This window comes from Capricornis sumatraensis, chromosome 1 (assembly GCF_032405125.1).
Source record: "Capricornis sumatraensis isolate serow.1 chromosome 1, serow.2, whole genome shotgun sequence".
Classification (NCBI taxonomy): domain Eukaryota; kingdom Metazoa; phylum Chordata; class Mammalia; order Artiodactyla; family Bovidae; genus Capricornis; species Capricornis sumatraensis.
Genome location: NC_091069.1, coordinates 198,626,766 through 198,698,854, shown reverse-complemented (window position 1 = coordinate 198,698,854; position 72,089 = coordinate 198,626,766).

Sequence of the window (72,089 nt, the reverse complement as noted above, 5' to 3'; positions counted from 1 at the left end):
ATGAAGATTTATTTATATATATATTTTTAAGCATTTATAAGTTTTCATTTTTGTAGTTAAGTCTATAATGCCCATTGACCTAATTTATGTGGGTTGTGTAAGGTAGAGGTCCACTTTCATTCCTTGGCTTGTGGCTATCCAGTTATCCCAGAATAAGCAATAGAAAAGACTGTTTGTCCCCTATTGAATAGTCTTGGCACCCTCATCAAAAATGCACAGACCATATATGTATGGGGTTATTTCTAGACTCGTAATTCCATTCCATTTATACATATATCTATCCATATGCCTGTAATACAGACTTGATTATTATACTTTGTAGTAAGTTTTAAATTTGGGAAGTGTGGACTCTACAAACTTATTCTTTCTTTTTTTGATTGTTTTGGCTATTCTAGGTCTGTTGAATTTCAATATGAATTTTAGGATCAGCTTGTTTACTTCTGCAAAAAAAGGCAGCAGAGATTTTGATGAGAGTTGTTTTGAATCTTTTAATCAAGGGCAGCATTGCCATCTTAATAATATTAAAATATAATCAATGAGTATGAGACATATTTCCATTTATTTATAACAAGTTTTTTAAACAATGTTTTGTAGTTTTTAGCATATAGGATTTTCATTTCTTTTGCTAAGTTTATTTCTAAGTATTTTATCCTTTTGATGCTATTTCAAATGCAATGGTTTCCTTAATTTCATTTTCACAAAGTTGATTGTTAGTATATAGAAATATAATTGATTTTTGTACATTTAATCTTGTATCCTGTCATCTTGCTGAGTCTATTAGTTCCAATAGTTTACTAGTTGATTCCTTAGGATTTTCTATATGCAATGTAATGTCCTCTGTGAATGAAAGTAGTTTTACTTCTTTCATTTCTAGATAGACTTTTTTATTGTCTAATTGATATATGTAGAACCTCTAGTACAATGTTGAATAAAAGCAAAATGCGGACATTTTTATCTTGTTCCTGATATTAGCAGGAAATCGTTTTTGTTTTTTTTTTAACCTTACCACTAAGTATGATATTAGCTGTGGTTTATTTGTAAATGCCCTTTACCAGATGAGAAATTTCTTTGTATTCATTCATAATGTTTTGTGAATTATCATGAAAGGGTATTGAATTTTATCAAATACTTTGACATGATTATATAATTTTTGTTTTTTTCTATTAATGTGATCTATTATATTAATTAATTTTTGATTTAATATAATTTTAAAGTATGTTTTTAGTGAGTTCCTTATCAAGATGGTTTAAGGGGTCACACATACCTACAATGTGGCATCTCTAACTTTGTTAATGGATTGTTACTTGTATTTCAGAGATTAGTGCTAAAATTAGTTTTATAAACTCCTACCTTAGCCACTAGTTAATAATTTAATCCGAAAATATTTTTACCTACATTTTAAAGTATTTCAATTGCCATTTTCAAAATTAGAATCATTTATTTTAAGAACATTTTCTTTTATAACTTTTTAATATTAAAGTCTATTTCTACATTTTTAAGTATAATATGTTCTTTTAAAATACATCATAATATAGATATTGATCTATATCATGTGCAAAGTGAATTCTCAGTTATTCAGGAACTGAGTTTAACTAAGTTATAATGTGAACACCTCCTTCCTTTCTGACTTTTATTCCTGCATTCAACAATAATTATTGTTCCTCTACTTGATACAAGCCCATGCCAAATGCTGAGGATACACTGTAAACAAAACCAGCAGGGTTTGTTCTTTTATGAAGTTTAAAGTATTGTGTAGAGACAAACATTAAACAAATGACCCAAAACTAAATGTATAATTACTTATTGTGATAAGTGCTGTGAATAAAACACAAGATCGGGAACAGCATAATTAAATCTTATCGAATACAGGAGAGGGAAGGAAAATTACTTATCCATGATTAGCCTTGAAAAGCTCTTAATGGCCTGTAAATTTTGATATACATGATTTCTGCATATAATGCTGTACAGAAATTTTATGCATGGACTCTGAATTAGACTAAAGAAAGGAATAAAATGGAAAATGGATACGTGAATGTTAGGACTATTTAAAAAATAACTATAATTCACAAGATAAAGAGATTATGAATAAATAATTCTAAACTCTTCCTGCTTTCCAGAAAGATTCACTCTTTTTCCATTTGGTATTGAGGCTAATTCATATTAATGTATTTAACAGATTATCATATTAGGAAGATTAAAGAGGATGCTCTTTTCATCTAATTTGGTTTAGGTTTTAAATTCTCTTAATTATATATAAAAGAGGTTCAAATTCTGTCTATGCCATGTGGGCAATAAGTTAATATTTCTTTTTTTTTCAACTTGTAAAGAAAGCAATAATCAAAATTCCTGCCTAACAGTGTATTTCTTAGGATTGAAATGAGAGAATCCAAAAAACTATTTTAGTGCATGTAGCATAGTGGTAAAGAACTTGCCTACCAATGTAGGAAACACAAGAGATGTGGGTTCAACCCCTGGGTCAGAAATATCCTCTGGAGAAGGAAATGGCAAACCACTCCATTATTCTTGCCTGTAGAATGCTATGGACAGAGGAGCCTGGTAGACTGTAATTCATAGGGTCACAGAGAATTGGACATAACTGAAGCAAAGCAAGCAAGCAAGCTGTCATGTATTAGGAGTCAGTAAATGTCAGCTGTATCTCTTAGTAATTAATTTGTGAGATCTTTTTGGCTGTCAAAATGGGAAAATTTAGAAAAAGTAAAACCAAAAATATTTGCTTCCTAGCCCATTAATCATTCTGCTGCTGCTGCTAAGTTGCTTCAGTCATGTCTGACTCTGTGCAACCCCATAGATGGAAGCCCACCAGGCTCCCCCATCCCTAGGATTCTGCAGACAAGAACAGTGGGGTGGGTTGCCATTTCCTTCTCCAATGCATGAAAGTGAAGAGTGAAAATGAAGTCGCTCAGTCATGTCCCACTCTTCGCGACCCCATGGACTGTAGCCTACCAGGCTCCTCCGTCCATTGGATTTTCCAGGCAAGAGTACCAGAGCGGGGTGCCATTGTTTTCTCCTATTAATCATTCTAGGATTACAAATACGCAGTTCTCCTGTCTTTGCTATCTTAAGGTAATGGTAAGAAAAAGGATATATCTTAAAGGATTACTTAGTAACACATCTAAACATGACTTGTTGATTACTGTCCAACATTGCCTGGAACAGGCTGGCATAAAAATATAAAATTGTAGTGTTATTTATGCTATCCTAATTGCACCCATCTCACATGCTAGTAAGTAATGCTCAAAATTCTCCAAGCCAGGCTTCAGCAATACATGAACTGTGAACTTCAAGATGTTCAAGACGGTTTTAGAAAAGGCAGAGGAAACAGAGATCAAATTACCAACATCCACTGCATCATCGGAAAAGCAAGAGTGTTTCAGAAAAACATCTATTCCTGCTTTATTGACTATGCCACAGCCTTTGACTGTGTGGATCACAATAAACTGTGGAAAATTCTGAAAGAGATGGAAATACCAGACCACCTGACCTGCCTCTTGAGAAACCTATATGTAGGTCAGGAAGCAACAGTTAGAACAGGACATGGAACAACAGACTGGTTCCAAATAGGAAAAAGAGTACATCAAGGCTGTATATTGTCACCCTGCTTATTTAACTTATATGCAGAGTACCTCATGAGAAATGCTGGGCTAGAGGAAGCCCAAGATGGAATCAAGATTGCTGGGAGAAATATCAATAACCTCAGATCTGCAGATGACACCACCCTTATGGCAGAAAGTAAAGAGGAACTAAAGAGCCTCTTGCTGAAAATAAAAGAGGAGAGTGAAACAGTTGGCTTAAAACTCAACATTCAGAAAACGAAGATCATGGCATCTGGTCCCATCACTTCATGGCAAATAGATGGGGAAGCAGTGAAAACAGTGGCTGACTTTATTTTGGGGACTCCAAAATCACTGCAGATGGTGATTGCAGCCATGAAATTAAAAGACATTCCTTGAAAGGAAAGTTTTGACCAATCTAGATAGCATATTCAAAAGCAGAGACATTACTTTGTCCATAAAGTTCTATCTAGTCAAGGCTATGTTTTTTCCAGTAGTCATGTATGGAAGTGAGTGTGGAACTATAAAGAAAGCTAAATGCTGAAGAATTGATGCTTTTGACCTGTGGTGTTGGAGAAGACTCTTGAGAGTCCCTTGGACTGCAAGGAGATCCAACCAGTCCATCCTAAAGGAAATCAATCCTGAATGTTCATTGGACGGACTGATGTTGAAGCCAAAACACCAATACTTTGGCCACCTGATGCAAAGAGCTGACTCATTTGAAAAGACCCTGATGTTGGGAAAGATTGAGGGCAGGAGGAGAAGGGGATGACAGAGGATGAGATGGTTAGATGGCATCTCTGACTCAATGGACATGAGTTTAGATAGACTCCGGCAGTTGGTGATGGACAGGGAGGCCTGGCGAGCTGTGGTTCGTGCGGTCACAAAGAGTTGGACATGACTGAGCGACTGAACTGACTGACTGATGCTATCCTATTAACTAATTATGGCTTTCAAGTATTTTCTTCTTTTTGTAATAATATTACATATTAACATATCAGGAGTTATTACTTATCAGTTTGACTCTATTCTGTCAAGCTTCCATTGTGCCATTTTTCACAGCTTTATTTACTAATTTTCTTTAAGCATTTTGTTATAAAAGCATAATCAACTGTGAAATACAGACCAGTTTTTAGAGACCATTGGAGAACCCAATGAATTATTTCATCAAAGTTTGCCATCTGAGACTGTATTTTCACTCTGAGAACAAATAAAACTATTAAAATTCATAATCTCCCAGAAAAAAAAAAACAAACAAATCTTCATGCTTCTATTCTGTAGGCATTTTATATAAAAGTATATTTTGACCTAAGTTATCCTTTGATTACCCAGTTCTCTATAATCTATATTGGCCCTGAATTATCCTATTAATTATCAAAGTTCTTCAACTAACTTTGTTTTTGATTCAGGTAAATTTCCTGCCTTCATAGCAGCAGTAATTATTGACCATTGTGGAAGTTTATAGCTTAATTGTTTGAGGATAGCCATAGCAGTGTTGGCGTACTTATTTGATGATGAATGATTTATTAGAGACTTTCTATATATCATCACTAATCCTGTGTCACAAGTTGGCCTCCCCACAAAGCTGACTCTGATGAGTTTCGGGTACAGGATGTTTGGAATGGAGTACCCTAGAATTAATACCTGTGAAAGGGAGGAGAGGAAGCAGGATTGAGCCAAAGTTAACTACTCCCATAGTCCCAGTGACAGTCTTCCTAACACCACACAGAGATCTGGAGCTAGAATGACTCTTGAGAGTTTTCCTGAGTCAGGCCTAGATGGGCAGAGTTTTTCCCCCCTATTTTCCATGTAAGTTAGTCGTTCATTATGGACACCCAAAATATCAGTGAGGGCTAGGTGAGTCTGTGCCTCTAAAGTCTAACCTTTGAAGGGACTAATGGCTGAAGATTCTTTGCTAATGGCATTCTCAGGAGTGGGAACCACAAGTCCTTTCTTTTTCTTTTTAGTCTAAATATTTTAATTTTTTTCTTCCAGCTGTATATAAGTTTAAGATGTTCAGGATAATGATTTGACCTATATACACCAAAAAATGGTCACAATCAGTTTAGTGACTATCCATTATCTCCTATGGGTATAAAATTAAAATATATATATATATTTTTCTTTGTGATGAGAATTTATAGAAGTAACTCCCTTATCAACTTTCATATATAACACACAGCAGTGCAAATTATATTAATTATGTTGTACATTATATCCCTTGTAGTTGTAACTAGAAGTTTATGCCTTTTAACCACTTTCTTCCAGTTCCACTTCTTCTATACCTGTAACCACAAATCTGACTTCTTTTTTCTATGTTTGTTGAAGTATAATTGAGCTAGCTATAGCACTATGTTAGTTCCTGGTACACAACATATTGTTGTCGTTCAGTCACTAAATTGTGTCCGACACCAGGCTTCTCTGTCTTTTGCTGTCTCCCGGAGTTTGCTCATGTCCATGTCCATAGAGTCAGTGAAGCTATCTATCCATCTCATCCTCTGCCACCCCCTTCTGTTGCTTTCAATCTTTCCCAGCATCAGGGTGTATTCCAATGAGCCAGCATAGTGATTCAGTATTTCTATACATTACATTACAAATTATTACCACAATGTCTTGTTACCCCATACTATTGGAGAAGGAAACGGCAATGCACTCCAGTATTCTTGCCTGGACAATCCCATGGACAGAGGAGCCTGGCAGGCTGCAGTTCATGGGATCACAAGATTGGACACAACTTAGCAACTAAACCTCCACCACCACCCTATGCTATACATTTCATACATGACATTTATTTTGTAACTGGAGATTTGTATCTCTTAATCCTCTTTACCTACCTCTCTTGTTTCCCTACACCACTCATTTCTGACAACCACATGTTTTTTCTCTGTATCTATGAATCTGTTTCTGTTTCGTCTGCTCATTTGTTTTTTTTTTTTTTTAGATTTTATATATAAGTGAAATCATAGGTCATTTGTCTTTGAATTATTTTCTCTTAACATAATATCCTATAGGTTCATCTATGTTATTGAAAATGGAAGTATTTAATTCTTTATTATGATTGAGTAATATTCCATTGTGTGTGTGTGTGTGGTCGGTCTGAGTATAGACCACATCTTTATCCATTCATCTATCAGAGCTCACTTAGGTTGTATTCATATCTTGGCTACTGTAAATAATGCTTCAGTGAGATTGGGGTGCATATATGTTTTTGAATTGGTGTTTTTATCTTCTTCAGATAAATACCCAGGAGTAAACTTGCTAGATCATATGATAGTTCTATCTTTATTTTTTGAGGAACCATCATATTGTTTTCCATATTGGCTATACCAATTTACATTCCCATCAACACTGAACAAGGTTTCCCATTTCTCTACATCTTCACAAACATTTGTTATTTGTTGTCTTTTTGATAATTTTGTTTTTGTTTAGTCACTAAGTCATTCCGAATCTTTGCTACCTCATAAACTGCAGCACACCAGGCTTCCCTGCCCTTCACTATGTCTGGAAGTTTGCTCAAACTCATGTCCATTGAGTTGGGGATGCCATCTAACCATATTCTCCTTTGTTGCCCCCTTCACCTCCTGCCCTCAATCTTTCCCAGCATCAGGGTCTTTTCCAATGAGTCACCTTTGCATCAGGAGGCCAAAGTACTGGAGGTTTATTTCCTTTAGGATTGACTGATTTGATCTCCTTTCTGTCCAAGGGACTCTCATAAGTCTTCTCCAACACCACAATTCAAAAACATCAGTTCTTCAGTGCTCAACCATCTTTTATGGTCCAACTCTCACATCCATACATGACTACTGGAAAAACCATAGCTTTGACAATATGGACTTTTGTCAGCAAACTGATGCCTCTGCTTTTTAATATGCTGTCTAGGTTTGCCATAGTTCCCCTTCTAAGGAACAAGTGTCTTTTATCTTCATGGTTGCAGTCACGGTCCATTTTCTTGGAGACTAAGAAAATGCAATTTGTCACTGCTTCCACCTTTTCTCCTTCTATTTGCCATGAAGTGATGGAACCAGATGTTGTGATCTTAGTTTTTTAAATATTGAGTTTTAAGCCAGCTTTTTCACTCTTCCCTTTCACTCTTATCAAGAGACTCTTTAGTTCCTCTTCTTTTTCTGCCATTGGAGTTGTGTCATGTGCATATCCGAGGTTGCTGATATTTCTCTTAGCAATCTTGATTCCAGCTTGTGATTCATCCAGCCTGACATTTTGCATTATGTACTCTTCATATAAACAGGGTGACAATATACAGCCTTGAGATACGCCTTGCCCAATTTTGGACCAGCCTGTTGTTCCATGTCTGGTTCTAACTGGTGCTTCTGGACCCACATACAGGTTTCTCAGACGATAGGTAAGGTGATCTGGTATTCCCATCTCTTTAAGAATTTTCCACAGTTTGCTGTGATCTACACAGACAAAGGCTTTAGCATTGTCAATGAAGCAGAAGTAGATGTTTTTCTGGAATTCCCTTGATTTCTCTATGATCCAAAGAATGTTGGCTATTGGACCTTTGGTTCCTTTGCCTTTTCTAAACCCAGCTTATATATTTGGAAATTCTTGGATCACAAACTGCTGAAGCCTAGTTTGAGCATTACCTTGCTAGCATGTGAAGTGAGTGCCACTGAACAGCAGTTTGAAAATTCTTTGGTGTTGCCCTTCTTTGGGATTGGAGTGAAAACTGATAATAGCAATTCTCACAGTTGGGAAGTGATATCTCATTGTGATTTTGGTTTACATTTCCCTGATGATCTGTGACATTGCACATATTTTCATGTCCCTATTGGCCATCTGCCTGTCTTTGAAAAAATCTCTATTCAGGGTATCTATCCATTTTTCAATTGGGTTGTTTGACTTACTGATGTTGAGTTTCTATGTATTTTTGTCTATTTTGGATATTAATCCCTTATTAGATATATTGTTTGTAAATATCTTCTCCCATTCAGTAGGTGGATGTTTTGTTTTATTGATAGCTTTCTTCACTGTGCAAAAATTTCTTAGTTGATTTAGTCCCATTTGTTTATTTTTGCTTTTGTTTCTGTTGCTTGAGGAACTGTATCCCCAAAATATTACTAAGACCAATGTCAAATGCATACTGCTTATATTTTCTTCTAAAAATTTTACAGTTTCATGTTTGATATATAAATATTTAATCCATTTTATTTTTGCTACAGTGTGAGAAATTAGTCCAGTTTAATTTTTGGCAACAAGAATTAGAATCTTTTCTGATTCCAAAAGAATCAAACTAGTCTTTTCTTCATGACGGATCACATTTAACAACCTTGGGAAATCCAGGATTTCAAACAATCCCTTTGAAAATGGGATTCAAAACTAGGATTATCTGACTCCAGAGCCCAGTACTTTCCACTGTACTTCATTGCTTTCTCAGGGTTTTGTATGGTAATAGAATTTTCAGAATGATACCATTTGTTTTTTTCAAGCTAAATGTATATCCAGATAGCTAATTTATATATTCCTTTTATTCTGCAGTTCAGTTTATAGTATATCTTCTCAGGCATAATATGATCAGATAAAGTTATGGGTTCTTGCTTATTTGGTAAACAAGACAGGACAAGCATCATTATTTCCAATTATTTATTAGGGAACAGACACAAAAGTAAACAGGTGATTTTATTTACTCACAAGATAAATGAGAAAATTTGAACCTGAACTTGAGTGTTCTAAGTCCTGAGTATGAATATATACTCTTCATTAAGAATTCATTCATTAGAAATGTGCTTGTGTGTTTTTGTGTTTTAGCCTTTAGAGGATTTGAAATATATTGAAGTATAGCTCACATATTAGATCTTTATGAAGTGCTACTTTAATTGAATAAGAACTATCTCTAACATCAGTATTTTTACTACTCTATTTTTTTCTGCATGAATACCATAATAATCTTGCTTTGAAATATTCAGCATGTGCTTCTAGTTAACAAAAATGTATACAGACATTGCACAGTGAAGTGAAAGAACACTGATAAGTCTATTGGATAGGACTTACATTTGTTAGTAGTAAGTTCTGGTTCTTGCCTATACAATGCACTCAGCTGTGTCTGAGTTGAGCAGAAGGATAATAGTCAGCTCATTTTATCAGATACAACATTCACTGGATGTAAAATTTAATTTGTGCTAAAATATTCTTCTGTTTAGCTCTTTCCCTGTATGTGTTTTTCTTTTAATTTGCTTGCTTGATATGTGGCCATGCTGAAAGCTTCAAGAAGTCTTTTGCCATGAATTTGTAGTTTGCAAGTATGTATAAATAATCCAAATATCAGAAGTAGAAATGAACAGATTTAACAGTAAAAACTTTATTTGTTTTCCTCATTCTCTTTTGCATAGCCTTAATTTTTGTTCCCTTTTTAGCTAAACTGTAGGTAACTACTGAGATTTGAAACATTCTCATAAAGATACCCTCAATTAAAATAAATCTGAAAAGAAAGGCAAGTTAAATTTCTATATATCTTTAAGGTTAAAAATAATACTTTGCTTATCTCTTTTATTTCCATTGTCTTGAATACACACACACACACACACACACACACACAGTGGCAGTAGTGGGACTTATGACTAATATGAAGCCTAGACTAAGTTACTATGTGGTTTCATTTAAGGCATAGAATTTTAAATTTTGTCCTCTAAAAATATCTGGCTTTTGAATTTTTATATTGGTGCATAATCCCTAAAAAGAAAATAAGATTTGCTTGAAATCTGCAATGTTTTTAGAATTGTGGAAATATTGTTAATGGCAAATGAATAATTTCATATTTTGAATCTGAGGGTGGGCGAGAGTGGTATGAATGAAGAAAGTAGCACCAACATTATATGCACTATCAGGGGTAAGATGGATAGCTGTGTAGCGCAGGGAGCCCAGTTGCTGGGCTGTGTAGCACAGGGAGCCAGTCTGGTACGCTGTGAGGACACAGAGGGATGGAATGTAGGGTGGAGAGAGAGGTTAGGGAAGAAGCAGATATAATTATGGATGATTTGCACTGTTGTATGGCAAAAACCAACCAAAACATTGTAAAAAAAATTAACTAATAAAAGATTAAATACAATTTTAAAATAAAAAATGTAAAATAAATTAAATAAAAAATACAAATTAAAATTTTGACTTACAGATGCCATTTAACATAGCAAATTCATCAGAGAAGTTAACACTTATGGAGTTAACAAAATGGATTATCAATTTATTCCCCACAATATGAAAATGAAAGGCCAAAAAATCATTAAACAAGGCCTCTCTGTATCTCACTTAACCACTTCCTCAAGCAGTGTTCTGTGGCTGTTCAGTTCTGCTAATATATCATGCAGAGATGCAAATATTCAAATGAAGCAAAAGAGAAAAACGTAAAACTCGGAGTCTCCTTTCTACTAGATTTTAAAGAATTTTAAAACATTCCCACTTATGAAACTATATGAGCTAGACAGTGTATTCAATATATATTAAATCATAGAATTGAGAAAATCTGCAAAAGAAAGTCACTAGAACAACTATCCTTATTTAATCTCCATAATAAATCAGTTGGGCTTTTCCAAAACTTCTAGCCTTTCAAGATCCTGGCTATCACTCTTGATACCTTTATTGTTACACATTTCTACTTGGTGGATTATTTTCTCCTATGAAGAAGCATCTCTGCTTATTTAATGGAAGGTGATGGAAAAACAGGATTTGCTTTAGAAAAAGCTTTAATAATCTACTTTATAAAACTATATTCATTTAAAAAAGTAAAAAATTTGTGTGTGTGGTGATGGTGATGTGGGGTGACTGTGTATGTGTCTGGCTATGTGTATTGGTATGTATCTATGTTTATGCAGTCCACCCAAACTTTGATATCTTCGGCTTGTGTGTTATAAAGTAGGTTTTAAAATCACATTTAAAGTATAATTTATACAACCACAGATTTCTGAAAAACTTTTCTCATGTGTGTTGTCCAGTTTTCTATCCTATTTTGTTTTGTTCTCACTACACACTTACCTAGTGGGTCCCCAGTCATTTTGAAAAGTTAAATGAGTATTATGTGAATAAATATTTTCAATGGAAATAGTTGTTAAAAGCCTACTAAAATCTATATTGTAAAACTGAAACAAGTAGGAAATCCAAATAAGCAATGTGATAAATGGTCAGATATGGAAATGGTAATAGGGATATATTTGTAGTCTCCATTTGCATTGAAATTGTCCTAGACTATAGTTTCCTTTTTGGTTGCTAGAATATAGCAGCAGCAGCTTTCTGTTAAAAAGAACCATGTTGTGTGAAAGCAATGAAACTTTTATGTATAGTCAATGAAATTTCTGTCCAGCATACTAGGATGTAGCCTAAAATAGTATGGCAAGAACCTAGGACTCTATCTTCCATGAATTGTTAACATGTTCAGATTCTACCAATTTCACTTATAATAGCACAATAAAAGTTTTGATGAATATTGACCTTTCTATAGTGACCAAATGCTTAAAAAGTTGCCAAGAATTTTCAGTGACGTCTTCACAATGAGTCAAATTATCCAAAATATTTTCATAGCATTATGTTCAAGAAAGTGACATGATGCTTAACTTACAAAGGAATCATTGGAAAATAGATTGATATTTTGTATAACAATAAAGATTACGCTAGGATAGACAGATAATACTTAAACTGTATGTAAGTTAGTTGACATTTCTTGAACCTCTACTACTTTTATAAAATTGTTTATTTTCCTGAATCATACTTTCTGGAGTGTATCTCTCCAGATATTCAGTTCAGTACAGTTCAGTCGCTCAGTCATGTCAGACTCTTTGTGACCCCATGAATCACAGCATGCCAGGCCTCCCTGTCCATTAACAGCTCCCAGGGTTCACTCAGATTCACGTTCATTGAGTCAGTGATGCATCCAGCCATCTCATCCTCTGTCATCCCCTTCTCCTCCTGCCCCCAATCCCTCCCAGCATCAAAGTCTTTTCCAATGAGTCAACTCTTCATATGAGGTGGCCAAAGTATTGGAATTTCAGCTTTTGCATCATTCCTTCCAAAGAAATCCCAGGGCGATCTCCTTCAGAATGGACTGGTTGGATCTGCTTGCAGTCCAAGGGACTCTCAAGAGTCTTCTCCAACACCACAGTTCAAAAGCATCAATTCTTTGATGCTCAGCCTTCTTCACAGTCCAACTCTCACATCCATACATGACCACTGGAAAAACCATAGCCTTGACTAGACAGACCTTAGTCAGCAAAGTAATGTCTCTGCTTTTGAATATACTATCTAGGTTGGTCATAACTTTTCTTCCAAGGAGTAAGCATCTTTAAATTTCATGGCTGCAGTCACAATCTGCAGTGATTTTGGAGCCTCCAAAAATAAAGTCTGACACTGTTTCCACTGTTTCCCCATCTATTTCCCATGAAGTGATGGGACCAGATGCCATGATCTTTGTTTTCTGAATGTTGAGCTATAAGCCAACTGTTTCACTCTCCTCTTTTTTCATCAAGAGGCTTTTGAGTTCCTCTTCCCTTTCTGCCATAAGGGTGGTGTCATCTGCATATCTGAGGTTATTGATATTTCTCCCAGTAATCTTGATTCCCGCTTGTGTTTCTTCCAGTCCAGCGTTTCTCATGATGTACTCTGCATATAAGTTAAATAAGCAGGGTAACAATATACAGCCTTGACATACTCCTTTTCCTACTGGGAACCAGTCTGTTGTTCCATGTCCAGTTCTAACTGTTGCTTCCTGACCTGCATACAGATTTCTCAAGAGGCAGGTCAGGTGGTCTGGTATTCCCTTCTCTTTCAGAATTTTCCACAGTTTATTGTGATCCACACAGTCAAAGGCTTTAGCATAGTCAATAAAGCAGAAACAGATGTTTTTCTGGAATTCTCTTGCTTTTTCCATGATCCAGAGGATGTTGGAAATTTGATCTCTGGTTCCTCTGCCTTTTCTAAAACCAGCTTGAACATCAGGAATTTCACGGTTCATGTATTGCTGAAGCCTGGCTTGGAGAATTTTGAGCATTACTTTACTAGCATGTGAGATGAGTGCAACTGTGTGGTAGTTTGAGCATTCTTTGGCATCGCCTTTCTTTGGGATTGGACTGAAAACTGACCTTTTCCAGTCCTGTGGCCACTGCTGAGTTTTCCAAATTTGCTGGCATATTGAGTGCAGCACTTTCACAGCGTCGTCTTTCAGGATTTGAAATAGCTCCACTGGAATTCCATTACCTCCACTAGCTTTGTTTGTAGTGATGCTTTCTAAGGCCCACTTGACTTCACATTCCAGGATGTCTGGCTCTAGATGAGTGATCACACCATCGTGATTATCTGGGTCATGAAGATCTTTTTTGTACAGTTCTTCTGTGTATTCTTGCCACCTCTTCTTAATATCTTCTGCTTCTGTTAGGTCCAGACCATTTCTGTCCTTTATTGAGCCCATCTTTGCATGAAATGTTCCCTTGGTATCTCTAATTTTCTTGAAGAGATCTCTAGTCTTTCCCATTCTGTTCTTTTCCTCTATTTCTTTGCATTGATCACTGAAGAATGCTTTCTTATCTCTTGCTATTCTTTGGAACTCTGCATTCAGATGCTTATATCTTTCCTTTTCTCTTTTGCTTTTCGCCTGTCTTCTTTTCACAGCTATTTGTAAGGCCTCCCCAGACAGCCATTTTGCTTTTTTGCATTTCTTTTCCATGGGGATGGTCTTGATCCCAGTCTCCTGTACAGTGTCACAAACCTCATTCCACAGTTCATCAGGCACTCTATCTATCAGACCTAGGCCCTTAAATCTATTTCTCACTTCCACTGTATAATCATAAGGGATTTGATTTAGGTCATACCTGACTGGTCTAGTAGTTTTGCCTACTTTCTTCAATTTAAGTCTGAATTTTGCAATAAGGAGTTCATGATCTGGGCCACAGTCGGCTCCTAGTCTTGTTTTTGTTGACTGTGTAGAGCTTCTCCATCTTTGGCTGCAAAGAATAGAATCAATCTGATTTTGGTGTTGACCATCAGGTGATGTCCATGTGTAGAGTCTTCTCTTGTGTTGTTGGAAGAAGGCGTTTGCTATGACCAGTGCATTTTCTTGGCAAAACTCTATTAGTCTTTGCCCTGCTTCATTTCGCTTTCCAAGGCCAAATTTGCCTGTTACCCCAGGTGTTTCTTGACTTCCTACTTTTGCATTCCAGTCCTCTATAATGAAAAGGACATCTTTTTTGGGTGTTAGTTCTAAAAGGTCTTGTAGGTCTTCATAGAACCATTCAACTTCAGCTTCTTCAGCATTACTGGTTGGGACATAGTCTTGGATTACCGTGATATTGAATGGTTTGCCTTGGAGATGAACAGAGATCATTCTGTTGTTTTTGAGATTGCATCCAAGTACTGCATTTCAGACTCTTGTTGACCATGATGGCTACTCCATTTCTTCTGAGGGATTCCTGCCCGCAGTAGTAGATATAATTTCATCTGAGTTAAATTCACCCATTCCAGTCCATTTTAGTTCGCTGATTCCTAGAATGTCAACATTCACTCTTGCCATCTCTTGTTTGACCACTTCCAATTTGCCTTGATTCATGGACCTGACATTCCAGGTTCCTATGCAATATTGCTCTTTACAGCATCGGACCTTGCTTCTATCACTAGTACATCCACAGGTGGGTATTGTTTTTGCTTTGGCTCCATCCCTTCATTCTTTCTAGAGTTATTTCTCCACTGCAATTCATGGGGTTGCAGAGAGTCAGACATTACTGAGCAACTGAACTGAACTGAACTCCAGTAGCATATTGGGCACCTACTGACCTGGGGAGTTCCTCTTTCAGTATCCTATCATTTTGCCTTTTCATACTGTTCATGAGGTTCTCAAGGCAAAAATATTGAAGTGGTTTGCCATTCCCTTCTCCAGTGGACCACATTCTGTCAGACCTCTCCACCATGACCTGCCCGCCCTGGGTTGCCCCACGAGGATAGCTTAGTTTCATCGAGTTAGACAAGGCTGTGGTCCTAGTGTGATTGGATTGACTAGTTTTCTGTGAGTATGGTTTCAGTGTGTCTGCCCTCTGATGCGCTTTTGCAACACCTAGCATCTTACTTGGGTTTCTCTTACCTTGGGCTTGGGGTATCTCTTCATGGCTGCTCCAGCAAAGTGCAGCTGCTGCTCCTTACCTTGGACGAGGGGTATCTCCTCACCACCACCCTTCCTGACCTTCAACGTGGGATGACTCCTCTAGGCCCTCCTGTTTCCTGTGCCCACACAGCCACCAATCCTTGGACATGGGGTTGCTCCTCCCGGCTGCCGCCCCTGGCCTCGGGTGATGCCCCTGGCTTCAGACGCGGGGTAGCTCCTCCCAACCGCCACCCCAACCTTGGATGCGGGGTAACTCCTTTTGGCCGTTCCTGCGCCGTCGCAGCCTGGCACTCTAGGCTGCTGCCCTTGACCTCGGACATGGCATAACTCCTCTTGGCCGCTGCCCTTTGGGCATGGGGTCCTCCCAGATTCTGCCCCTGACCTCGGACGCGGGGTAGCTCCTCTCGTCCATGCTTAGCGCGCCGGCCATGGCCGCCTGCGCTTAGTGCGCCTGGCCACAGCCACCCCTACCCTCATATTTACGACCTCTTTGTTTTCAAAATATAAAGTAGAAAATAATATATATTTAAGCTCTCAAATTTTATGTTTCCCAGGACACTAGTGGTAAAGAACCCACTTGCCAATTTAGGAGACACAGTAGACCCAGGTTCAATCCCAGGGTTGGGAAGATCATGTGGAGGAGGACATGGCCAACCACCCCAATATTCTAACCTAGAGAATCCCATGGAAAGAGGAGCCTGGCGGACTACAGTCCATAGAGTTGCAAAGAGTCGGACATGACTAAACCGACTTAGCATGCACCCTCATAGTATCAAATATTTCTTCAACAGATATTTAGTGTATAATATATGGAAGCATAGTATATGCCCCTCCCTGCCATCTCCACCTCATTGTACTGCATTATAATAAGAACTATTTCCTATGGAAGTTTAATCAAAATGTGAATGCTGTGGGTACAGAAGAATGGCTGAAAACTATCAATCTAGGTAAATATTTGAAGACTGAGAAAAGTATAAGCATGTATTTTGTGCATGAGTTTTATATATGGAATTCTATAATTTTGTTTTCTTTAGGCCATTTTATTGGAACAATTAAAAGCCATTTTGTGAGGTGAGATCAAAAGATGCTAGGCTTTTATATTGATTTCAGAATTCCCCAGATAGCACAGGTTCATTTAAAGTTCCCTGAGGGGAGAGTTAGGAACACATCAGTTAGAGCTTAAATCTTGTGTTCTTTTGGGGGATTTTATTTAATTTGGATGACAACTCCAGCAAGTTCATTTAGGAGCTCAAAATGAAATCTTATTAAGAATACTGTATGCATCTCAGTGATATAGATAGATAGATAAATAGATAATATCTCCCTCTCCATATATGTATATATGTATGTACAAATATACATGTTGATCATGTTGAAAGATGACCAACTTTATTTATAATTGAGAAGTACAAATTGAACTCAGAAAGACACCTTTTTTACCTACAAGACTGACAAACATTTTAAAGTTTATGATATCAATGTTGGCAAGAGTATAGGAAAATACACACTCTCATGCATTGATGATAGGGATATAAATTTTTATAAATTGAATGGAGGACAAATTGACCAAGCTTATAAAAAATGCATATTCATAAAAAATACAAATGTGTATATTTTTAGCCATACATTTTGCTTCTAAAATATTTTCCTGTAGATACATACTCACATGTGATATATATAATATTATTCTGGAGATTACTATTCCATTCATACACATGTATGTATACACATATATACTCAGTCATTCTTTTATTAATCTGAGCTATGATATTACTGGGCTTCCCTGGTAGCTCAGCTGGTAAAGAATCTGTCTGCAACTAAGGAGACCCCAGTTCAATTCCTGGTTAGAAAGATCCCCTGGAGAAGGGATAGGCTATCCACTCCAGTATTCTTAGGCTTCCCTGGTGGCTCAGACAGTAAGAATCCACCTGTAATACAGGAGACCCAGGTTCAATCCATGGGTTGGGAAGATCCCCTGGAGGAGGGCATGGCAACCCACTCCAGTATTGTTGCCTGGATAATCACCATGGACAGAGGAACCTTGCGGCCTACAGACCATGGGGTTGCAAAAAGTGGGACATGACTGAGTGACTAAGCACACACACATAGTATTGCCAAGGAGGACACTGAGACTTTTAAGTATTGAGTTGGCCAAAAAGTTCATTTGAGTTTTTCTATACCATTGAATGGAAAATTCCAAGCAAATTTTTGGCTCACCCAATAACTTGCCCTAGGTCACCCTACGGTAACTCAAGCAGCAGACTTTGACTTGTAATCCAGTTATGTTAGATTCCAAACTCTTGCTTTTAACCACTATTTATTAGGACCTTTCTTATTTTGTCTTATTTGAGCTGCTTTTCTCCTAGCCCTAACAGTTCTTTGCTTACATTTTATAGTATTTGTTGTTGCAAGCCAGCACTGGAATTTCTGACACCAGTTCGGTGATTAGCAGTGCATCCATGTGCCTAAGCCACAGGCCTTAGAGTATTAAGTGACCTGGTAGCAGACCACACGTTGAAACATTCCAGGTTTCTTCATATACTGGAGAAGAAACCATCATGGATAATGCAAAACATAGTAATATTATTTTAGTACATGCTTTTAGTCACTCGGTATTTTACAAAAGCACCGACTTAAAGCTGATAAATTTGACTGTAACCTTTCTTTAAATCTCCTTTAGTAGAAGTGTTAGAGATAGAAAACAGATATCAGGGAAAAAAGGGACACAAATTGAGTGACTGGATAATCCACAGGAATCAAATAAAATGACAAAATCACTTACAATCTTAATAAGTCTTAGAATTACTTAGCTGGTTATTTTGTTATAGTGTACTCAGCAAAATATTCCTGCAAACACCTTATATGAAAATATGATAATGTGATTCTTATCAAAAGCTCTTGAAAGTAAAAGTTGATATGAGTACATAGTAATAAAATTAAAAACAAATACTTTCCAAAAGAGGATTAGAAATGTTTTTATCACCTTCCTTAGACTGATACATTCAGGATTTTAATTTTATGAGCATAGTTTTTAGCTTCTTATAACTCCCCAGTTTATCTCCATTGTCAATTAGCATTTTAGAATTATTTTCTAGCTCTCATATATGTTATCTTTTTAAAATAGTCTTATCAGAAAGCTTGCTTTCTTCAGATTGCGAATAGCTACATGCTCACTATCAGTAATAAAAACAGTTCCATATATTTCTACAGTAACTTTATTACCCAGAAAGTTTGTGATTGCATTTGGCTCTTCAAAATGAAGCTCCCTGGGCTTCCTTCATCTGATAACTATTTCGGATTAGTCATCGATTGGTCTCTGTTGTCAGTACCAGGTTGCAGGCTCTTAAAGGACACAGACTGTGCACTCTGTTATACATCTTTACCCCATAGTGTCCTTTGAAATGCCAAGGAACTCTGAAGTTGTTTCATAAAAATCACTTGGATTGATTTTTATCTTTGCAGCAGAGTACAGGAGACAGGTGCCATTTCCTCTGACTTTAAAATGGTCAGACACTCCTGGAGCAGAGATTAGGAACCGTATCTCCAGCTAGCAAGCTCAGAGCTGAACCTAGTAGCTTAATGCAGGGTTTCTCCCTGAAATATTCCTTACTGCAGACATGAATGAAACACATACAGGCTCTGGTGTCCTAACAGCAATTGCCTATGGCCAGCTGGAATTTTCTTTGAAGTTATAATTATTTTATCCTCAGAAATTCTGTAAATATTACATTGTGTTTGCTGTATTTATTCAAATATAGAAATATCATTGCATATACTTAACATCAGCCTCCCTGGTGGCTCAGTGATAAACAATCTGCCTGCCAATGCAGGGGACTCAAGAGACACAGATTCGACCCCTGGATCAAGATCCCCTGAAGAAGGAAATGGCAACCCATTCCAGTATTCTTGTCTGGGAAATCCCATGGACAGAGGAGCCTGGCAGGCTACAGTCAATGGGATCACAAAGTGGGACACAACTTAGCAACAAAACAACAACAGCAAAAATACGTAACATTGACTAAGACAGATATACTAGGAAGTCATGCTACCTGTATCATGCAGGTCCTATTACTTCCTTCCTTTACCTAGCACACCTGGAACATGTGTATTCCAGTTTAAGAAACTTTGGCGAGATCTTTCAAAAAGTTCCTTTGCTTTAAGTTTTAGTATGAACAGGTTTCAGACACAGAAATTCACATGGATAGTACAGATTATTGAGAAGGCCCTTGGTTTATGGGATAGAACACTGGCATTCATGAAACCCTTAATTCTGTTGGAGTCCTAGAAGGTCACTGCAGGATGATGAGGAAGGTAAAGGGGGCAAATATGACCTCTTCACGTTCTACTCCTTCCTTCAAAGTATGCAGCCTCATTCTCATATGCTTTTCTTTTTTATTTTATTATTGGAACATAATTGCTTTACAACGTTGTGTTAGTTTCTGCTATACAACAAAGTGAGTCAGCTATATGTATACATACATCCCCTCCCTCATAAGCCCAAGATTTCATTTTGTAAAAAGTCTTTTTTTTCTTTTTCTTTGTTTCTTAAAAGAGCTACTGAATTAAGAAGAATGCAATACAAATTAAGATTCTCACTTTCTTTAAATAACTTATTTCTTTGATTCGACTAAATATTTGTTCTAGGTACTGGCTTTCTTTTCTTCAACCAAATTCTTATAAACAATAAACAAAAAGGAGCTAATGTGTCAAAACTAAATATCACAGTGACTTAGCACTGTAAGAACCATGCATGGATTCAAGATCTGACCTCTAACATCCCTTCCATATATTATAAAGCTTTTCTGTTCAGCTACTTTCATTAATAGGAGTTCACAACTTGTCTATGCAGCCCACTTTATAGTTAGATACCTCTCTTTGTTAGTAATTTATTTATAAAATGGAAGAGAAACGTGTTGCCTATAATTTTTGTCCCAAGCTATATACTCCCATGTGCTACATAAAAGCAAAAAACAGAGGTGTACCTCATCCACACATTAACCTTCCAGTAGAAACAGGTTTACTCTGAAATCAATAAAGCTTGGTGGCACAGTAGTAAAGAATCTGTCTGCCAACTTAGGACATGCAGATTCAATCCCTGGGTTAGAAAGATCCCTGGGAGAGGGAAATGGCAACCCACTCCAGTATTCTTGCCTGGAAAATTCTATGGACAGAGCAGCCTGGTGGGCTTCAGTCCATGGGGTCACATAGAGTTGGACAGGACTGAGCAACTGAGCACATATACAGTAAAGCCTAAGCTTTGAGCCCCTCACATGCATGCTGCTGCTGCTGCTAAGTTGCTTCAGTCGTGTCCGACTTTCTGCGACCCCATAGATGGCAGCCCACCAGGCTCCTCTGTCCCTGGGATTCTCTAGGCAAGAATACTGGAGTAGGTTGCCATTTCCTTCTCCAATGCATGAAAATGAAAAGTCAAAGTGAAGCTGCTCAGCCATGTCCGACTCTCTGCGACCTCATGGACAGCAGCCTACCAGGCTCCTCCATCCATGGGATGTTCCAGGCAAGAATACTGGAGTGGGTTGCCATTGCCTTCTCTGCCTCACATGCATGAACAACTTCCAAAACCCTGGCAGGGGCACCAGAAATAATTCTGAAGGTCATATGTAATTTAGATTAGCAAACACACACACACACACACACACACACACACACACACACACACACACACACATATATATTTGAAGCAGAGTCAATTAGGACAACGCTTTCTTCCCATTCCAACTTCTCAATAAGAGTTCCTCTCATGTTAATGGTGTCAGTGGGGCTGCAACAGTTTGGGAACTGATTACAAGGACCTTCAGTTGGGAATACACTTATTTTGGGTTAGGGGGTCTGTTTGGGGGGCTTGCAGTAATTCTCATGTATACCTGAGTTATTGCTATCCATTCCAATATATAGGAATGGTTTTCAGAAAATTGCTGCTGTTCACTCTTTTAGGACACTGAGATGTGTGACTAGAGTTCATGCCTCTGGTGTGACCTGAAGTTCATGTCATTCATAATATGAATACATCCTAAGAAGTCTCACACCAGAAGTATGTGGGTAGTGAATGTTTGAATGTGTGGAGTCAGAAGCTAGTTGATCAAGATTTATCTAATTGTTAGGTATGTAAAATTGTTAAATGGAAACTTCTGTAGCTACATTTTCTATTCTCGGAAATATACTCTATAATGGAGCATATATGCTTATAAACACCAAATATATTCTTTTGTTTTCTCTGGGAATTGCACAAAATTTAATTCTTCAGAATTCTTATGACATTAGTGTATAAAATTGTAGCAGTACTATAAATACTGAGTTCATCTGTGACAGTTCATAAATGAAAGAAACTTGAAGCGGTTTTCCCTAATTCATCAACAAACCTAAACATTTATATGGTATTTTGATAATGACTTGTGAAACTGACAAATCTTTCTAAAACATCATTAATAAGAAACAAATTTGAAGCAACCATGCCGAAGAACCTAATTATCTCTCTATTATCTTTGTAGAAAATATAATAAAATCTTGGCCATAAAGTGAAATTGAAGGGGCAATCAAGAATGCAGAGCAAAAAATGTAGGGAAAAGAGTGCTATAAAGTTGCACCATTCATTTAATTTATTCAAAATAGTATATGTTATTTTTCTGGATTTTAAAATAAGTATGGTATATGTTCATATTTTTAAATTTTGAAAATTTTTGTCATTCTAAATATTCTCTTTAACAACTAATTTTGCCTTTGTAATTTTGTATTAATTTTCATAGAAAGCCAATTTTTCACAAATTATATCAACTTTAAACCCTCAAACACTTAGTTCATCCCTCAAATATTCAGAAACAGGCATTAGGTCTTTTTTCTTCTCTTTATCAGGTAAAGAATCATCCTCAGGTACTTTTCAGTATGAGGTCTTCAATATGAGATCTCATCAGCTATGAGATTTATGGTCCCATTTGCTCATTAACTAAGGCCCTGCTCCCTTGAGGAGCCAGGAGATGAGAAACTTTAATGTTTGGGAGAAGTTCTGCATGGCATAGCTTAGTAAAATCAAACTGTCAGGTCGATTTATTTCTGTCCCTTGGTTCTGTCTCATCCTAACAAAGATTTGAAACGATGGACTGATTACACCTAAGTAGGCAGGTTTTTGGGGTCCTGTCTCGTCATAACAAGGATTTGAAACAACAGACTGGTTACAGCTCAGTTACAGCTCAAACAAACAGATCTTTTATTAAATAGCAGAGAGTACACTCCTGAGACATGGGAGCAGACCAACCCTGAAGGAGTGGCCTTATCCTGCTTGGCTTCCCTTTATATACTCTCTTCTCTGGTTCTGACCTGTGCAAAATGCAAATGGGCATATGCTCAAGGCCAATCAGGAAAGGGGGTATGTCTGGGCTGATGCAAAACAGGGCTTTTACATATTCATCTAGGTGAGAGTATTGATTTACAGTTGCAAGTTATATAACAACAGGCTCTATTGCACATGTTTTTGCCATAATTCAGTCTGTTATAATCAGATGTATGTATGTACAGAATATTTATGAACCTTAATGGGCTCCTAGCTGCTGAAGGTTACTTGAGGACACAGCTGTGCATCAAGGGCACATGTGCCAGAGTTGGAGAAGTCTTTGTGGTTATTTTTATAGCATATCTGTGAGCTCTCCTGGGCATGTCTAGGGTGGGGTTTACAGATCAGCTTGCATCATTGCTCATGCCTAACTTCCTGCGTAACAAAACTATATGGATTTGCATCCCAGGCTTTAAGTTACTCATCCTATTATACTGGGCAGTATGTTTCCCCTTTGCTTGAAGGTTCAGCTCCCTCATCTGTGGAAATATGAATAATAATACCTATCTCAAGGTGGAGCAGTATAATGAAAAAATACATATGTCATCTATTTAGCACTTGGCATATAGTGGCTGATCAGATAACGGTTTGCTCTTCTTTTCATTAAAGTTTAAATAGAAATACATGCTCTCTTCTATACCTTACACAGGGACTGGAGAAGGTTTGATTACATTTTTTAAAAATGTAACATTTCTTATTTAACAAGTGATGAAAACCCTGTTTTCCCCTGGCAAGCTAACAGACAGATTGAGCAAATGAGCCACTAGTCACTGATATCAATCCTAGTTAGGCCTGGAAGAGTTTCAGGCAATTATACCGAGTTCTGACTTCCCAGAGGACCCTGTGGTTGTCAGCTGACTCCAGAAGCTTATGCTAGAACTTCTGGTGCTTCTTTGTGCCTTCTGTGCTCAATTCTGGGCATAGAGCCAATTATCTGGAAGGAAGGTAAGAACATGGGACATTGTTTACACTAATTTCTTTATATATGGATTAATTAACCAGATTGAGAATTATCAATAGCTTTACCTTCTGACAGCCTCTATTTTGGTCATCACATGTTTAACACATGACACAGAAGAACAGCAGTGGAGGGGATAAATAGGTATTTTTAGTTGCATTGAAAATGAGCTTGAAGTGAGGTAATGAAGAAGTTATGGTTTAAACTGGTTGCAATAGAAGATAATGGTAGTAATACATGATGTATGTATTGAATATTTAAAGTTTCTGTGATGTTCATGTTCCCACATCCTGGGGGATTTGTATCAGATAATATACAAGCTAGATTGGCAAAAATAAGTATGAAGCGTGGGCTAGGTACAAAGAAAAAGTTATCCATAATAAAAATGGGTGGGCATGCATAAACACACGCGCACTGTAAATATAACAGTATGTGAAAGCTGATAGACCCAGGTGAGACAGGAAAGGGTGGTGAACCTCACAGCTTCTCCCTGTTGCATGGGAACTGCTCTGCCCCCAACAGATTTTTGCTGTAATGAGTATAAAAATGTGGTAGATCATTTTTTTCTCTCCAGCAAAGTTAGAAATATGGAATTTTATAATAGATCACATAATATAAAAATATTGGACCAGTTTCAAATGAAAACAACACCTTCTGGGCCAAAGTTTGCTAGGGCTACTCTGGCTCCTGCATAGACTTTTATAACCTCTGCCTACAAATGAACTGCATCACAGTGAGAGGAACACACAGAGCCAGACAGGCGCTGGGGTCAGGAGGATGCTGGAGAAAAGCAGCTCAGGAGAGTGACCCTCTGGGCTCAGCTGCATCCTGAATGATATGGGGTATATCATGTATCTGTGGATGTATTTATCTGTGGCAGGTGTAGGTGCATATTCTGTACAGGAAAATATAGGTGCAAAGGCAAGGAGGTGTGGATGGTGTATCTTGTTCTTTGGTACTCAACCAAGAGTATCACTGTGGGCACATTAAGGGTCTGGGGAGAGAATTGCTGACTTGCATGGTTAAGGAACATATAGAGTGGACTCTTTTTTGTTTTGCTGGCAACTCATTTTTAGTCCTTATTTTTCTATCACAAGTATTTAATTTTTTTCTTGACCTATTTGGAAAGACGGAATGTTTTTTCCAAATAACAGGACCAAAAAAAAGTGAAAAACACACAGAAATTCTGTGTCCCTTGTCTTTTCGCTGGATTATAACAAATTTGTGTACTTAATGAAAGTAATTTATGCTAAAGCTGTTAAGATGATGTAAAAGATTAAAGTAGTTTATATCTTTATAAATGCATGCTTTTGGAAGAATTTACTGCCATCAAAGTGGATGTAATTTAAAACCAAGTTTGCTCTTCCTCTCAAGTGTTTGCATTTTATCTCTTTTCTGTGTGTGTGTGTATAAAAATTGAAAAAGTACAACTCCTTCTTTTCCTTAAAAAAATCCTTGAAATTTTTATTATTGGGTGACTCTAATTAAAATGTTCCGTTTGAGGAATTTTTTTTTTTTTTGCCAACCCAAGTTCTTGTTAAGCAGACATTTAATGTTCCCTGCTGGAGTATAAGGCTATAGTATTAATAGAGGGTAAATTTACAAAAGGCCATTGAATCCAAATATACAGCAATACAGTATTCCAATATTTTAAGACATAAATTGTTTTAGAAATGTTTACTACCTAGGAAAATATTAGTGAACAAATTTTATATGTATTACATATAAAATACATACAAAATACATTTATATATATGTACTGGAAAAATGGAATGATACTTTAATATCATCTTTCCCCAAGAGTATATCTGTCTAGTAAATATAAGAACAATCCCATTCTCACGTGCCTATATTATTCTTTATTATCAGGAAAAAAATTTATAAGATATCCTATGTAACCCAAATTATTCTTAATGAACATCAGTTTATAATCTACATTTTTCATTCTTTTTAATCTTTGAAGAGGCTAGTACATATTTGAGAGATTTCTATAAAATAAACTTGAAGTCTAGTTGATTTTAAAAATTGATCAATTCTAAGCATCTTCTATAAGCCAGATGGATTTATTTTTCCATGGTTTTCAACTCATTATTGGGGATCAGAGATAGAGGGGAGTAATCACATATAAATTTTGGTGAATTACTAATATTAGACTGAGTTTCATAAACTATTTCTTACCCTTTTTATGATTTTAATTACATATGATACATCACTTATTTTTAATATCTGTTGCACTAAAATTATAACTAGAAAAATTTAGTTTCTATGTATAGAGTTCAATATGTTTATTGATTAATTATTAGTAATTATAATTACTTTACCATTCAGATTCTTTGCCATCTGAGCCACTAAGGAAGCCCAGTAATTATAAGGGATTATTATTTGATTTTATCTTTAATGAATTCATGTGAAGAAGGCACTCTCAGTGTGTACACTTGAAAACAAAAGAATGTTACTGATAATTGATTCTTTTCCACAAAATTTCTAAGCAACATTCTGATTTTGGCTATGAATTTTAAGTATTATATATAAATATGATTAAATAAAGCAAACTTTTGAAATATGCAATATATCACATTCCAAATACATGAGAAGTTATAACTGGCTGTTTTTTTAATTATATTGTTAAGGGTTATACATGTTAACCTGTAAATATTTGCAATAGCCTATATATCATGCATCAACATAGTTAACTTATAGTCAACAGTGAAAATGATAAAGTTAATTTAATTAATTTACCATAACCTAAAACTGACCAGATAATCAGTAAATTAAGAGTAAATTGACTTTGTGAACCCCTTGGTTATTACTTATGCAATAGAGGCCTTTGGATCTACAACAGGAATAGGAACAATTCAGAAATGGCTGTGCTTTAGTTGCTTATGGAGTCAAATGACAATGCTGTTCCTCCAACACGGATAAATGGAAGACAGTTGAAATTATTTATTTTATTAGACATGCATAATTTATTTTGAAAATAAGATTTTTTGATAAAGAATTCTTAATTTTGCGGGAAATTTTTAAGTAATAAAGAACTATAAAACCAATATAAATTTATCCATTTAGAGCTGTAGTTCTTATTCTTTCTTTAATCCTGTTTAACTAAACCTTTGCTTCAGGCAGAATGGCCTTCTGTCATTTGGAAGTGAGGACTGAGTTCTTTCCTATCTCCGCTATCTCTCATGTTGCCCATTATGCTCCCCATTCCCCCACTACTCTTCAAATATTCTTATGGCTGGCTCTTCATATTTTATCTCTGTTCTAAGTATTATTTTCCTAACAATCTTTTGATTTCTTATTATTCTTTCACGTCACATCCTGCCCTTGTCTTACATTACCCTATTATATTGAGTATTTGCTTGTTTGCTTTGTTCTCATCTGTCTCTCCAACTAGAATATGACTTTGGTGAGATGGACTTCATCTGGATATTCAAAACCTTGGACAGGCAGCAGTAAGAGATGAATGGCTGAGTCACTAAAAACCACATTGGTTGGTTTGAATCCTGACTCTGTCATTTGCAAAATCTTAGGCAAGCTTCTTATCCTTTCTGAGTGTCATTTGTAAAATGCACATTGTAGTTAGAACAATTAGAATAATAGAACAAGGACTGCATGAATTAAAATATATAAATTACTTAGTACACAATAAGGCCTTATTAAACATCAGAAAGCTAAATATCACAGTGTCTGATGCCTCAGTTCAGTTCAGTCGCTCAGTCGTGTCCGACTCTTTGAGACCCCATGAATTGCAGCACACCAGGCCTCCCTGTACATCACCAACTCCCGGAGTTCACTCAAACTTGTGTCCATTGAGTCAGTGATGCCACCCAGCCATCTCATCCTCTGTCGTCCCCTTCTCCTCCTGCCCCCAATCCCTCCCAGCATCAGAGTCTTTTCCAATGAGTCAACTCTTCATATGAGGTGGCCAAAGTATTGGAATTTCAGCTTTAGCATCATTCCTTCCAAAGAAATCCCAGGGCTGATCTCCTTCAGAATGGACTGGTTGGATCTCCTTGCAGTCCAAGGGACTCTCAAGAGTCTTCTCCAACACCACAGTTCAAATAAGCATTTGCTGAATGAATGAGTGATATAGAGCTCTGATATCAGAAAGACTGAATTCGACTGTGTAACACTATTGATCCTGTGTGCTAGAGCCCAGGAGCCATAACTACTGAGCCTACATGCCACAACTACCAAAGCCCAAGAAGCCTGAGTGTCCTAGAGCCCAATTCTGCCACAAGAGAAGCCACTATAATGAGATGCTCTCGCATAGTGACTAGAGTAGCCTCAGCTCACTGCAACTAGAGAAAAGTCTGCACAACATTGAAGACCCAGCACAGGCAAAAATAAATAAACAAAATAAATAAAATTTTGAAAAAAAAAGAAGCAGCCTTAGTTATTGTACCTATTCTAGGACTGCAGTTCCTATTCAGGGCCCTGCCTGTGGCCATCTGTACCTGTTGTTGAGATAAATATCCTTAATAATTTTAGTCATTAAAACTATTTGGCTATAAATAACTAGATCAAATTCAAACTAACTTCAGCCTAAATGAATTAATAAATCAATGAAAGCAAACTTATTATATCTAGAAGATTGAACAAGAACTATTCATGGTATGTTGACAATCTAAATTTACTCTTGTTCTTCATTGCCCCTTTAAACTTTATGGATTCAATCTTTTCCTTTCTTGGATGAAAATACTGGCAGATATGATGGCTTTTCTTTTCACTGCCACAGGATGAAAGAGTCCTATTCAACCCCATGAATTGTAGCCCACCAGGCTCCTCTGTCCATGGAATTTCCCAGGCATGAATACTGGAGTGGGTTGCCATTTTCTTCTCCAGGGATCTTCCCCACCCAGGCATAGTCACTTTAAATCACAAACATAATTTCAGTTTAGTAACTAGAATATGCTGGTGCATTCATTTTGTATTATTGTTATAACAACAAAAGGCTTCCCTGGGAGTTCAACTGGCAAAGAATCCACCTGCAATGCAGGAGACCCTGGTTCAATTCCTGTATCAAGAAAGTCCCCTGGAGAAAGGATAAGTTACCCACTCCAGTATTCTTGGGCTTACCTGGTAGCTCAGATGGTAAAGAATCTCCTGCAATGCAGGTGACCTGGATTTGATCCCTTGGTTGGAAAGACCCACCCCCTGGAGGAGAGCATGGCAACATGCTCCACTATTCTTGCCTGGAGAATCCCCATAGACAGAGGAGCCTGGTATGCTACAGTCCACAGGGTCACAGAGTCAGACATTACAAAAATATCTTGAAAAAAACAGATTCATTGTCTTACAGTTCTATAGATCAGAAGTCCAACATGGATTTCCCTGGGCTAAGACTGAGGTATCTGGAAGCCTGAGGAAGAATCTGCCTTTTTCAGCTTGTAGAGGCTACTTGTATTCATTGTCTTATATCCCTTTCCTCCATCTTAAACAATAGCAGATTAAGTCTTTTCCAGATTGCATATCTCTGACCCTCCTTTCTGTCTGTTTCTCTTCTACTTTTAAGGACTCAAGGACTCATGTCATTAGATTGGGCCCATCAATGTAATTCAGTGTAAATTCTCCATCACTTGGTTAGTAACTGTAATTGCGTATACAACCTTAATTCCCCCCCCCTTTTTTTTTTCCTGTAACATGATAAATACAGAAGTCCAAAGGCTTAGGGCTTGGCTGTCTTTTGGGATCATTGAACTGCGTACTGTATCTGGTCTGTCTACTGTTAAAAAATCCAGCCATCTAGATTGGGTTTTCTTTAGATTAAGTCATATAAGGCATGAACCAGGATTCTTCCATTTTTACCTTCCAGTGGTAGCACATGCATTTTACATTCTAAAACATTCCATATGCTCCCCCTGAAATCCCTCTACTCAGGCTCATGACTCAAAGTTAACATTCTGCCAATTTTCCCCCCAAAAGATGGATTAGTCTCACAGCAGAGCAGTTGCTCTCTACAAAGAAAGCTGTTCATCAGTTCCTTCACCCAACATTCTCTTACAGTCTAATTATTGATTGGACTAAGAGATCTGAAAGTTAACAGAATAGGCTCTTGAAACCATTTCTTTATGAATTTAATTTGTGTAAGGTCAAACAGGTATTATTATATTCATTGAGACAAGGAGTCCAAATAGCCTGGTACATATGTTTAAGTCACTATATCATAGAATCCAAAGGCTAGATCTTCTGAAAGATGACAGTCTTCTGGAACTACAGAAATTAATAATAATTCAAAACATTCTCTCTTTATCTTTTATCTCTATTTTCCTACAAATCAGCTTCATTATTCTGCTTTCTGTGAATTGCTGTTCTATGGTCCTTGGTCTCATGGCTGAACATGGCTGTGCCATCTGCCTTTACATATTATAAGCCAAACCTTGGTTCTCTCCCAGATTTCCAGGAGACAAAATCTCTTATCTCCCTAGCTGGAGCTTCATGTACACACTGGTCCAATCAACAGTAACTTGTGGAAAGAGCTATGTCTTATAGAAGAAAACACTCCCCTACTATAGATTTGGGGGATAGATAAGAGAGGATCATTTGACTTGGGAAAGCCTTCCAAAAATTGTATCACAGTAATCTGTAAGCCTTATAATAACAATAAAACAAAAATAATAATCATTACAGTTGATTATAGGTATAATAGTTATAGTTTGTTGAGAGCTTTTTTAGACCAACCCCTGCATTATTATATGAAACTGTCACCTTGGTGGTGCTAGTGGTAAAAAACCCTCCTGCCAATTCAGGAGACATAAGTGGTGCAGGTTTGATCCCTGGGTCAGGAAGATCCCCTGGAGGAGGGCATGGCAGCCCACTCCAGTATTCTTGCCTGGAGAATCCCATGGACAGAGGATCCTGGCAGGCTACAGTCCATATGGTCGCAAAAAGTCAGACAAGACTGAAGTGACTTAAGACACACACACACATACACATCACCTCAACCCATGTGGAGGTTCAGGTGTTTTCTCTATTTTAATGAAGAAAATATCGAAGCACTGAGAAGTACAATAATTTGCTAAAAGTCACATGAGGAGTTAGTAGTGATTGGGACCTAAATCCACAATTCCCTGACTCCAAAATCCGTACAAAAGATGTCAATGGAATGATATCCACTGTGTAATTTTAACAGAAAGAAAACATATTTTAAAATGTTTTAGGAATTATTAGAATTTATATCTCTATTCATGTCTACACCTGTGACCATATGTATATCTGTACCTCTCTATTTCTGCAACAATCTACCCATACAACATGCCTTTCCCTCTTTCTCTCTAGCATATATATTTAAAAGTTAATACTGAATAATTCTGAGAACAAAATCATTTGTTACTTAAATTACATTTTTTCTGTCTGTATTTTTGTTCATGATGATATATTATTAATGACTATAAGAAGATAATCTTTATTTGGTTTCTAAAGAGCAGGAAATGTTAAGCTCATTGTCTAATTTTGCTAGGTCTCTAAAGAGTGACAGTTTTTCCTTAAGTGGCTTCTTTTTTGCTTTCTTCTGCGGCTCAACCAAAACTGTCCTGCTGTTTCTCTTTTCTAACTAAAATCCCCCAAATCAACATGGTGGCTAAGACACTTGCATTATTCTTTGTAAAAGTGTGCATTTCTAAGAAGCAAGCTGTGAAATATCAGCTGAGTGACATTTATAGCCACCCTCCTGTTCAATAGAACATCCAAGTTTTATAGCTTTTAAATTATATGACAGGTTTTCCTACTAGATCCCTTTTAAGAGTGCTTAATAAAGTTTACAACAATTTCTTTCCTTATTTATCAAACAGTTATTAGACACCTATTTGAGTGAACGTGCTCAGTCACTCAGTCATATCCAACTCTGTGGCTGCATGTACGGTAGCTGGCCAGGGTCCTCTGTCCATGGGATTCTCCAGGCAAGAATACTGGAGAGGGTTGCCATTTTCTACTCCAGGGGATCTTTCCCGCCCAGGGATCAAACCCACATCTCTGGCATCTCCTGCATTGGCAGGCAGATACTTTACCACTAGTGCCACCCTATTTATACACAAAAAAATATGTTTTTATATGTTAGCTATTTGCCAACACTAAGAAGCTCAGATTACACTTAGAAATATCAGAGACATAAATTAGAGGTAAATTATATAGATATCTTTTGCAGTTTCTAAAGCACGTTTTAGAGTCTTTTGGCTTTTATCTTTCTAATTTAATATGAAGAATAGTCAAGAAAAATAAATAAGACTTTTTTCTTAAAATACTAAGTGAATACTTTCTTTGATTACTTAAGTAGTACATAATTTGTTTTAAAATATGAAAAGTCAAGAAGGATGTAAAGATGAAATTAGATGATAGCCATTAATTCTATAATATAGCAACTGTCTTTTAATACTTTAGCATGTATCATATATTTTGATAAAAATTATACCACAATAATGTGTTAAATATTTTGTAAGTCAGTGAATAGTCCTGCATTAACACTTGTAGATTACTCCACTATACTATTTTATAAATTATTTTAAAATCTCCTGTTGCTAGTATTTTATTGCTTATATTTTTATATTATAAAAAACACTGATAAATATTTTGGTATAAACTTATTTGCATACTTTTCTGATTATTGTCTTGGACAATTTCCTGGGAAATTTCACATGGTATGATCACTATTTAATACTTCAATATTTAATATGAAGTATTTAATGTACTTCATATATATTTTGCTAAGTTGCTTTTCAGAAAGCCTGTAACACTTCTGCTCTGCTTATGAAGGAAATTATATTTCACTTACTTTCTGACATAAAACTAGTCAACTGGATGAAATATCTGAAACAATTATTTTCAGATATTGGAGAATAGGGTGTTTGGATGGTGATCCCTGAAAAAAAGGAATCAAATAAGGTGAACCATATAATTATCCTGGATTTCTAGCCAGGAGCAATTTTCAGAATATAATGGAAGGAGGAAGGGATTACATATATCCAGAGTTGAAAAGATAGAGATTAAACTTTGGTAAAAATAAGACAGCACTATGTGGAGACAATATATGAGATAAGAGAGCTAAACAAAGAAAGAATTCCAGATATCTGCACAGTGGATCACAATAACTATGGAAAATTCTTCAAGAGATGGGAATACAAGACCACCCTGACCAGCCTCTTGAGAAATCTATATGCAGGTCAGGAAGCAACAGTTAGAACTGGGCATGGAACAACAGACTGGTTCCAAATAGGAAAAGGAGTATGTCAAGGCTGTATTTTGTCACCCTGCTTATTTAACTTCTATGCAGAGTACATCATGAGAAACGCTGGACTGGAAGAAACACAAACTGGAATCAAGATTGCCAGGAGAAATATCAATAACCTCAGATATGCAGATGACACCACCCTTATGGCAGAAAGTGAAGAGGAACTCAAAAGCCTCTTGATGAAAGTGAAAGAGGAGAGTGAAAAAGTTGGCTTAAAGATCCACATTCAGAAAACGCAGATCATGGCATCTGGTCCCATCACTTCATGGCAAATAGATGGGGAAACAGTGGAAACAGTGTCAGGCTTTATTTTGGGGGGCTCCAAAATCACTGCAGATGGTGACTGTAGCCATGAAATTAAAAGACGCTTACTCCTTGGAAGAAAAGTTATGACCAAACTAGATAGCATATTGAAAAGCAGAGACATTACTTTGCCAACAAAGGTCCGTCTCGTCAAGGCTATGGTTTTTCCAGTGGCCATGTATGGATGTGAGAGTTGGATCATAAAGAAGACTGAGCATGGAAGAACTAGTACTTTCAAGTTTTGGTGCTGGAGAATACTCCTTAGAGTCTCTTGGACAGCAAGGAAATCAAACCAATCAATCTTAAAGGAAATTAACCCTGAATATTCATTGGTAGGACTGATGCTGAAGCTGAAACTCCAATGCTATGGCTAATTGACATGAAGAGCTGACTCACTGGAAAAGACCCTGATGCTAGGAAAGATTGAGGGCAGGAGGAGAAGGGAGCAACAGAGGATAAGATGGTTTGATGGCATCACTGACTCAATTGACATGAGTTTGAGCAAGCTCAGGGACATAGTGAAGGACAAAGAAGCCTAGCGTGCTGCAGTTCATGGGGTTGCAAAGAATCACACAGGACTGAGCTACTTAAAAACAATAAGAACAAAAAAACACAATCAGAATAAAAGGTGAAATTCCATCATGTAGCACAGAGAGTAGTATCCTGTTGGGCAATTCCAATTCCAAAAGAGCTCTAGATTGGACAATTTCTAGAGTTACACAGGGCTAGGAATCATTCTTCTTCCCACCAACAAGATTAGGGAGACCTATTGACTGTACAAGGTATCTAAAGTGCCATATACCTTAGTGGTGTGGCTAAAGTAGTTCTAGATAAAGGCTTCTCTAGGGCTGCCTTCAAAAATGAAAAAAAAATTCTCAAAATGATGAGGCTGATCTACAAATAACAGCCCCTTTAGACAAAGTCCAACATTTTTAAGGAAGTTCAACAAAATTCATCACTCAACAATGTACATACAAGTGACAGAGTCAAAATGTTCTGTATCCATTCAAAAATTACTAGACATGCAAAGAAACAGAAAATTGAAACTCATAATCAAGAGAAAATTAACTATTAGAAATAGACCCAAAATGATAAAATTAGCAGATAATTTTAAAGCTACTGTTATATATTTGAATGTGCACAATGATATAAGACAAACATGAAACTAATGAGAAAAAAATGAAAGATATAAAAATGTTAGAATTTTAAAAATGTTAGAAGTTCCAAATAAGAAAAGTTCAGTTCAGTTCAGTCACTCAGTCGTGTCTGACTCTTTGTGACCCCATGAACCGCAGCATGCCAGGCCTCCCTGTCCATCACCAGCTCCTGGAGTTCACCCAAGCCCATGTCCATCGAGTAGGTGATGCCATCCAACCATCTCATCCTCGGTCGTCCTCTTCTCATGCCTTCAATCTTCCTAGCATCAGGGTATTTTCAAATGAGTCAGCTCTTCACATCAGGTGGACAAAGTACTGGAGTTTCAGCTTCAGCATCAGTCCTTCCAATGAACACCCAGGACTGACCTCCTTTAGGATGGACTGTTTGGATCTCCTTGCAGTCCAAGGGACTCTCAAGAGTCTTCTCCAACACCACAGTTCAAAAGCATCAGTTCTTCAGTGCTCAGCTCTCTTTATAGTTCAACTCTCACATCCATACATGACCACTGGAAAAACCATAGCCTTGACTAGATGGACCTTTGTTGGCAAAGTAACGTCTCTGCTTTTGAATATGCTGTCTAGGTTGGTCATAACTTTCCTTCCAGGGAGTAAGCGTCTTAATTTCATGACTGCCAATTACCATCTGCAGTGATTTTGGAGCCCAAAAAATAAAGTCAGCCACTGTTTCCACTGTTTCCCCATCTATTTGCCACGAAGTGATTGGACTGGATGCCATGATCTTAGTTTTCTGAATGTTGAGCTTTATGCCAACATTTTCACTCTCCTCCTTCACTTTCAGCAAGAGGCTCTTTAGTTTTTCTTCACTTTCTGCCATAAGGGTGATGTCATCTGCATATCTGAGGTTATAGATATTTCTCCCGGCAATATATATATATATAATATATGTATATTAGAAATGAAAATTTAACTGTATAGTAGTTTTAGTAGAATAGACACTGCAGAAGAAACCATTAGTCAACATAGTTTTATAACAAAAGTAACTATTTAAGCATAAGTACAAAAGAAAAAGGACTGAAAAATATTAACAGAGCTTCAGTGACTTGCTGACTATCTATACCCGTATATTTCTATCTTTATGTTATCTATATGTTTATTTATACCATATCTACAATAAGAGTCCCAGAAGAAAGAAGCCTGAAGAGAGGAGAGACAGATATTTATTTATTTATTTATTTATTTTCATTTTATTTTTATTTTTTATTTTTTTAAATTTTTATTTTTACTTTATTTTACTTTACAATACTGTATTGGTTTTGCCATACATTGACATGAATCCACCACGGGTATACATGCGATCCCAAACATGAATCCCCCTCCCACCTCCCTCTCCACAACATCCCTCTGGGTCATCCCTGTGCACCAGCCCCAAGCATGCTGTATCCTGCACATTGGACATAGACTGGTGATTTGATTCTTACATGATAGTATACATGTTTCAATGCCATTCTCCCAAATCATCCCACCCTCTCCCTCTCCCTCTGAGTCCAAAAGTCCGCTATACACATCTGTGTCTTTCTTGCTATCTTGCATACAGAGTCATCATCGCCATCTTTCTAAATTCCATATATATATGTTAGTATACTGTATTGGTGTTTTTCTTTCTGGCTTACTTCACTCTGTATAATCGGCTCCAGTTTCATCCATCTCATCAGAACTGATTCAAATGTATTCTTTTTAATGGCTGAGTAATACTCCATTGTGTATATGTACCACAGCTTTCTTATCCATTCATCTGCTGATGGACATCTAGGTTGTTTCCATGTCCTGGCTATTATAAACAGTGCTGCGATGAACATTGGGGTACATGTGTCTCTTTCGATTCTGGTTTCCTCAGTGTGTATGCCCAGAAGTGGGATTGCTGGGTCATATGGCAGTTCTATTTGCAATTTTTTAAGGAATCTCCACACTGTTTTCCATAGTGGCTGTACTAGTTTGTATTCCCACCAACAGTGTAGGAGGGTTCCCTTTAGAGACAGATATTTAAAGACAGCAATTAATGGCAGAATTTTTTAGATTTTGGTGAATATTCTAAATATAAAAACTCAAGAAACTCAGCAAACTCGAAGCATGATAAAGAAAATCACACAATGACATAAAAATCAAATCAAACAAAAATAATGAATGACAAAGAAAATAAGAGCAAGTCACGAAAGACACATGGCATACAATAGAGTAAGGTTAAGAAAAACCATACACTTCTTGTCAGAAACTATCTAAACCTGATGGGAACAGAAAACACCTTTAGCATGCTGAAAGGAAAAGAGACATATCAATCTAGAAATTCAATGTACAGAAAAAATACTTTTGAAGAAAAAGTGCTAAGTAAACACTTTTTCAGGCAAACAAAAACTGAGAGAACTCATCATCAGCATACAAGAAATAAAAGAAAGGTTTAAGGGAATTTTTCAGGAAGAAAATGAAACTAGAATTTCCCTAAAGAGCATAAAATTGGTAAATATGTAGGTAAATATAAGGAAACATTTTCCCTTACTTTTAATATATTTAAAGAATAATGGACTAGCTAAAACAAAGACAGTTACAGTGTTTCTTGAGAGGGTTTATAACATACGTAGTGAAAAATGTATGATATCATAATCACAAAGGACAGGAGGGGGAAATGGTAGTATATTGGTATCAATCTCTTATTTGTGAAATTATATACTATTTCTAGGTATCTGGCAATAATTTTAAGTTGAATATTGTAAAACCTCAAGCAATGAGAGAGTCAGAGAGGAGAGAGCAAAATCAAGAAATTAAGATACAGAAGAAAAGAAAATTGCTAATAGGCAAATAGTACAGCTGAATTTGGGTCCTAAGACATATATACTCAATGAGAAAGAATAAAGGACAAATGCAACTAATTGAAAACAAATAGCAAAATGGTAGAATTAAATACAACTATATTGATAATTACATTCGTGTAACATAATACTACAATTAGAAGGAAACGACTATTAATCTGGATTGTCAAAAAAAAAGGCATTCCCACTTTATACTATTTGAGAAAGATTTCACTTTAAAGATAAAAAACATTAAAAAATAGAAGAGGGCACACTATGAAAATAATAAATATCAGATAAAGTAGAATTTAGAACCAGAAATTTTATTATAAAAGGCCATTTTATAATGACAAAGTCAATTTACCAGAGGGTATAAAAATCCTAAATGTGTTTTCAGCTAATAATAAAGCTTCAAGATACATAAATTAACACTTGCAGAACTAAAAAGAAAAAAATAATCCGTAACTCTACTTGAAGATACAATACTAACACCTCTCTCTCAGTGATTGATACTAAAAATAGATGAAATATTTAGAACATTGCAATCAAGAATAAAATTACATATTCTTTTTCAATGCACACAGAACATTCACCAAGATAGACCTAGTGCAGGACCACAAAACACATCTCAATCAATTTTAAAAATTGAAATTACAGAGTATATTCTTTACCAGTGGTGTTAAGTAGAAATTAATAACAGAAAGATATCAGGAAAATCTTCAAATTAATATACTTCTGAATAAGCCTGAGTCAAATAATAAATTACTAGGGAAATTAGAACATATGTTAAACTAAATTCTAATGAAGACATAAACTTGTCATGACCTGTAGGATACAGGTAAATCAGCAGTTAGAAGGAAATTTATGGCTTTAGTGCTCTATTAAAAAAAAAAAGGCAACTAAAATGAGCGTTGTAGGGTTCTCCTTTGTGGTCGGCCCGCCCTCACGCCTTGGGGGTGTACTATCCTCTGTTCACCAAATAAAACTCTGAGGTGTAATCAAGTTGTGAAAAAAAAAAATCACTGTTGTAGATTTTTAAAATCCAAATTAACTAAAGGACTAAATAATCTAGATATGAATAGAATTCCAAAGAATAGAAAACTGTCAAAAATAGAGAAAAACAATGTAAAGTCTGCTCTGGAGCCCAGAGTTGTCTCCAGAGTAGTTATCTTTTCTCTTCCTGGTAAGGGAGAGGGAGACACCATGACAGACACTTAAGTCCTGATTTTCAAAAGAAAAAGAGAAAGCAGAGAGTTGATTGCCTTCAACTGAAAGCAATCCTTATACTAAAGTGGCATATTGGAACCTGGCATATTCTGGCCTCTTCAGAGGGAAGCAATAACACTAGAAACACTGTGAATTATCTACTTTATGCTCTTTATTAATTCTATTTTATTTTATTTTTTATTACTTCTAAAGTTTTTGGAGAAAGATGAAATATAATTGTGTTATGTTTTCAATTAAACAATCATCAAGCATTAAATCCTTATAAATCTGGCAGGTCTGAGTGTGTGCTAAGTTGCTTCAGTCATGTCCGACTCTTTGTGACCCCATGGACTGTTGCCCGCCAGGCTCCTCTGTCCATGGGATCTCCCAGGCAAGAATACTGGAGTGGGTGCCCTTTTCCTCCTCCAGGGGATCTTCCCAACCTCAGGATAGAACCTGTGTCTTATGTCTCCAGTGTTGGAAGGCGGGTTCTTTACCACTAGGGACACCTGGGAAGCCTGAGGCAGGTTTAAAAACATCAACTAAGAAGTGCACTGGGATGTGTGCCTAGAGAGTTGGAAGACAAGGCCATATTTACCCTGCGTATTTTTTTTAAAACTGAGGAAAAAAAATTAGTTGATAGAATAAAGGAGGCTTAAAGTTTTTAATAGATTCAAGGGACTAGATCTGATAGAGAGTGCCCGATGAACTATGGACTGAGGTTCGCGACATTGTACAGGAGACAGGGATCAAGACCATCCCCATGGAAAAGAAATGCAAAAAAGCAAAATGGCGGTCTGGGGAGGCCTTACAAATAGCTGTGAAAAGAAGAGAAGCGAAAAGCAAAGGAGAAAAGGAAAGATATAGCATCTGAATGCAGAATTCCAAAGAATAGCAAAAAGAGATAAGAAAGCCTTCCTCAGTGATCAATGCAAAGAAATTGAGGAAAAGAACAGAATGGGAAAGACTAGAGATCTCTTCAAGAAAATTAGAGATAAAAAGGGAATATTTCATGCAAAGATGGGCTCAGTAAAGGACAGAGATGGTATGGACCTAACAGAAGCAGAAGATATTAAGAAGAGGTGGCAAGAATACACAGAAGAACTGTACAAAAAAGATCTTCATGACCTGGATAATCACGATGGTGTGACCACTCATCTAGAGCCAGAATGTGAAGTCAAGTGGGCCTTAGAAAGCATCACTATGAACAAAGCTAGTGGAGGTGATGGAATTCCAGTTGAGCTGTTTCAAATCCTGAAAGATGATGCTGTGAAAGTGCCGCACTCAATATGCCAGCAAATTTGGAAAACTCAGCAGTGGCCACAGGACTGGAAAAGGTCAGTTTTCAGTCCAATCCCAAAGAAAAGTAATGCCAAAGAACGCTCAAACTGCTGCACAACTGCACTCATCTCACATGCTGGTAAAGTAATGCTCAAAATTCTCCAAGCCAGGCTTCAGGTTACATGAACTGTGAACTTCCAGAGGTTCAAGCTGGTTTTAGAAAAGGCAGAGGAACCAGAGATCAAATTGCCAACATCCGCTGGATCATGGAAAAAGCAAGAGAGTTCCAGAAAAAACATCTATTTCTGCTTTATTGACTATGCCAATGCCTTTGACTGTGTGGATCGCAATAAACTGTGGAAAATTCTGAGAGAGATTGGAATACCAGACCACCTCACCTGCCTCTTGAGAAACCTGTATGCAGGTCAGGAAGCAACAGTTCAGACTGGACATGGAACAACAGACTGGTTCCAAGTAGGAAAAGAAGTACGTGAAAGCTGTATATTGTCACCCTGCTTATTTAACTTATATGCAGAGTACATCATGAGAAATGCTGGGCTGGCAGAAACACAAGCTGGAATCAAGATTGCCAGGAGAAATATCAATAACCTCAGATATGCAGATGACACCACCTTTATGGCAGAAAGTGAAGAGAAACTCAAAAGCCTCTTGATGAAAGTGAAAGTGGAGAGTGAAAAAGTTGGTTTAAAGCTCCACATTCAGAAAACGAAGATCACGGCATCTGGTCCCATCACTTCATGGCAAATAGATGGGGAAACAGTGGAAACAGTGTCAGACTTTATTTTTTGGGGCTCCAAAATCAATGCAGATAGTGACTGCAGCCATGAAATTAAAAGACGCTTACTCCTTGGAAGAAAAGTTATGACCAACCTAGATAGCATATTGAAAAGCAGAGACATTACTTTGCCAACATAGGTCCATCTCGTCAAGGCTATGGTTTTTCCAGTGGTCATATATGGATGTGAGAGTTGGACTGTGAAGAAAGCTGAGTGTCAAAGAATTGATGCTTTTGAACTGTGGTGTTTGAGAAGACTCTTGAGAGTCCCCTGGACTGCAAGGAGATCCAACCAGTCCATTCTGAAGGAGATCAGCCCTGGGATTTCTTTGGAAGGAGTGAAGTTAATGCTGAAACTCCAGCACTTTGGCCACCTCATGCGAAGACTTTTCTCATTGGAAAAGACTCTGATGCTGGGAGGGATTGGGGGCAGGAAGAAAAGGGGACGACCGAGGATGAGATGGCTGGATGGCATCACTGACTTGATGGATGTGAGTCTGAGTGAACTCCGAGAGTTGGTGATGGGCAGGGAGGCCTGGAGTGCTGCGATTCATGGGGTCTCAAAGAGTCGGACACGACTGAGCGACTGAAAGTTTTTAGAAGAGGTGGGAGGAACAGGTTGAGATAATTATTTAAAGCTACCTTTTGCAATTGTATGTCTATCTCTCTCTTTATGTTTATTCATTCTTAAAATTGCTCACATGTTGTTAATTCCTTATTGCTCAAGGAGATCAAACACCACATTTTCATCGTCCTCCTAGGATTTATTTTTTATGGACTTTTTCCTGTTTAATCTTTTATTCTGGAAAAAAAAAAAAAAAATCTGTCCAGAGGATATATGTTTATCTCTCCTCACATTTTTTCTCTCTGTTTTTTTTGTGTCTTTTTTTTTTTTTTTTTTTCTCATTTTGTGAATCTGGTCACCCTAGGAAAGACAGCAGTCATTCACTTCAGGGAAAGTCTATTTTAAGTACTAACTACTTGGGGGTAGATGGAGGTTAGAGACTTTAATCCTTCATTTCCTCCTTTTCTCTAACAATGCTAGCTGGCAGGCAGTCAGCAGGAAAGTAGAAGAGGAGCTTTCAGAAAGAAAACATTCCCTGTAGAAGTAGTGAGTGGCCCATTGTGTGATGTTGAACAAAAGTAGTTCTTCTGGAATTGTTTTTCTAGGAAACTTGTTATTCCACTTTGACTTTATTCAGTAAATATATAAATAGAAAAAGAAAAGAAAGAAGAGATAAAAAAGAAGAGATTAACTATTCTTTGATCCCTCATGTTTAATTTGTTCTTGTTGACTACTGCTTTTGTTGATATTTCATAGTTTGAAACCAAGGCACTTAGTGTTAATTTTGATAAGTGATTTTTATAGTTACTGTGTTTATTTTGGACATGCTCATCTACTATTAATACTTTAAAATATTAAGTGAGAGCAATGGAATGTTTCTGAAGACTAAGAAACCTCACATTTTACCTCAGCGTCACCCTAGAAGAGAAAGTTGTTTTCCCCTGAACAACTGTTATTTTATTTTATTTTTTTTCATTTAGCTAGTATTTGCCAAGTTCCTGTAGCACAGCTGAGAATCTGCCTGCAACACGGTGAATCCCGGGTTCAGTCCCTGTGTCTGGAAGACCTCTGGAGAAGGGAATGGCAATCCACTCCAGTATTCTTGCCTGGGAAACCCCTGGACAGAGGAGCCTGGTGGGCTACAGTCCATGGAGCCACAGTCAGACACGACTGAGCAACTAACACACACACACACACACACACACACACACACACACACACAGCACAATTGGCATCAATTGCTCTTTTTTTCCCCCTTCTTTTTTTGAGGTTAGAGCGAAGAGGCTGAAGTTGGAAGTTATTTTTACCTCAGCATAAATGGGCTGTACTTTTTACTATTTTTGGAGCTGTTTTAGGTTTCTCTTTGTCATGGAGATGAAGCTTCTGTTTTCAGGACTGGTCATTGCAGTGCATTTTGAGGAAATAATATTATGTCCAAACTGAAGCTACTATTTAAGCATTTTCATTACATTTTAAAAAGATGGCAGAGATAAATCACTCTGTCACCTTGGTGTTTCTATTTACACCAAGGGTTTTAGCTATAGATGTTTTTTCTAGCTTTATTGTAGATTTTTAACATTCCCTGAAATTCTCAAATTGATAAATTCACTGTTCTATGCAGTATCAGACAGTTAGCATGCATATTCTTTTGCTTTAATGCTTTTCTTTAGGTTTCTCTTGAGAGAGTTTTGCCAGAGATGGTGGAATAATAGGTTATAATATGTAGATTAGTTAAATGTGTGTATGTGTGTATACCCTTCATTTTTAGTTCCATAATAATAATATTAAATATACAGTTAAACTTTTCTTAAATGTTTTCCCTTTTTCAGATGATACTTAAATGGCTGTCACAGCTAATCTTGCTACTATACGTAGAATCCCATGGATGAGGGAGAGTGTGCTAACAAGGGTGAAAGTGAAAATCGCTCAGTCGTGTCTGACTCTTTGCGACCCCATGGACTGTATGTAGCCTACCAGGCTCCTCTGTCCATGAGATTTTCCAGGCAATAGTACTGGAGTGGATTGCCATTTCCTTCTCCAGGGGATCTTCCCAACCCAGGGATCGAACCCGGGTCTCCTGCATTGTAGACAGACACTTTACCATCTGAGCCACCAGGTAAGCACAAGGGTATATAATTTAAAAACTTTCTCACATTTAAGCCAGGATTTCATGGGATCCTCATAAAAAGTACATAAATCACGGTACACTGTGGTTACAAGCTTATATTTAGTATTTTGTTACTAGCTCTTCCGCAGTCTGAAATAACGTTGTTCCCAACAGCAAGTTAGACTGCTTTGTAATATCACTCCTACCTGACTTTCAGCTTGGCATCTTCATATGTCTGTTATTTTTACATGAGTCATTGTATGTCTTAATTATGTGAAGCAACTTATAAACCATAAGTAGCTGTTAAGCAACCTGTTGTGTGTATGTGTGTATTAGCATATAATTTATATAGTTCCTTGGCTTCTTTGTTTAATAACACTGTAGTGGAAAGATCATTAAAATGATAATATTCTCCTTGCTATTAATTATAGCTTATCTTGTTTCCTTGTTAATGGATGCTTCTTACTACTGAAGGAGATAGTTACTTTCTTTGTTCTCAATCAATATTAATTCTCTGAAGAGTCTGTATGTAATTGCATGAAATAAGATGATAGAGAAATAAACATTTAGTTATAGTAGTATTAAAAGAATACTTTTGTCCACCAGTCAATCCTAATACAAAGCACTGAGTAGGCCTTAATTTTCTTGACCAACATTAATTTATATAGAGAGAGGCACATATGTATATATTATGTAGTCAACTGTTTAGAATCACAGTTTCAAGTATATTTGGGGATATCAGAGAAGCCTGATTTAAATGAGCTGCATGTTACTGGAGGGTTAGGAATATGAGGATGAAAAATTATGGTGATAAGGGAGTGACATTATTGATTGGGCTCCTCCAATGGCTTAGCTGAAGAAGGAAATGGCAACCTACTCCAGTACTCTTGCCTGGAAAATCCAATGGACAGAGGAGCCTGGTGGGCTGCAGTCCATGGGGTCGCTAGGAGTCAGACACGACTGAGCGACTTCACTTTTACTTTTCATTTTCATGCATTGGAGAAGGAAATGGCAACCAACTCCAGTACTCTTGCCTGGAGAATCCCAGGGATGGAGGAGCCTGGTGGGCTGCTGTCTATGGGGTCACACAGAGTCAGACACGAGTGAAGCGACTTAGCAGCAGTAGCAGCAGCAGCAATGGCTTAGCAGGTAAAGAATCTGCCTGTGATGTAGGAGATACAGGAGACACAGGTTCAATTCCTGGGTCAGGAAGATCCTCTGAAAGAGGAAACAGCAACCCACTCTAGTATTCTTGTCTGAAAAAGAATCTCATGGACAGAGGAGCCTGGTGGACTACAGTTCAAAGGGCCACAGACTTGGACAAGACTAAGCAACTAAGCGTGCACGCATGACAAGGGGCAGTGGACATATGTGAGCAGGGAAGTGGGATGGCTATGTTTCAGGAAGATCATGGCGGATATAGAAAGGGTGGATGAGAGGAGAGGAAGAATTCATTTGTAGGGAGTTCCTATCTTGGCAAGACATGACAATGGCTTCACTTAAAGGAAATAGAAATTTAAGGAGGTGGATTTCAATGTTATTGATAGAACTTAGTGACTATTTGGGAAATGAGAGAGGTAAGTAGTAAGGATAAATCCAAAATTTTCATCTAGGGCAACTGGGTGGATGGTAATACCCAAATCCAGAAAAGATGGGGTAAAATATGTTAGACCAGCACACCCAAACATTAGAAAACCTTCTTTATCATTACTCATTGTTCTCCTAAAGAATGTACTCTTCCCCACCCCCTCCCTCTGCTTACCTAGCTATCTTGCTCCTAGAACTCAAAAATATGAGAGTCAGAATCACCCCAGGAATTCTTGGCTGCAACCAACCAGCAATATGTGATAAATAAGGGCTGTATTTTATGCAGATGAGTTTCTCTGGTGATAAGAGTTGTCTCTGCTGGTTTTCTTCCTGGTAGGAAGACACTTTTATAAATGAAAAATTTCCTGTATAAATGTAAGTTTCCCTTACGAAAAGGAGAATGTATACTCTTATTTTTAGAGAGTAAGGGGGAAGTAAAGAGCTTTTCTTGAATCTGCTCATTCTCAGGTGTCTTTTGTTCAAAATAATCCATATTTTAGAGAGCATATTTGAGGGGAACACATTCTTATACCTTGCAAGCACATCTAGCTAGTTCTTGGAACTATAATCTCAAAAATACACCCTGGTTGCTAAGCCTGAAATTTCCTTCCTATGATAGTTTGCAGGATTGCAATTTTGAGAGGTTCTAATGCTTTTCTCTCTAGCTTTTGCTCTACATGGATACCTATGCTTTTGACCAAGTTGTTGTTCTACTTGTGTTATACAGTTTCCTGAGAAAATAAGTAACAGCTCTGTGTTATTATTCCAGGTATTGCAATACTTTACATACACAGTTCCATGTTCCATAGCATATAATGCCAACATTTATAACTTTAAATAACTTCTTCATAATTTTTCTTTCAAATCTTCATATATATTGGCCCTGGAAAATCAGGACTAAATAATCACTTCAGTAACTACACACAAAAAAATTTAACCTGTAACACTGGTTTCTTCCAAATCTGTAGTTCCAGGTAGAACCTTCAAAATGAGTGACAGAGAATAGCATAACATTTTCTTTCGCTCACTCTCTCTTGGAACATTTTAGAATACAGTGCTGGACATACAGATAAGTGACATGGTTGGAAGTGTTGGTTTTTTACTATGTCACCTAAGTTGTTTTTAAAAATGTACACAATAGTTTTTATAGCAAAGTTTCTATACATATAGAGCAGTGGTCCCCAACATTTTTGACACCAGGGACTGATTTTGTTAAGACAATTCTTCCATGAATGGAGAGGGGGAATGTGAGCAATGGGGAGCACTTTTAAATGCAGATGAAGTTTTGTTTGTCATCACCACTCACCTCCTGCTGTGCAGCCCAGTAATTAACAGGGACTGGCGACCCCTGATACAGAGGACACATTCATTCCAGTAACTTTCTGTCAAAGATTCTGAAAATTTTGATAGTTTTAATAATTATTTAGTTTCTTTCTCACCATTCAGTGCAGCTAATTTAACGTCAGTCATGCCTTTTGTTTTTGACGCATACGAGTGTCTTTTAAACTAATGCGTGCACTTTTTTTCCCCTCTTTCATTTACTTCTTTTATCTTTGATTCTTTGTTTTTTTTTTCAGAAATTTTCCTAAGTGTCCTCATCTCTTTTATCCTTCTAGTTCTTAATTATTTGCTCTTGCAGACAAACCTACCTACTCTCTCCTTCCATCTCTTTTCATTTTTGAAATTTAATTTGTCATTTTTCCCTCTTAAATATTTTCCATTATCTTCTTTGCTGATCTATATCCTTCTTTTCTTTATGGTCCTTTATTTCACCCTTTTTGATGATAGTAATTTGTTCATTTTTACAATATTTGAAGCCATAGTATGTGTTAGGAACTGTGATAGGTGCTAGGAATGTAGTGATGAACACAAAAAGGCTCTCTGACATAACACCTTTTAAGAACAGAAATAATTAAGTTGTACATACAATACAATGTGCTAATAGCCATGGTGGAATGAAAAGTTTGGAGCTGTTAAGGCGATCTGGAAGCACACAGAAGAGACCTCGACCAGAATTGGGTTGAAGAAGAATTCCTGCATGTGGGTTAGTTAGGCAAAGAAGAGGTGATGAAGGCAGAATTGTTCTAGGCAGAGGAGGCCCAGGAGAGAGACAGTGGGTGTACTCAGGGCCCTTTATTAGTCTTGAAACTGTTTCAGTGTAACTGGTTGTATATTTGTGTTACTTTCTGTACAGCTACGAAAGCTTTGGAGGTTTCTGTTTATTTTTATGTTTTACCTCTGCTCAAAAATAAGACTTCTCTGTTCTACTTTCATAACAACTTCCTGCATGCCATAATTCAGCTGGTAGATAATCGGTACTTTATACCTGTTGTTGACTAATTTTAAGTGCCCTGGGGCAGGTATGTTAATACATTTCCATTTTTGTCATAATGAATGACGATTGATATATGTATTTCTCTTCTTATGGGGAAGTCAGAATGTGATGATTATAGTGTTTTATTGTCCAACATTCAATTTCAGGTCACTTTTGGTGAAGTATGAGCTTGGTGTATGTGTTACACTATGCAATTGTACTAGGCAAAGGACTGTTTTATTTGAGAACAAACCACAACCTGGATTTTAAATCAGACGTTTATGACATGTTGATAAAATGGGCCTTAGATAGTAAATGGTCAGCTCATTTTACAGATGGAGAAACTGAGACCTGGAGAGGTTAATGAAGGAAAGAACTAACTGTGATGAGGATTTGGGTGTGTGTGATGTTTGTTTTTATTATGAAACTTTTGAGAATAACTATTCTACTTGTTAACCATTTCTGTTTTTTATATAATTTATATAATCATTTTTCGTTACTAAGCTGGCAAACATGATGGATAGATTATTTTTACATTGAAAATTTAAAAAAACTAGGAGATGCTTGAGCCTGAGATTTTTTTTTAAACTAATCTGACCAAGATGAAAAGTCAAGGAATTCTAAAGGAAGGAAATACAGATTGTTTTTTACTCTGATGTCTTATAGGAGACAGAGATTAAATAAATGACTTATTTTTGTCATCTACTTCCTCTCTTATAAACAAATAAAGATAAATCTCCAGTATGTTGCTCATCTTTGCTCGGGATGGGTATTTTGTTTGAGGCAGAACAGTTGAAACTAATACTATGTTTTTGTTGAAAAGGCAGTGCAAGTATCAGTATCCTTCTTTTACCCGTGAGGACCTTGAGGCACTGTAAGATTGGATGGACTCATTTCTTTAAGGTTTCTCAGTTAATGAGTAACAGCTGATGTCAGAACACGTGACATCAGAGCTGTGGTTCTGCATTCTTTCCGTTCAGAAGGAGGAGGACAAGAGAAGGGTGAAGGGAGGGAAGGAAGAGGAGAGGAAGGAGGAGGAAAAATGTTGCTTGTTGTGTTTATTATCCACCATTCGCAATGTTTAGCACAGTCATACATTACTGCTTTCAGTATTATAGTTATCTCCTGAAATTGATAGTTTGCATTTTCCCCATTTTACAGTTTAGGAAACTGAGTCTCAAGGAAGCAATATTCCTATTTTATAGTTGCACAGCTAGAACTAGAGCTACTCCAAAGCCTACACGTACCTAATTCCCATGGTGTTCCTTATTTTCCCATATTTTTTTAATGGACATTGCAAAATTCACTTTAAATTTTACTTTATTTCTATAAGATAAACAGATTGGGAACACTAAAAAACAAACAGAACTCTGCTCTATGCCTTGGTGGTAGTACAGACACTCTTTTGGCAGGAAGTATTGATAAGTTTCTGGACTAAAGCGAAAGTAGGGAATTAAAAGTTAACACCAAAATTGAAACAAAGCCATGTTTTGTGAAGCGCACACTAATAGCAGTCCATTGGATCAAAGGATATGATCTCACTTCACAGTAAAACAGGTCTTGCAAGCCCAGGTAACTCAGGAAGCAGAATGGTAATTATTCACAGAAGAAAGCAGGTAGTATACTGTTACATTACTACAGGGGAAAGTCAGAAGGTCACCAGGCTTGCAGGGTAACTGACACAGCTGAAACTGCTTGGCCCGCTTTAAACAAAAGTAGTAAAATGGGAGAGAATGAAGCAAGTTTACCTAATACTGCTTTGCAAGGTAAGTGCCAACAGCCTCTGAAATGGTTGCAATCAGATGTGTAAGTGGTGTCGATTACAGAGTGTGTGTGTGTGTGTGTGTGTGTGTGTGTGTGATGTGCGTTCGTGCACTCTTGCTGCGTTTCAAGGTGTGCTTTGAGGGTGGGGAAAGAAGTGGGGATTGTTTCGGAAGAAGCAGCTGTCTCGTCCGTTCTTCTCAACTACTCAACCTACACAGAAACACAAATTTGGTGGAGTAGGGAAAACCTTATCTTACTTGAGCTATAATGCTGGAGAAATGGTACCACCTACTTCCAGTCCTTTTTCATGTGAAACTTTTCCCAATATTGACAGAATATTGATTTTTGTTCTTGCCTGTGAGATTTTTATTTGTAATCAAATTTTACCATCTCTGGGGTTTACCAGCCAAGTGTCCTTGTACTTAATATTACCATTTTTTTAAGGGAGAAAACAAGTCTCAGAGGGCAGTGTCTGGCTGGGTAGAGTGGTTGGTTTTAGAGGTCTTACTTTATCAGATACCTTTGTCCTTTAAAGGGGCTGGCTTTATTGACATTGGCCTGACCAGGCTACTGTGGCTAGGCTTGTTGATAGAAACAAATACAAGTTGCCTCACACTTTCTACTTTTTTGAGTGAGAAAGTTTCTTTTTTTTAAGAAAAGGGCAGAAGGCATATTTGTTGCCATGATTTCTAGTGGTCTACTCTCTTGTTGTTAATTATTTACCACCTTTACTAGTGACATTTTGATCAAGGTCTTTTTAAAGAAGTCTCCTTGATGATGACGTTTTTATTTCTTTAAATATGTTCTTGTGAAGCTTACCAACAAGAGAATAGTCAAACCATTGTTTTCCTTTAAGTGTGTGTAACCAAAATTTTCCTTTAAGTGTATGTAACCAAAATTTTCCTTTAAGTGTATGTAACCAAAAACATAACTATATCTGTGAAATGTAACACATCTGAGGATAACAAGACCATCATAGACATGCTTGGTCATAAACATGTATCACCCATTTTTATAGAGTTAAATAATCTCCCAGAATATGTTTTTTTCTGTATTTTCATTAATCCTTTCTCTACTTACTTTGCTTAAAAATCCCAGAATTGTATTTCTATTTCTGTGTATTTCCTAAAAAAAAAAAAAAAATATGAAACACTGTGTAAAATGCTATTAAAAAATACCTTTAATGTAGAGTAATTTTAAAAGTTATTTAGTGCTTTTATTGAAGAAAAGCAGCAAAGTAAAAGAATCATTCAGTATAACTCTATGAAATAATTTGTGTTTTATGGATAAAATGTATGTGATTATAACATATGCCTTAACATATTATTATATGAAAAACTCTAACAACCTAGAGCATCTAGGTTGTTAGAGTTTTTCATATAATAATAATTTTGTATCAAATGTGTGTGACTGTTTGGGAACCCCCAGAATAGCCCATCTTAGCCTGTCTTGTACATCATCTGTGTCTGTGTTCAGGATTGAAATAAGCTGAGGAGTACCCTGGCAGCTGTCCTGTCTCCTCATCATCCCTCTTTATGTCAGGATCAGGATAATATTTGCTTCTTATTTTAGCGTCCCAGAATGTGCATAGATTGTCTGTTGTTTTGTGGGGGGTTTTTTGCCTCTTTTTCCCTGACACTTTTATATCTGTTATGAGTCTGGTAATACATTCCATTTGAGAAGGGTGAATTTCTCTTCCTCCTATATATTGATTTTTCCAATTATTTTCAAAATCAATTATTAGCACAAATCAGAAAAGCATGCATAAAATTTAAAATAAGAGCTATGGTAAATAATTTGAATGTCATGGTTTGAGTTAGAAAACAGTGTGCCTTGATTCATAAAGCTTCTGTAGCTGGGGAATACTTGTGAGATCAATTCTATCCTGGGGTATTTTCTTTTGTGCACTCTGCTTAAACTTTTCAATAAGGAATGTGTTCCCTTCTGATCTTATCTGAGTTGAAATGCATCCTTGGTAGGTCTACAGATAGTTCAGATTTCTCTTCTTGGAGTGTTGAAATGCTTCCATTCCAGACATATTTGCCTTAAGATTATTCAGTGAACCTATTAGTCAGTGAGAATTAATGAGAAACAAGATGCTTCAGTTTGAAATTACTTCTGGATCTTGTTTTAATTATAAAGGAAAACACAGTAGGAAGAATTTTTACCTTTATTTGTATGTGTGAAGGTAAGATATTTTGCTAAGGTTGTCTAATATCTTGTAAAACAAACCAAGATATATACAGGAGTCTTCATTTATGGATTGTTCTAATAGTACTCCATTTTCTGTGTAATCAGTTCAGTTCAGTCGCTCAGTCGTATCCGAGTCTTTGCGACCCCATGAATCACAGCACACCAGGCCTCCCTGTCCATCACCAACTCCTGGAGTTCACCCAAACTCATGTCCATCGAGTCGGTGATGCCATCCAGCCATCTCATCCTCTGTCATCCCCTTCTCCTCCTGCCCCATAATCAGTCTTATATCTGAGCCTGAGTTTTAAAATTACCAAAGTAAATAAAAAATGCATTTTGAAATGTTGTTTAATTTTTCTTTTACTTAATAGCATTTATAAATATTCTGAAGTTCTCTAAAATAATACTGCTTCTAATCAGCTCTGCTCACAAATAAGTATTCTCTAACAGAAATGAGTATATGCGGATGTTTTGTACATTTAGCCTATAGATGATTTAAGTGTTTTGGCTATGAAGATAATAAGTACTTAATGAATGATAGATTATCATTAGAACTCCATTATGTGTTTTGAATAATGGTTTTCTAAGGCCCTTGTATATATCTAGATTATCTAGACTCACTGGGCCATCTCTAATCATAACTTGAAGGGCTAGCTATAGACACTGTCAAGGATTATTCATTTTAGCACTATATCCTGTAGGCCTCTGCCCATTATTATACCCAAGTTGCTGGTAGATTATGCCCTGATTAAGAGCCCATAAGCTATCAACATTTAATGTTTCCAATGATATTGGGAACCTATCTTTTCCTGAATGAGAGTGAAATCTTTCCAAAGTTACCTTCGGCTTAATGTGAACATATTTCAATTATCTTTTCTAACCTAAGAAGCAATCTCTCCCTGTTAGCCTCAGTGATAAAGTTAACAGACAATTATGTAAAACCTTCATACATGAAGGTCCATAATATTCTCTGGATTCATATAATAGAATTATCTTGGGTAGAAGAGAATTCTAAAAAATGTTTTCTAATTTTTGAAAATATAAATAAAATGTACAAATAATATGGCATCAGGAATAGGGATGAGTGCTTTTTTTCATCATTATTTGCTAAGGAAAGGAAGGAGGATTTCCTTACATAATATCTGTAACCACATGTACCACTGAGTGGCAAATTGTCAGTCTGTGACAGTAGTGAATGGCCATGGCTGAGATGACAGGATGGTGGCAACTCCCTTCTTGGCAGGAAGTTATCTGGAAATTGACTTAGGATAAGGTTTCTCTGCAATGTAGGAGACCCAGGTTCAATCCCTGGGTCTGGAAGATCCTGGGGAGATGGGGATGACTACCCACTTCAGTATTCTTGGTTGGAGAATTCCATAGACAGAAGATCCTGGAGGGCTACAGTCCACGAGGGTCGCAAAGAGTCAGACACAACTAAGCTACTAACACGCACACATACAAGATTTCTCCAAAGGGTATCCTTGAGCATGTAAGGGACCCTAACCTAGTCTCTCTCAGGAAGGACAGGTATTTTCTGCTTCTCCCAGGCTTCTCATTAACAGGTAAGGCAGACCCTAGTCAGAATTGTTTAAAAAAATGGTGGGTGGGGGGAAAAATCTCTCAAGGCTCAGCTGTGTTCCTCATCTGCTGACTCCCTCCTACCTCAGGAATTCAGCCCCAGGAGCTCTTGTTTTTCTTCTCCTTTTCCTTGGTCAAACATGTCCAAGGCCACCTGCCTCTTTGTAAAGGGCTGTTGTTGTTTAGTCACTCAGTCATGTCCAACTCTTTTGCAACTCCTTGGACTGTATGTAGCCTGCCAGGCTCCTCTATCCATTGGATTCTCAGCAAGAATACTGGAGTGGGTTGCCATTTCTTTTTCCAGGGGATCTTCCCAACCCAGGGATGGAACCCATGTGGGCTGCATTGTCAGGCAGATTCTTCACCACTGAGCTACCAGGGGAGCCCTTTGTAAAGGATAAGATTTATCCTTGGAATTATTTGAATAACAGAAATCTCTTGAGTTCAGTGCCAGAACAACCTTGTGAGAGGGGATCTCTTTGAGTAGAGTTTCCTCTGAGCTACTTAACACACCCTCTTCTCTCAAACTGCCTGCTTATCAGCTGCTTGGATGTTTTTGAACACCTTCTAATTAAAGTCCTTCTTCCTACCTCAGTTCTTTGTTCTCTAGGTTAAGAACCACCTATTCTAAACACTACAAAAGACTAGAACTTTGTGGAAAAGATGTTTCTAAGTTCAAAAGTTTGGCTAGACCCTTTCAAATGCAAGGCCAGTTATAGGTAGCTGTCAGCAGAGACAGCTCTTCACCAACCCTCTGAGGGAGAATCTGGCTCTCAGAACCAGAGTAAAAAAATCTGTAGAATATTAACATTTTCAAGATAGAGAGGGAGTATAGAGGACCTGAAGTCCAAAATTTTTACTTCGTAGAGGAACAGAGATCCTTTGAAGTTGCAAAAATTGTTTTCAGTTCCTCAGAAGCAGTTGCCAGAACCCAAGTCTCCACCCTAGCTGCCTAAATCCTATAATTTGATGGAGGGATTTGGCACATTGTTTTCTAGGAGTATTTACTTTTTAGAGAAGGAAATTTAGACTTAAAAATACTTTCCATATTGACATCTTTTAGCCTCTGTGGTATGATCTGTAAATCACCATCCAGTATTCAGCCTGGCTTTTAAATGTTTGCTCCATCCAGGGATCCAGGCTTGGGTATTCTCTTGACTACATAAAAGTTACTTAGGCTCTTGAGACACATATTAACTTTCATCACAAGGAGGAATTGGCTTGAAATTCCATAAGCACATGCAAAAAATGTTTCTCCATGATTCAGCCATTTCTTTAGAAATTATACTTTTTCTATCTGGCTAGTATAAGAAAAAGGAGAAGGCAATGGCAACCCACTCCAGTACTCTCACCTGGAAAATCCCATGGACGGAGGAACCTGGTAGGTTGCCATGAGGTCGCTAAGAGTCGGACATGACTGAATGACTTCACTTTCACTTTTCACTTTCATGGACTGGAGAAGGAAATGGCAACCCACTCCAGTGTTCTTGCCTGGAGAATCCCAGGGATGGGGGAGCCTGGTGGGCTGCCGTCTATGGGATCACACAGAGTCGGACACAACTGAAGCGACTTAGCAGTAGCAGCAGCAGCAGCAGTATAAGAAAAAAATCCAGGTGGGAAGATGCCTTAGTGTCTGTGCTTCTGTCTGTGTTTCTAAGTTGCAGCCCAAGGGCAGCAGTACTGTATACCCCAACCAGTTAGACTGGTTTGGTGTGTCTGTTTACTTTCTGTGGTGGGAAAAGTATCTTACATTCATCATCATAAACCATACCTGTGAGTGCTTTGAAATCTTTTAAAAAACCCAAAGAGAACTCACCAGTTTGTACATCTTCCTTCCAACCCACTTGAATTTTAATAGCATTTTCAGTTATGACAAGTGCATAGAGCTCTTGTTTAACCATTTGCATTCCTGGAGGAAGCTTTCAGTTGCTCTGAGTGAGAGGTTGGTAGACTTGAGACACTTTGAAATTGAAATTTAGATATTGACGTAACAGGACATTTTGGAGTTGAAATATCCAGAAGTTCTGCTGGAGAGGTCTTATAATCTAAGGACAAAATCAAGCATAAGTGGAGGAAATAAAATTGTAGAGAATATCAAAGCATGAAATCCCAGGTGTGTCTGACCAAAGTATGTAGGCAAAAATGCATGGCTTGGGGATTTTTCAGAAGTATAAGGCAAAGAACACTTGGAACAGGCAAATAAGATTAGAATATGAACTCCGAAGTCAGACATAAGAAATAGTTAAGGAAGTTAACGGGGCTTCCCTGGTGGCTCAGGGAAGCCCCTGTGATAAACAGTCTATCTGCCTGCCAATGCAGCGGGATGTGGGTTCGGTGTCTGGGTCTGGAAGATCCCCTGTAGAAGGATATGGCAACCCAATCCAGTATTTTGGCTGGGAAATTCCATAGACAGTGGAGCCTAGCAGGCTATGAAGTCCATGGGGTCTTAAAGAGTTGGACATGACTTAGTGACTAACAAACAAGGAAGTTAACATAACTGCACCGAGAAGCTCTCTTTTCTTGTCTTTCTAAATGGAAATAGGATCTTTACCTTCTTAGAAATAAAACAGTAAGTGACATATTTGAATGAAATGTAATAAAAGCAATTAATAATGTAGAACTCAGTTAAGACCTGCTGTTGGGGAAAAATCAATGCTCAGACACTCTGAAATTTAGTTTGTTCTTAGACTGAAATGATCTGAAATGCAAAGTTTAATCCCCTTGATTTAAATGATATTTCATGGCACTGAAATTGTTTTAAAGAGAAACATTTTAAGTTTCTATTAAAGTTACTATAAAACCTTCTTGAAGAAAAGGTGATACATACCTACAGGATGACTTGATTATTTAAACATTATTATTAATAATACAATTAAAATGTGTTCCATATATTTAAAAGGCTGGAGCTGTCTTTGAATCTACTTTATTTTTCTTAAAAAAATGAAACTAAGTGTGCAGTAATAATCTGATGATTATACATGTATAAACACTATGTAATTATTCCATTCTATGCCTATTCTCTAGATTTTGGAAAGAGTTTAGACAAATTTAGCTAATTGAGTAGTACAGTAAGCCAAATTTCTTTGTATCACAGCTTTTTTGGGGGGAAGATTATTAACCAAGCATGTACTTGACATTATTGGAGTGTATTACACTTGATACATCAGTGAGGGAAAAATGAGATGCTGATAAGATTGCAAATAAAATGTGATTAGGTTCAAAACACATAAAAGGGCCTTGAACTTCAGCTGATCCTTTGAGCTTCTAAACTCTTCAGGAAAAGTATGGGTAAATATTTTTATTTAACAGGGTTATTTTGTTGTTCTATTGATAGATATGTTTAACCATCTCCACAGTTGAACACTTTGCAAGGCACATTTATAAATGCTGTTATATTTATGCTGAAAATTTATACTGAAATTTACCTGTCCTCTTTAAATCTCTGATCAATGTAATGCAAGTTGTACATTGTGCACTAAAAAATTGAGTGTGAGGTAGAGGATTGGTATAAATCTTGTCTACTAAAAGAGCTTGAAAGAGAATTGTTTTGAAAAGTCAAATATTGAATTTAATACAATTCATATAAACATGCAAAAGATGTACATGAATACCTATTAAACAACATGGTCAACTTTGCCATGTGACTTCAGACCTTGGTGAATGATTAACTTCAATAATTGTTTATAGTTTTGAAATCATTTTATCTCAGTGATTCTTTTGGTTTCTCAAAAGTGAGTTCCTTTGCAAACAGAGCATGAGAAGCAGAGAGGATTGAGGGTCATTGTGCTTTCTTTTCCTCTTTGTGTATGGACCCTTAGTACAGTCACAGACAAGTCCTATGCGTTCTTGTGCTTAGCTGCTCATTCGTGTCTGACTCTTTGCGACCCCATGAACTGTAGCCCACCAGGCTACTTTTCTCTGTCCATGGGGATTATCCAGGCAGGAATGCTCGAGTGGGTTGCCATTCCCTTCTCCAGAGCCTATGTTCTCTTAAACTATTGATAAAGCTTGAACGAATTTTCATCACATCCACATTTCTTGGTGGTAGGTTTCAGAGATCAAGAAATATACTTTGCCACAAAAGGAGGAAGATGCTTCCAGTCTTGCCAATTCATGGTATCGCTATAACTACAGACACATATCTGGGAATTTATAGAGAAATCTAGAAATTCATAGACAGTTTCACAGAAGAGATCTAATGTGAACTGATTCTGGCCAGAATAAGTGACAGAAGAAAGAAACTTTTTCCTGGCAAAACCAACAGAGACAATCATAAAATTATATCTATCCCATGTATTTACTTGCTTTGGTTTCCACTCTTATTGAAAATAAAAAAGATTTTCCAAAAATTACTATGGTTGACTGTTAAACAACATGGGTTTAAACTGCACAGGTCCACTTATATGTGGATTTTTTTCATTAAATACCTACTAAAGTACTACATAATCTGATGTTGGAACTGGATTTGAAACCATATGCCAGAGGGCAGGAGGGCCCATACTGTGAAATAGGCTACAAATAAGTAAACATAATTCAAAATGTGGTTAAAATAATTTGTGAAAATTAAGCTGCTATATATATTTTATAAGTGCATTGTCTTATGGAAGTGTCTCTCCTGAGGTGGATTTTATATGGGTGTTATGTGTTCATGTTGGGTAATGAAAGGTTTAGTACAGTCACTGTAGCAGATTTGGCATTGGAGCCATGGGTGGCAGGTAGGACAGGGATAGAAATTAAGAAGAAAGAAGAACACGTTGATATTGATAATATTCATGGTGCATTATAAACCTACTTTAAAAACTTCAATATGTAAACTTCAGGTACAATGAGGTAATAGTGTTGCTTTGAGTTTTTGTTTTCCATATAGGTAAAATAGTAATTTGAGGAATAAATGAAGAGAATTTAATAAAATAGTAATGTTTTTCATTCTTGAATCTGAGTTCTCATCATAGTTTTATGTTCATGTTTAGTCTTTAAAAAAAATTGTTCTTTTCAGTTTATCATTTGACTTCTATAGATATCTTTTACACATCATCTTTTTTTCTAGATCATAAAACTTATAATATTGCTTATATTTTTAGGAATTGGTAAATTCCTGAGTTGTATTTACTAAAATACTTTTACATAACAATATAATTCACAATAATGTTATTAATAAAAGGTTCTGGAAAGGATATCTTCACATGAATTTTTCACTTTCACAACTTGATTAGTTAGTAAATAATTCATTTTCATGCTACATATAAAACAAAAATCCTAATAGTCATTAGGTACTAAATTCAAGTGGAAATTTACTAAGCTTATTTGAATCTCACAATAATCTTGGCCTTCCCTCTTCCTCTCTTTCCCTCCAACAAATATACTAAGCTGATTCCCAATAAGACTTCTGCCTATTGGTAATGTCTGCTGAACTTTCTACAGTTTGTTCCTTCTTGTCATTCCATCATCAGGTTAAATATCATCTCAGTGATAACTTCTGTAGCCTCACAAACTAAAGTAGCCCAGCTCTGTCTTAATGCCTGATTTTAAATATCTTACAAGGAGCCATTTTTTTAGTGGGGAGGGTGTATTTCTTTATTGCCTAAAGAAAGAAAGAAAGTGAAGTCGCTCATTCATGTCAGATTCTTTGTGACCCCATGGACTGTAGACCACCAGGCTCCTCCGTCCATGGAGTTTTCCATTTAAGAGTACTGGAGTAGATTGCCATTTACTTCTCCAGGGGATCTTCCTGACCCAGGGATCGAACCCAGGTCTCCTGCATTGCAGGCATACGCTTTACCATCTGAGCTACCAGGGAAGCAGTTCCCTGCAGTAAAATATACCCTCTTTGAAATAAAAGACCACGGGTGGTTGTATCTTTAGCTTAGAACCATGGCTAACATGTACTATATTTTTCATCAAGTATAAGTTTCATGTGCTCAGAAAAAGCAACCATAAATGCTGCTGTCTATGGGGTCGCACAGAGTCGGACAGGACTGAAGCGACATAGCAGCAGCAGCAGCAGTCAATTTGTATTCGTTTTAACATTAAAATTAGTTAAGCATAAAGTAGCAACATTAGCACGGTAAATACAAAGCACGATAAAATAAGACTTAACCAAAAAAAAAACAAAAAAAGACAAAAACATGTTAAAATTGAAAGAGACCTTTATTCCAGAATGTTAGTTGACATGGAGTTTATTCTAGGATATGGGGAGCAGAATATTGTTCATTTTCATTTCCTCTGATTCTTCCTTTGACTGTTAAAGTGAGCTTGATTGAGTTTACTGAGATGAGCTCTCAGAGAGTCCAAGTATGAAAAACTATGGTGATGATGGTGCTCATGGAGGAAACATTTAAATGTATACTATGTTCCAGGGACTGTTTCTAGTGTTCAACATTTGTTATTTTATTGACTGTTCATAACCATTCAGTGAGGAGTATTTACTCAACAAATAAAAATATAAATATATGACTGTATTTACCTTCTGCTTTATTTCTAATTCATCATCATCAATGTCCTTCATCTCTTAGTGATGAAGAGCTAAGTTCATGTGATAATGATGGAATTTAAAAAATGTGAAAAAAAAATAAAAAAAAAATGTGAAAGGTCCTTGAGGTTAAATTGGTGTTTGCTTGTACTAAATGCTGAAGAAGGAAAAGATTGTAAGACCTGGGTTTCTGGCCTAGGTGACAGAGAGAGCAGCATTGTTAACTGATTCAGGGAGTAGAGGATGGGAAATAGTTTAGTGGAGGTGAAACATGAGACTGCTTTAACCAAAGATAATTTTATACCACAAGTTTGATGTAAATGTCCAGGACTTAAACTGTGAAAATGACACCAGGCCTTGAGGAAGAGAACTAAGATTGGAGTAAGAGGTTGGCAATTATTAAAAGTCAAGTCATAGGTGACATTTTGGATAAGTGATATTGTACAAAGATGAGAGTTTAAGTAAAAAGACAGATCATAGAGTCTAGCGAACACTGAAATCTAAATCCAAGTAGAAATGAAAGAAACTGACTTGGGGTCATAGGAGAGAGAGAAAATACAGATGACAGAATTTGGGGGAAAATGCACAGTAGGGGAGGTGTGGTTTCTGTATGGAATAGTCAAGTAGCTAAGATTTGGTGATTCAAGCCTGGAATAAAGGTGAAACTTGAGGAAGAAACAATTTGAAAATGATCAGGAATGAGGTGAAAGGAGGAGACAAAATTATAAACTATAAAGAGCTTAAAATAGCAGAAGTTCAATAGTTATACCCTCAGAAATGGCCATTGTTCCGGAGTTGGAGAAAGAAGAGGGGACAAAGAAGGCAGTCTTCATTACAACACTTCTGTGAGGTAGACGTAGCTTTCAGTTTTTACACACGAGGAAATAGTATCAGTGATGGAGAAGATGAAGGCGTTAAAATAGAAGTGTGTCCGATGAAGATGGGGATTTGAATCATTAGAACAACTTTAAAGAACAGAAGAGCAGCATTCTATAAGGAACTAAGGGTGAGGGTAATGACAGATTCCCTGGCTTACAGAGAAGAGTGGGTGATGGAACTCATGCCAGTGGCCTGGATCTTTGCAGTAAGGGATGAGTTCTACCAGCCAAGAGTTAGGGTGGAGCTGGGTGTGGGATGTTGAATCCATGAAAGATAAATAAAAGGATTGGCCAGAAGCAGCTTCAGCAGAGTTAGACATGAGACAGTGTTGGTGAATGTGGGAAAGCAACAGGGAAAAAAATGCAGGCTGATTATTAAGCAAGTTTTCACAGAGACATGAGTGAGTTTCCATGAGAGTAAGTGTGTGCATTTTATTGGCTTGTCTACAGATTTAGCTGGAGATTGTTATTCTGGAATAACATCATTTAGCATACCTAATAAGCCTACTCCAGCTAGTTTTCTTCAGATTGCATACTGCTGCTCTCGACAGAATTAGAAGAGAGTGCCTTTCACTACAAATCCATCTGGCTTTTGAAAAGCAATGAAACACCCAGCCTTGACTGCCAATCTACTTTAATAGTGGAATAGTGGTATCTTCTTATCTACGTAACATTTGCAATGCAAGTGTGTGTGTATGTGCTCAGTCATTCAGTCATTCAGTCATGTCCAACCTTTTTCAACACCCTGGACTGTAGCCTGCCATATTCTTCTGTCCATGTGATTTTCCTGGCAAGAATACTGGCTTGAGTTGCCATTTCCTCCCCTAGGAGATCTCCCCTACTCAGGGATTGAACCTACATCTCCTGTGGCTCCTGCATTGACAGGTGGATACTTTACCATCGAGCCACCTGGGAAGCAACATTTCCAAAGCACCCATATATACTGCTGGTTATACAGTAAGAAGTGACATATATATGGGACTTTGGAATGAGGGGAACACACTTCCATTTAACTTTGAAGAAAGCAAAAGGAGGTTGAGATCAATATTTATTCACTCAAAGATTTTAAGACTCTTGGGTAATTAGTAATTCACATCAGTGTTTGAATGATTATGTTATTATCATCATCAATAATAGTTAAAATAATAATATAATTGGATATTTAATAAATATCAGGAAGAAGCAAGGCTAGACTCTAAATCTAGGACACATATGACTGTTGCTTCCTTACTGCTGCCTTTCCCAGGAGTAAGTGCTGTTTTAAATAGAGCTACTTAAAAAAAGGCTGTCTAAGCAGAGTTTTCAAATATTCACTGTTTATATCCATATGCAAAAATTAGTGACTGTTAATTTTTTGTTACTGAAGAATCCATTCTATAGCTGATACTTCTTCTATGGATAACATATTTTACAAGAAATCACATTACATCATTTCTACCCATATAGTGTTTTCTGTTTGGGTACATCATGATTCCTCTTGTCCTAACTACCCTCATATCCTTGTGATTCCATCATGCCTACACTCTTGGCACTTTTATTGAAGGTGATAAAGCTCTGAAGAAGTTGTTTGAGGTAAACAGGTTCTACTAAATTCAAGAATGTTTTGACCATTAACCTTCAGTTTGAAGTCTTAGGTGACCACAAACTAGTATAAAAGAATATAGACCTAACTCTACAAAATATACCTTAAAGAGGTTTTTAAGCAGTTGATGCTTTGCTGATGTAGGGAATATTTCCTCTTCAGTGTTTCTAACTTAACAAATTACATGTAAAAGCCATAAACTCTTTTATATTATCTATAAACATAATAAAAAATGTTACACCACATAAGTTTGACTTAGTCAATAATTCTAGGCCTAGCCTTAGGGTTTGAAGAGAAAATTATTCCTGTTACACATTTTAATTATGCTATAAACTTTGGGAAATAGCTATTGATCTTCAGCATCTGGCATCAGAAAGTTGTTTCTTGTTCTGTAGCCAGTGAAAGAATGCCATAGAGACTAAAAATGAAGAATTTCAGGGAAATCAAAGGTACAGTTAAGGATATATTTTGGTTATATGTGAGTAACTTAAAAGCTAGGATTATCTTCTCTAAACATCTTTATGCTGGAAACTAGGGACAATTGAGTTAAGGAATATATCACATTACTTGTTTAAGAAAAAACTCTTCACTAGTGGTATTCTTGGTAATCTCTAATATTTTAATTCAGAAACAGGAGGGCCTACTCAGAAAAAAAAAAAAAGCTTAAACTTAACACATTTAAGTTTCTGCAAAACTCATATAGAATACTGAACACTATGATTATCATTTTGTAAGTAATTATTTCACATTTTAAAATCATCAAATCAGTAAAATGGGTAAAAACATCCATTCTGTTAAAACTAAAGAGATAGCTAACAGCTATGAAGGAGAGGAGGAGGAGAGGGAGGGGAGGAGGAGAGACTAGTTACTGTGTGTTGAACTTTTATTAGGGGATGGGCATTGCTATAAACACTTTACTTGTATGGCCAGATTGAAGCCTACATCCACCAGGTGAGAATGGGTCCCCATTTTATAGAAGGCTCAGCCAAGTTAAGTAATTCTGTCAGTAACTAAGTGGTAGAGTTGGAATTCAAACTCAGGTCTGTCTGACTCGTGAAATAATCTAGATTTCTTGAGCTGTCATTTTTGGCAAGTTGAAAATTCTTGCATGTTTAGAGCATTTGAAGTAGATTTATGTTTGAGTTTAAACATCAAATTTAGTATTATGATTTATTCATCTAACAGTTATTTATGAGGGAGGTTTAAGAGGAAGAGGAGATTTTATATATATATATGTATATATATATATATATATATGGCTGACTCATGTTAATATATGGCAGAAACCAACACAATATTGTAGAATATTTGTCCTCCAATTGAAAATAAATATATTTAAAAAATGAATTCTCAATAAATATGTTAACAACAAAACTATTTATTGACATATGATTATGTACCAGATGTAGTGTTAGGAGCTATTGAAGCTGAATTCAGTAAGTCATGGACCATAGCAACTTATAGTACCAGAGATAGTGTTAGGATCTCCTGAAGCTAAATTCACAAAGTCATGGACCACAGCAGCTCATAGTCTGCTATGGGAGATGCTACACAGTAATAATACAAAAAAGAGAAAAAAAGTTTAAATATATATATATATGAATATATTGTTTATGAATCTTGAGAATTCTCTGATAAAACTTCTATAATTACTCCCTCTTGAATTTCAGAATCTAATTAAAGATATGGTCATTTAGCTTTGATACTACAATGCCTTGTTTGGTCAATTTGGGGGCCTCAGTATGTTTCTAACCCGAGCCATTAAAGATGCTATTTTGAACATATCAGCAGAGAATCTGTATTGACTTTTCTTGCCAATGCAGAGGCTTCCTCTACCTCCTCACAGTAGGAATAAACGAATAGTAATTTTCATCTATTCCTTCCCTACCCATTCTTCCTAACCCACAATGTAATTAAATACATTGGTTAAAGAAGCTGTTAAATATTCCATGTATCTAATGCCTTTAATATGGGTTCTGGATGCAGTGGTTAGCACTATTTTATTTAGTTTTATAAGGCTAAAACTAAAAATATAATATAAAATATAAAGCTACAACTCAAATTATAACTTTTGAATATAATACACAAGTCTGTATTTTATGAAAAGAGTACTATTTTTTCCAACTGTTCTTCAATTTGGGGGCTTTCATCCAGCTTTCACTGAAATTTTTTCATGTATTAAGGATATGTGCATGTGCATGCTCAGCTGCATCAATTATATCTGACTCTTTGCAACCATATGTTCTGGAAACTGCCAGGCTCCTCCTGCCAGGCTCCTCTGTCCATGGGATTCTCCAGGCAAGAATACTGAAGCGGATTGCCATACCCTCCTCCAGAGCATCTTCCCAACCCAGGGATCAAACATGAGGCTCCTGCAATGCAGGTAGATTCTTTACCCCTGAGCAACAGGGGAAGACCCATATTAAGGGTATAATCTAATAAATATAGATAATAAGCAGTGGATTTTCAGCCATGGCAGGTATAAGCAAAATTTCCAAAACTGGATTTATTTTTTCTTTTAATTTTAAATATTGAAGAGAGAACCCAATGACAGGTGCAAAGTCTCATCCACTTTATAACTTTCTCCAAGGATATATATTTATTATACATGAGCCCAATCAGTAAAGAATCTGCCTGCAATGTAAGAGACCTGGGTTCAATTCCTAGATCAGGAATATCCCCTGGAAAAAAGAATTGGCAATCCGCTCCAGTATTCTTGCCCTTGGGAATCCCATGGACAGAGGAGCCTGGTAGGCTACAATCCATGGGGTCACAAGAGTTGGACATGACTTAGTGACTAAACCATCAAGGTGCTTAGCCAGTCTAGTGTCTGTGAACAATCATTAAATCATGGGATTTAGGCATTTTGTAATAGTTCATATTTTTAAAAGAAGATATATGGAGGGCTCTCTGACAATCTAGAGGGGTGGAATGGGGTGGGAGGAGGGAGAGAGCTACAAGTGGGAGGAAACATATGTATACCTATGGCTGGTTCATATTGATGTATGGCAGAAACCAACACAATATTGTAAAGCAACTGTCTGTCAATGAAAAATAAATAAATTAAAAAAGAAGATATACAAAGGCTACTATATGCAAAGTACTGATCCTAGGAATTTTATTGTCACCTCATTTTCTTCTCACAACAATTTCTAGAGCTATTTTTAGCTTTGTGCCTATTTGCAAGAGTGCCAGTGAGCCTATGTACACATCAAAGACGTTAACCACAGTTGAGGTAAGTTGCTCTTGTGGAAAGCATCAGATTTTCTTCACCAATTTGCTCTTAGCCCAAAAAGAGAATATCATTGCCTCTTGATTTCAGTCTCCCCTACTGGTACTTAATGTGCCAAGTTAAAGTACTTGCATAGTGGACAAGAAAGCAACATGGGGATTTCCTGTTCCCCTTGCCTGCCAAATTGACAGGTTGCATTGCAGCACGTGCACAGCAAAATGATTAAGATTGTACAGGTTGACAAAATACGTGTGATATGACTGAAGATGTTTTATATGAATGACATGTCATGGCAAGTACTGGCCTCAAGAGATTATACCTAGGGTTCTGGGGTATAAGGACAATCTACATGCATATAAAAGCACCATTGAGAAGGTGAATACCCAGGAAAAATTACCTTGACTAGGAGTCTATGTAACCGAGGTACATTGCAAATGTAAGGTATATTTTTTGCTACTTAAATATTTTACAAATGTCCCATTTATTTGAGTAGATGTAATAAGCATCTGTCTTGGGTGATGGGAGTTTTTGACTGCTGAACAACTCATTCAGCTGTCAGGAGGACAGAGTCTGGTTTGTTAAAATTCACGACTGGAAAAGAATTCCAATGTCATCCTATTCATTTTAAGAGCACAGCCCTTGGTATAGACCTCTCTCTACTTCTAGGATGCCTAAATACTTTCCATGTTAATAAAATAAGCTTAATATGAGTGTCATTGCCTTGCTCACTAATTTTCAAATTAAAAAGCCTCTTGATGAAAGTGAAAGAGGAGAGTGAAAAAGTTGACTTAAAGCTCAACATTCAGAAAACGAAGATTATGGCATCTGGTCCCATCACTTCATGGGAAATAGATGGGGAAACAGTGGAAACAGTGTCAGACTTTATTTTTGGGGGCTCCAAAATCACTGCAGATGGTGACTGCAGCCATGAAATTAAAAGACACTTACTTCTTGGAAGAAAAGTTATGACCAACCTAGATAGCATATGCAAAAGCAGAGACATTACTTTGCTGACTAAGGTCCGTCTAGTCAAGGCTATGGTTTTTCCTGTGGTCATGTATGGATGTGTGAGTTGGACTGTGAAGAAGGCTGAGTGCCGAAGAATTGATGCTTTTGAACTGTGGTGTTGGAGAAGACTCTTGAGAGTCCCTTGGACTACAAGGAGATCCAACCAGTCCATTCTGAAGGAGATCAGCCCTGGGATTTCTTTGGAAGGAATGATGCTAAAGCTGAAGCTCCAGTACTTTGGCCACCTCATGCAAAGAGTTGACTCATTGGAAAAAACTCTGATGCTGGGAGGGATTGGGGGCAGGAGGAGGAGGGGATGACCGAGGATGAGATGGCTGGATGGCATCACTGACTCGATGGAAGTGAGTCTAAGTGAACTCCGGGAGTTGGTGATGGACAGGGAGGCCTGGGGTGCTGCGATTCATGGGGTCGCAGAGTCGGACACGACTGAGCAACTGAACTGAACTGAACAATAAAGAGAGTAGATTTTAGATGATAAGTAAAATAATTGTTCTCCATATATATACACACAAATATTTGCATAGAAATTTAAGAGAAATATGGAAACTTCAAAAACTTTTCCATACATCATCAGTTGACAGCCCTCCCCGAGATTAAGGATTTCTGTATTCATATGCATTTTTAAAGAGACAAGGTGAATAAATTTCATCAAATTTTCAAAGGAATGCATAATCTGAACAGCATTAAAAAGACTCTGAAAATCCTTTTAATATAAAAATTATTTAATTTATTTTATGTCCCAATATATTCCAGTTACAACCTTTCTCCATAGAAATAAAAATATGTCATATTCTAAGAAAAATTTGTGTCCCCTAATTTATGACTTAAATAACTGTAATTTGCAGTATAAAAAATTGTAATAGCAAATCATTTTCTGTACTTTTGATCAGCATTTAAAAGTGATCTCAAATTAAAGTAATATATTGGTTTTGGGCTTCCCTTGTAGCTCAGTCGGTAAAGAATCTGCCTGCAGTGCAGGAGACCTGGGTTCGATCCCTGAGTTGGAAAGATCCCCTGGAGAAGGAAATGGCAACCCACTCCAGTATCCTTGCCTGGAAAATCTCATGGACAGAGGAGTCTGATGAGCTGCATTCCATGGGTTCGCAAAGAGTTGGGCACGACTGAGCAACTAACACTAAACACTAAAGTGAGGTTTAAGGTGGAGTGTTATTTGGCTTGTTTTCATTTCACTGGACTATTAAAACTATATATATATATATATAAATGCTTAGGAGAAATAAGCATATGTGTGTGCTCAGTTGATATTCATGCTACAGTGCTATATTAATAGCTATTTTTTGTCAATTCCCTTTTACTAATCCACTTAAAAATGGATTGGAGTGGAATCTTGAGGTGTTTTTTTGGAAAAAAAGATAATTTGGTACTTGTTCAAAAATCTAATATTTCTACCACATTTGTTTTCATCATATAGATTTATAATGTATACTATATATTCATTATATATATACTATATAGTGTATATATTAATCAATGATTACATATGATTATTAATGAGTAATTAATGATATTAATAGCACAAATAATTTGGACTTTAGCAGAGTGACATATTTTACACAAAAATACATAAAAATCTTTTTGTGGTGTTATTGTATGTGCAGAGGTAGAAAAGATACTGATAGGATTTGGATTGTTATTCTAGGACTCCATCAGAATAATATAGTGAGAGATACAGGATCCATTGACAAGTACAGAATATTTAAAGTGAATATTAAACAGAATACTTAAAATGTCTTTTGGTTTTGATTTTCATTCTTTAGCTTGTTTGCTACATTTTCTTTTGAACATGGCTAACCATTCTCTGGCCTTTCCATCTATACCCTGCCCTTCTTAAGATACTTTGGCATAAAATGATCCAATAAATTTTTTCAAAGTAAATAGTTATTTCATTCGCAATCATGAAAATTCAGGCATAAGTGCGAGATATATTTTTGTATGGTAGCACCTGTTCTACATCCTTAAAAAAGTATCACATTGATGACATCTGTTGGGATTTTAAGATTAATGAGATCTCATTCTACCGTCTTCAATTTTTCCTCATTCATTGGATCATATCTAAAATTCCACAGCTCCAAACTCTTTATAGCCAAATGAATTCTATTGACTCATGTTAACGATTTATCATCTTCCTCTGTTTTATTGCATTTTAATGGCTATCTTTTGTAGGATGGCCTGAAGAGGAGGTGTTTTGGACTGTGGTCTTTGTTGTGTGCTGTCTTAGCTTGGGCTACTGTAACAAAATATCATAGGCTTGGTGCCTCAAACAACAAATGTTTATTTCTCACAGTTCTGGAAGTTGGGAAGTCCCAGATCAAGATGCCTGCAGTTTCAGTTCTTGATAAGAGCCTTCTTACTGGCTGGTAGATGACTGCCTTCTCTCTGTGTCCTCAGTGGCACAGGAAGAGAGAAAGACCCTGTCTCATTATAAGGATGCTAGTCACGTTGTAAGGTCCTACTCTCTTGACCTTAGCTAAACCTAACTACTCATGAAGGAGTTCAGTTCAGTTCAGTTCAGTCGCTCAGTTGTGTCCAACTCTTTGCGACCCCATGAATCGCAACACGCCAGGCCTCCCTGTCCATCACCAACTCCCAGAGTTCACTCAGACTCATGTCCATCGAGTCAGTGATGCCTTCCAGCCATCTCATCCTCTGTTGTCCCCTTCTCCTCCTGACCCCAATCCCTCCCAACATCAGAGTCTTTTCTAATGAGTCAACTCTTCGCATGAGGTGGCCAAAGTACTGGAGTTTCAGCTTTAGCATCATTCCTTCCAAAGAAATCCCAGGGCTGATCCCCTGAAGGAGTACCCATCTCCAAATCATATTGGGGTTTGGGGCTTCAACATACAAATTTTGAGGAACACAAACATTCAGCCCATAACATGTATCATTCCAACCACTGACTTAGATGCTTATCTTTCAGTTCTATTCCATATATTTTGCATCTGTGTAATCCTTTCCCTCCTTTCTCCACCAAGCTTTCTATCTTGATAATTCAGTAATAGTTAAAAAATTTATGAAGTTGACTAATGTATTCTTAGAGCAAGATTAAATTGGTCTCCAGTTATCTCAGTGAGGCTTCCTTTAATAAATTAGCATGTAGAGTAAATAGAGATTTATTCCGTATCTGCTCAGTTTTTAACACTGCCAGGACTGGGCATCTGAATGAAGTTCCCTTACCCATACAAAAGAAAAACCAAGCCCTAGAACAAAAGGAAGAACATCATTTTGAATACAGCCATTGAGTTCCAGGACTGTTTATTACCTTTCGACTTTGGGTTTTGGGATTCATTTCATTATAAATACATTTTCCTTAAAGAGCCATAACTTTTACTGTCTAAAGTTGTCTGAATAAATATTTTGAAGATATGTAATATAGAATATGAATTTGAATTGTTAAGTAGAATTTCAAGGAGGAAGCTACCAGGCAAGATATTTTAGCTGAATATAAGGAAGGATTCTTGTAGAGTTTAAAGATAGTATGGTTTTTTCTCATTAAAAAAAAAAAGAGATTTAGTATCATAAGATAGTGAATTCCTTGTAAACATATATAGTCCTGCCTAAGATTGTTGGAGGTGATAGAGAGGAGACTAAGATATAGATGATGGTATTTTGGGGTTCTTCTAAAACCGAGTGGTCTATTTATATGTTAGGTTTTATGTAAATATATGACATGAATGGACTTAAAGAAAAGTACAAAGTGATATACTGAATCCTCACGTTTGGTTACCTAACATCTGATTTTGTAATGGTTTTGAACTGCAAAACCTAGATATATCTAGGTAAAATCTAATAAGGTCTTCAAAATCAACAAATTTCATGAAGTGTATTGGAAAAAAAACAGTATTTAAAAGGTTAAACAATGTTTGAACTGAGAATGTAGTGAATTACTGATTGGCAAGTTGAGAGCTCGGAGGAAAGGTTTCTGTATACTTAGTTAATGCAAATATTTTTTCCCAAGTAAATTAAAAAAATATTTTTTTGCACCTTAATGTATATAGTCCCTGGGATTTAGCCAAGCTGCTGAATTATTGTCCTTTAAGAATATTTATGGCCTATCCAGTAAAATTGTTTAACATTTCATGAAAGAACAATTTCCTGTGAAAAATTTAAAATATTGCAAAAACTTTATATGTTCTGGATTAGGTTTTTAAAAGCATCTTAACTTCTAGGTTTTGCTTCCTGTGATCATGTGTCTCATGTTACTTTTTAACCTAGTATTTGTGATGATTTTTTAATCCATTTATGAGCATAGAATGACTCTCTAGTCTCCTTGAAATATTTCTTTCTGGCATTAAGTTCAATATCTGTTCTGCTCTCTTCTATCTGCCGATGTACACCACAACAAGGAAAGGTTAATTCTGACTTTTCTTCACTTTCTCCTACTCCCACTCCTCTGCTATTCATTAAAGACATCATATCTGATATCTGATTCTATTTCTCATTATCAGTGTATCTGATTAGATGAAAGAAGAGCCATGTATCTATTTGTTGCTTTTATTATAAGAACAACTAAAAAGAGAACTCCATGTGCCAATGCCATGCTCTCCTACAGGCCTTTTGTGGCTTTCAATGTTTGGATACAATTATGTATTACTATCTTGCTTCAGTTTCAATAAGCATTATTTAGTTAGTTATTTTATGTGGCTATGCATTAGAAAGATTTTATAGCTTTTCTAGCACAGGACAAGCCTTAAAAGCATTGGAGGTTTTTTTTTTTTTTTTTTTTGAGTTTATAAAAGCATAGCCTGAAAGATATCCTGAAAGATAGCCTTTCAGCACATCAGTAGAGCTTTCAAGTTATTTTATGTATGGCCTTCCCTGGTAGCTTAGATGGTAAAGAATCTGCCTGCAATGCAGGAGACCCGAGTTCAATCCCTGGAATGGGAAGATTCCCCTGGAGAAGGGAATGACAACCCACTCTAGTATTCTTGCCTGGAGAATTCCATGGACAGACCATGGGGTTGCTAAGTCGGACAAGACTGAGTGAATAATACTTTCAAGTTATTTTATGTATGTCCCTCTAAAATATGAATATGTTTACTAAATATGTATCCTTCTACATATACTTTTTCATCTTTGTTAATGTGGCATGCAGAATAAATGAGTCTATTTTATTAAAGAAACCCTGACTATGCTGCTGCTGCTGCTAAGTCGCTTCAGTCGTGTCTGACTCTGTGCGACCCCATAGACAGAAGCCCACCAGGCTCCTCTGTCCCTGGGATTCTCCAGGCAAGAACACTGCAGTGGGTTGCCATTTCCTTCTCCAATGCATGTAAGTGAAAAGTGAAAGTGAAATCGCTCAGTTGTGTCTGACTCTTAGTGACCCCATGGACTGTAGCCTACCAGGCTCCTCTGTCCATGGGATTTCCCAGGCAAGAGTACTGGAGTGAGGTGCCACCCTGACTATAGACAGTTTTAATTGCAAAGATAAAGAAACCCAATGTTGCTTCTTAATCTTGTCAAAGACCGATTTTCTAGTTAAAACCCTTATAGATCAGCACAATATAGTCTCCAGTCTAAAAGCAGAAAGAACCAGATTCTTATTTTTAATGACCTTTTCTTTAACATATGTCTGACTCTGTGTGACCCCATAGACGGCAGCCCACCAGGCTACCCTGTCCCTGGGATTCTCCAGGCAAGAACATTGGAGTTGGTTGACATTTCCTTCTCCAGTTCATGAAAGTGAAAAGTGAAAGTGAAGTTACTTAGTCGTGTCTGACTCTTAGCGACCCCATGGACTGTAGCCCACCAGGCTCCTCCATCCATGGGATTTTCCAGGCAAGAGTACTGGGGTGGGGTGCCATTGCCTTCTCTGTAACATATGTATATGTATACTTAATTGGCTTCTGGTTATGATCTCATGACATGATTTTTTTTTCTTTTCTTTTTTTTTTAGTTTTAATGTTTCTGTTTTTTTTTTTTTCCTCCTTCCTCTTGAGGTAAACACTTAAACAGTTTTGAAACATAAATTATATGCTTTTCTATATGATTTCAAAATTTCTATGTATTAAATTTTTATAATATATTCTGCATGATGACTTGCTTC